Source organism: Anastrepha ludens, chromosome 4, assembly GCF_028408465.1.
Source record: "Anastrepha ludens isolate Willacy chromosome 4, idAnaLude1.1, whole genome shotgun sequence".
Lineage (NCBI taxonomy): Eukaryota > Metazoa > Arthropoda > Insecta > Diptera > Tephritidae > Anastrepha > Anastrepha ludens.
In genome coordinates this window covers 84,867,625-84,939,713 of record NC_071500.1, presented here as the reverse complement: position 1 = coordinate 84,939,713, position 72,089 = coordinate 84,867,625, and the positions used below count along the sequence as shown (strand labels likewise).

General features: G+C 35.5%; 1 protein-coding gene across 1 annotated transcript; it reads right to left on the bottom strand.

Moving 5' to 3' along the window:
• Positions 1-51,497: 51,497 nt before the first annotated feature.
• LOC128860022 (toll-like receptor Tollo) lies at positions 51,498-57,513 on the bottom strand. Its single transcript, XM_054097233.1, has one exon. It carries the CDS (start codon positions 56,743-56,745, stop codon positions 52,438-52,440), a length of 4,308 nt encoding a protein of 1,435 aa, XP_053953208.1. The 5' UTR covers positions 56,746-57,513; the 3' UTR covers positions 51,498-52,437.
• Between the last annotated feature and the right edge of the window lie 14,576 nt (positions 57,514-72,089).

The following is a 72,089-nucleotide window of genomic DNA, read 5'->3' as shown; positions in this document are numbered from 1 at the left end:
CCTCCCTAATATATATAGGTATATATATATATATATAAGTAGAAATAAATAAATTAATAAAATAAAATTAACTCTAAAATTGATTTGAAAAATTCACATGCCCGAAGGCGGACTCGAATTAGGGCCTTCAGATAGTCTTCACATTATGCCATTGTCATCATGTGTGAATGCAGTATTTATTTACTTTTTTTTTAAGCTTTGTTATTTTCAAACTTCGAAAAAGTGCTTCAGAATTCTCGAACTATACCCAATCTGACCTCATAGAGACTAGTCCCGGTATACTTTTTTTTAGCCTAGTCGCACAGTTTTTCGCAGGGAGACTATGTCCGAATGTGTACTTGAGACCCGCACCAATCATAGCAACTAATCCAAATGCCACAAAAAAAAAACAATGAGATGCTGTCGCGCCACTTCAAATGTTGCTCAAGTGCAGTTTGCCACTTCGAGAGCAATTGTTTTAAGCCAACTGCAGTAGTTTTTTTTTATATAAAAAAGTGTCTATATTTTCATGACACTCACTAGACAATGCGGATTGTTTATGATTTAATTAAACTAAATACATGCACACATGCACACATACATATACATACTACATATGAGTATATTCTGTTTCGAGTCAATTTCTATGCACCTGCTGCGGTGGCCTTTTTTGTGCCTCATATTTTACTGCTGTTTAATTTGTGCGTGTGTAAATTGAAAGGAAGATAATTTTTTTTATTAAATTTTTTTTTTTTTACTACATTTCCATTTTTTTTTTAATTTTTTTTCTTACCACATTTCCATTTTTGCTTTTCCATTTTTGCTTTGAATTTCCATTTTCCTCTTTTTTCCACACTTCCATTTCTATTTGTTTTGTGCTTGTCTCTACAAATTTTTCGGCACACTAACGAAATCAGAGCTTCCTGTGTTGTCCAGTGGCCTGTGTCCAAATCAAACATCCTGCAGGCAGGCACTTACTAATTTTTCCAATAATTTCTTACTAATGTACTTACAAGCCTACAGCAAATCCCAAGTTTTTTTCATTTTTTTTTTTTTTTTGTGGCGCTCTTATTTCCTTGAATTTTTCATGTTCATTTACTTGAGTGGTTTCCCCGATTTTCTATATTTTTCTATATGTTTGCTGTTGTTGTCGTTGTGTTGCTTGCTTTAGCTTTTTTTATTTGTTGTTGTAGAGATTGCTTGTTCTTATTTGTTTGCTTACTTGAGTGTTTGAGTTTTTCTTTGAAGCACAAACAATGTTGAAGCCTACATGAGTTCGCATGTATGTGTTTGTGTGTGTGTGTGTATGTGCGTATTCGACTCGGCGAAACAAAAACCAAGAAATTGAAGAGAAATTAAAAAAAAAATATATTAAAAAAAAATTGAATAAATAAATGAAAAGTACTACAACAACAATAAGGGCGTAGAAGAAATCGTACGATGCATGCTACAAATAGCACAGCAACAACAACAGCACGAGTATTGGCGTTATGAATAAATTTTTGCTTTTGCTGTTGTACGTACGAATGCGGGTAACTGTATAGGCGCAAGAGCGCTTAGTATCTCATAAACGCATACATATATACCTAAACTGTGTATGTACGCGTGTGTGCATGTGCGTGCGCCTCCAATCGCACCACATATTTACATACACAGAGAAAACGCTCCCGATACGCATCTGTGCCTCACTCATAAGTATGTCTGTCTGTATGTAAGTGCATGGGCAGCAAAGCATATGAATGTGGCTCGCTTGTTTGTGCTCGTGTGCATGGGTTTGTAAATGAACACAAATGTGCGCGTTAATGTGTTTACTGTGTACTCATGTGTAGCCACAAGTACTTCACCTCCACAGCTATGTATGTACATTTGTATGAGTGTGTGTGTGTATATCCCGATAGGCTCTACCTCCTGTCTTTGCCTCTATCAGCCCACCCCGGCCGCTTGTTTTCAATGCAATCATCTCTGAGCATGTGTTGCATGGTGTGCGTCCAAGTGCCAAGTGGGCTTGTTTGGTTGGCATTTTTTGACATGCCGTTGACGTTTGCTGTCGCTTCTGCTGAAACTTCAACAATTCTACTGAGCTGCTCCGACTCAAGTAGTGCCCACTATTAATCGAATGTACGAACGAACCTCTGTTGTATTTATTGAGTATCGAATAATTTGTTATTTATTTTGTTCGTGTAATGCAAATGCTAGCGGAGGTGGCTGTGCCCTAGCACAACAGCGAACTTTGGTTGAAACATCAAAATGCTGCCTTTTGTTTTTTTTTTTTGTATTTCCACATTTGCATTTATGCAGATGCGTTCCTTCTTTTCCCCTTCCTTCTACGCTACACTTTTTCTTACTTGACTTGAAACGCCGATTGCTCTGCAGCACCGGTAGTCCTCGTTGAAATTAGAACCTGAAATATGCGCATATATCTATTAGATACTTGTATTTTCACATATTCACTACATACATACATATCTACATACGGTGACGAGCAGCAAATTAGGAACGCGATATTTTATGTTTTTAATTTTCATAAATTTATTATAGAGCAACGCGGCATTTTGGCCGGTTTTGATTACTTTTCTTTTGTGTTTTTAATTTTCATAATTTTATTATAAAAATATAGCTCAGCCTACAACATGCACCATTTAAATCCGAGTTCCAGTCTTTTTGCTAAATTCATTAAAATTTGACAAATTTCCACAAAAATTGCATTCTTTTTATAGAACTTAAAACAAAAATTTGGATATGCAGTTTTATAGCCCATTAAATTTTAGTATAAAAAAGTGCGAGTTGGAATTAATTAAAATTTTTCGTTGAGTTTTAATAATTTTTTTCTTTGACGATCTCGCGCATTTTCTTCATGCTCCTGTAAAAAAATTTGGAGCGTTTGTTTTATGCAGAAAATGCACTGACGGGACAAAAGAAATAATTTAAAAAATCAATGCAATTCAAAGTTGCACTTCATTGCACTAAAATTTAATGGGCTGCGTACTCCGTATTTTCTTTTAAAGGAATTTGAAATTTTTATGAAACTCGGTAATATTTTCGCAAATTTTGCACGAAGCTTGAATACTTTGTTTACTTAGTATTTGCTGTAGAACGCAGAGTGTTTCTTTAAAAAAATTTGTTAGAATTAAAAAAATGAGAAAAGTAGTCAAAACTGTCAAAAATATCGCGTTGCTAATTAGGTGGACGCAACCCTATGCACCTACACTTGTACTGGATTGTAGGTGTACGAGTATTCGTGCCAACGTTGCTCGTTCATGCCAGCGACTTTCTCTGTAGGTCATAATTGAATCAATGAACTTTTTTTTCTTGCACTTTTTATGAATGGCTATCAATCTGGGAACTCCGATTTGCGACCTTTTAGGCTTACTTTTATTGTATTTTTGACTTGTTTCTGGCGCTTCAGCTGAATTTAGAGCTGGCCCGCATAAGAGATAAAAAGGACTCATCTATTAAAATGTTAGAGGGTTACAATATTCCGCAAACATATTCCCTTAGCTCTTCACTTCTAAGCATCCTCTTGATACGGTGTTGTCCTATAGTACAGAAGGGCTTGGTTCCTATTAATAACGAGGTCGCAGCTTCGCTAGCCAATGCATCCGGTACTTAGTTCCTAGTTATACCTTTGCGCTTCGGGACCATTTTGCGCCGGATGCGATTGTACATTCCTAGCAAGTGTAATTTCTCGATGTACTCCTGTAGTAATAAGGACTTAACCGCAAGGCATGACAACACTTTGGGTGCCGCATGATTGTCGCTCAGAATAGCAGCTTGCTCGTTCCGGAGGTTTCTGTTTCAGTTGTCTAATCCGGACACAAAAGGCCAAGAAGTCGAAGTGCAAACCTCCATTAAATCTAAATCTGAGTTTATCTTTACACTTAGACAGAAGATGTTGGGAAAACTACCCATCGGCCAAGACGGTATTGTTTTGGGGCAGCCTAACTTAAGACAGCCAAATTTAAGATGACACAGATGACAAAAACAGAGAAACCTTGACTGTTTGTTTTATAGATGTGAATCTTCTGTATTGCTTATTCGTTTACGAATGTATAGCGATCGTACAATAATTTCTTTATAAATATCTCTATTTTTAGCTGCATCCCATAACTCTGCAACATTGCATATGCCCGTCCAATGTCTCATATTTCGTAACCATGATAACTGCTTCCGGCCAACGCATCGTTTCCCTTCAATTTTTGCTTCGAGTATTAATTGTAATATAATATAATAACGGCGGCCGCCGTAACTGAATGGATTGGTGCGTGACTACCATTCGGAATTCAGAGAGAGAACGTAGGTTCGAATCTCGGTGAAACACCAAATTAAGAGAAACATTTTTCTAATAGTGGTCGCCTGTCGGCAGGCAATGGCAAACCTCTGAGTGTATTTCTGTCATGAAAAAGCTCCTCATAAAAATATCTGCCGTTCGGAGTCGGCTTGAAACTGAGGGCCTCTCCATTTGCGGAACAACATCATGACGCACACCACAAATAGGAGGAGAAGCTCAGCCAAACACCCAAAAAAGTTGTACGCGCCAATTATACATATATATATATTTATATATATATTATATATATATATAATGGGTAGTCGAAAAAATTTTTTCGTATTTCTAATCAAACTTCAACTCATATTTATAATGAACTTTATTAAACCAAATATGTACCATTTTGGTTGACCACCTTTTGCCATTTTTCTTCTAGAGACATTATTCCATCAGTGTAAAACTTTTGTGGCTTCTCGGCGAAAAACTGCGACAAGTAATTTTCACAGGCTCCTCTTGAAGCCAACTTTACTACATTAAGGGAGTTCTGCATTGACCGAAACAAATGGTAGTCCGATGGTGCAAGGTCAGGGCTATATGGTGGATGCATCAAAACTTCCCAGCCAAGCTCTCCCAGTTTTTGCCGAGTCATCAAAGATGTGTGTGGCCTGGCGTTGTCCTGATGGAAGACGACGCCCTTTCTGCTGATCAGTTCTGGCCGTTTTTTTTCGATTGCTTGCTTCAGTCTCATCAGTTGTTGACAGTAAAGTGTAGAATCAATCGTTCGAGCAGGCTGGAGCAGCTCATAGTGGATGATTCCTTTCCAATCCCACCAAACACACAGCATAACCTTTCGAGGCGTCAGTGCTGGCTTTGCGACCATTTGTTGAGCTTCACCACCCTTGCACCATGATATTTGTCGCACATTATTGTTGTATTTGATCCACTTTTCGTCTCCTGTTACCATTCGCTTCAGAAGTGGTTCGATTTCATTTCGTTTCAGCAAAGAATCGCAGATGTTAATTCGGTCCATTAAATTTTTTACAGACAATTCACACACCACACTAAGCACACGAGCTTCTTTTTGTAAGCAGCCTTTTTTAAATGGTTCAAAACCGTTTGATGATGAGCGTTTCGTGCCTTGGCGAAGTCATGGCAGCTTATGTGGCGGTCCTGGTCAATCTTTTCCAAAATTTCATCGACTTTTTCAACGATAGGTCGACCGGAGCGAGGTGTATCTTTCACATCGAAATTTCCAGAACGGAAGCGAGCGAACGATTGTTGTGATACAGGAACTGATACAGCATCGTCTCCGTAAACTTCACAAATTTCATTGGTGGCTTGCGTGGCATTCTTCCCTTTTTTATACAAAAATTTAAAAATAAAGCGAATTTCTTCATTACTTTCACTCATTTTTGAACAGCTATAACTTTTTTCGACTTCTCCGAATTTAATTTTTTTTTGTTAAATGAAGCTTAAAATGTCACATTTCTAACATCATATGATATGACACAACGTGATTGGTAGCACTGGAGATATGTGACTCCAACGACATCTATTGACAAAATACGAAAAGACTTTTTCGACTACCCAACATATTAATTGTAACATGTGGTATTTGGTGTTTCTTATGATATGTCCAAGATAAGCTGTCTTGCGGCGCTTTATTGTTTGCAGAAGTTCACGTTCTCAGTTCACGTTCCTCAAAGCTAGAAACCAGATCGGTCCACGGAATTTTCAAAATTCGCCTAAAAATCCACGTTTCGAAGGCCTTGAGTCTGTTCATGTCAGAGGCTTTGAGTGCCCAACATTCCATGCCATATCGAAGTCATGGCAGCTTAAGGCCTTTCTAAATTTGCAAAATGTAGATATAGCCATGTCTATTCTGGTTTTTATTTCCGCTGATGTGTCCCAGTTTTCATTCAACCAGCATCAAAGGTATATGAAATTTGAAACTTTTTCTGTTTTTACATTATGAACCATCAGTGTTTGATTAGTGCCTGCTCCTGCGTGACTCCTGCTGACATGCATGAATTTCGTTTTATTAATGTTAATTTTAAGACCGTAATTTTCGCTGTGATGAACAACTTTATTTAATATCGTTTGCAAATCGTTCAAGTTATCTGCTAAAAGTGTGGTGTTGTCGGCGTATCTAATTTATAAGCACACCATTAACTTTAATGCCTTTGAGTTGAAAATAATAGGTGATAATATACATTCTTGCCTAATGCCTTTAAGAATGATTCATCAGACTTATGAGCCTATATTCCTCGCACTTCTAGGCGTTGGATTTTTTTTGGCAATGTAATGAAAACAGATTTTAGGCAATCCTGTGGAAACTGTCCGGTATTGTAGATGTGGTTAAAAATGTGCAGAAGTACCTGTAAACCTTCTTCGTCAATTAATTTTAAAATGTCTCCAGGAATTTAGTCCGGACCTGTTGCTTTGTTATCATTTGAGGAATGTAGTTTGGTTGGTTAAAAGGTGGTCGATTGTCATTAAATAGGTTGTCATAGAAGTGAGTAAAGCGCAGAGTTAAGGTTTTTTTTTGTGAAAAATTAAATTACAAATTAAAATATTATAAAAATACTAACATCGACCATACAAATATTTGCTTAATCAAAATTCATTAATTTTAGGCATCGATTTCGAATTTAAAAATGCTCTGTTGCACATTTTCCGCAGTCGAGTTTAGTTGTTATTCCTTGTGGGCATAGACTTGTGCGCACCTTAGTGAATTTCTGCCTACAAAACAAACGGTAGAGGATGAAAGTAAAGACGCCCATGACCGCAGTGAAATGATCTACCACAGTAGAGCCAGGCTTCGCTTCGCAAACAATATTGCAAAACGGAAGAAAGTTTTTGGTATGGGCGCTAATCGAAACGCAGTTGAAAAGATAACAGGTGGCGCCAAAGTAATCCTCCTATCAGAAAATGCTATACATTTTGCGATTGGCTCCTAATGTCAGTTCTGTTTTGACATTTGTGTAGTAAATACATGCGAAATACACATTAATAAACAATGTTACGCTACACTGCTCCAGAACGCGGAATATTGCTGACTATTTATTTGACCAATAATCGGTCGGTGACTTTGGCACAACGTGAATTTCGTCGCAGGTTTCCTCGCCGTCCAACGGCTACTGGTGAAACACTGCGACGTTTAGCCGATCGCCTCGAAGAGACTGGCACAACACGAGATGCTGCCAGGCGTGGCAGACCCCGGAGTAGCCGTTCTGCGGAGAATATTGCTGCTGTAGCCGAGGATGTCATGGAAGCGCCGTCGACATCGACTAGACGACGTGCCACGCAAATGGGTATCAGTCGACGGCCTTTACAGCGAATTTTGGTACAAGATTTGAAGATGTTTCCGTACAAAGTCCAGACGGTACATCAGCTGTTAGCTGCTGACCACCAATCGCGTCTAACATACGCTCAAGCCATACTTAATCACCACCAAGAGGAAGATGATTTTTCATCAAAATAATCATGAGTGGTGAGGCCCATTTCCATCTTAGCGGGTACGTAAATAAGCAAAATTTACGCTTCTGGGGCACTGAAAATCCACGTGTAACCCACGAAGAGCCATTACACCCGCCCAAAGTCACTGTATGGTGTGCTGTTTTCACTGGAGGAGTCATCGGACCTTTTTTCTTCGAAGACGTCGCGGGCCAAACGGTTACTGTGAATGGTGAGCGCTACAGAGCAATGATCAACTAGTTCTTTTTGCCGCAACTTGATGAATTGGGATTGGAAAACATGTGGTTCCGGTAACGGTGCAACGGCACACACTGCATGTGCCACAACCGATATGCTGAAGGATACATTTTCCGGGCGCCTAATCTCCCGTTTTGTCGATTTGCACTGGCCAGCAAGATCGCCTGATTTGACCGCTCCAGACTTCTTTTTGTGAGGCTTTTTGAAGTCGTGGGTTTGTGTCAACAAGCCTCAGACTCTTGCAGCTATCGCCGGAAGTTTTGGCCAAAGTGATGGAAAATGCCATAAAAAGGGCTCAAATGGCAATCAACTGTGGCGGCGGCCATTTACATGACATCATATTCTCGACTTGATGTAAAAAAAATTAAAAGACCAAATAAAACTAATCCACAAGAAGAATCAAAGTTTTTCATTTGTTTTTTAAATTACAGCCAAAAAACATCGCAAGGTTACTTCTGCGCCACCTTGTACTTTACGAGTAAAGGAAAGGCATTAGGTTTGTCAGTCAAAGGCCTCGTAGTAAGTGCTGTTACAATTCCCGTATATAATAATTATTTATAATTATATTTCTTTTAGTAAACAAATAAATACCAACTTAGTTGCTGGTGACTGCTCAAAAAATAAAAAGGCGCACTTGAAAAGCACTCATAATTTGACCATTGTGGTAACAGCGAAAAGGAATAGGCAAGCGCATTATTCGAACTATAACTAGTCACTCCCATAGTAACCACTTCGTGTTGGTGCTAAAATTCAGCAAGCAGCTCATATTTCAACCTGCTCTCCGCTGGTGTAATTAAACAATGAGAGCCAAGTTGCTTGGGGCAGAAATATTTATTGTTTTCAATTTACTGTTACCCAACGCTTTGAAAATTAGTTTTTTCTAACAAATTGTACTAATTGTCTATAATAGCTAATCTATTTTATTACTTTCCTTTAAAAAATTCATTATCCCAAATATTTTTCATCAAACTTTTTCTTTTCATTTTCGTTCAAGCTTTTGTAAGATAACTGAAAATTGAATTTTTATTTTATTTTATGATTATCTCTTTTTTTCATATGTTAATAGGTATGCACTTGTACAATTTTTACGATATAATTTTAAAATAAAAAAATAAAAAATTAATTCTTCTAGCCATTATTGTACTTTATCTGCTCTTGTTGGCGTAAACAAAAATAATCAAGCGCTCAACACAGGCTCAGCTCAGCGGTGCAACAAAGCAAAATAAAATAAGAAAATAACTGGCAGGAGGACGTAACTGCACCAAAAACTACTAAACTGAATGGGGCTACAATAAAAATGTGTGGCCGAGTAATAAAAGTTGTAAAAAATCGGTGTTTAAATTAAAAGCATCGGATGTAGTCGGCACATTCCACATGCAAACAAAAGTGCACACAAAAGCTCCGCAGCTCCTCAACACACACGCAAACGTATAGCATAAGTAGGTATGTGTGTATGTATGTATGTAAGTGCCAGTGTGGCGGATACGAATACATTGGCTATTGATAATGGATACCACTTGGGCGATTTATATGAAAGTATGTAAGTATTAAAGTCATCCGGCCAGTGTGAATGGTTTGGCGTGAAGTACCTCCCTCTTGCCGCCATCACACCGCACAAGCATACAGCTTCAACCACTGACTGCTTGTCTGCCGCTTTGTGGCGTGATCGTGGGAGAAATAAATTTCGTTATTTTATGCGTTCACGCTTTGGCTTCTTCGTTGCTTTACGGTTTGTTTTTTTTTCCTTTTTTTTGTAGAAATTTTATTCATTTTTTCTCTGCTTTCAGTTCGAATGCTTTAGTTAATACTTTTTAACAACTTTTTTGCATATCTCTGTTTATTATTACATTTACAAATTTTGTTTTTTTTTGGAGGGCTTTGATACAATGGCATTGTATTGCTTGGCGGTTAAATACCGCACCGCTTTAGCCAACACCTCCGGTGTGTTGCTGCCTGGCACGCTATTGACCATTTGCATCGGTTTTAGTTAAAGTAATGAGTTACACTTTTTACGACCTTAAATCGCCCATTTTAGCGCGATCTTATTTAGCATATTGCCATCAAAGCGTTTTCGAGCAGCGTTTGGCGTGTAGATGCAGCAGCAGCAGCCGGCCCGTAGTGGTGGGTTGTTATTTTATATTAAAAACTCATAAAAATATCTCAATCAAGAGTTGAAAATACGAGCGCACAGAGATCGACCACGCATGCATGTGTGTGTGCGTATGTATGCATGTATGGATGTGTGTATGTGTTTACTCTTCTTTACGGTTATTGCGAAAGTCAGCGCCACAAATCAAGACGTTGTTGCATGCAAAGGTGGGAAAGAAGTGTGCAATAGACTTGGTGCTGCTCATGTCGTTCAGCGGCATGAAGTCTTGGATTTGGATCAGTGTGACGCTTGCTCGGAACTAAACTGAAATCGCCCGTAAATCAAAGCCTAATAAAAAGTGGCAACAAGAAGAGATGGCTTGGCGTTGCGTTAACATAAATGGCCAAGATGTCGGTGGAATACTTATGGGTGCAAACAATCAATTGCTTTGATAAAGGAAGATCTTCCCTATACACTTGGTATGTACATATATCTGTATATATATATGTTCGAAAATAAATATCCGATATTATGGATAAGCCATTTGCTAGAAGATTTGTGGGATTAATATGTGCAAGTATGCACATTTATTTTCACAAGCAAATCTTACCAACTGATAATGGCTGACAAAGAGTACTCTGCTACATATAAAAGTATAATAGAATAGAACTAAGAGAGGATTTGCACTTGACCTAATGGTCTTTTACGCCCTCTACTCATCACAGTAACTCATTTAAACTCAGTGCAATCAGTAAACCTAAGATGGAGCTGGGTTGGACTGAGCCTATGAGCCTTTCTTCTGGCCCTACTAGGCCGAGCTCTCTATTCCTTCTTCTTGCTATGGCGTTACATTAGAGCTTCCGGTGATTGGTCGCAACAGGACAGGAACCGGTATACCATATCCCAAGCCATACCATAAAACCATATCCCGATGGCTGTGCATTCTTCGTTTATCCTCAGGGATGCAAATGAGCAGCTTCAATACTTTTTTGCTTTGCCTTCCCAACAAAGATATATCTTAGTTATGCGGCGTAAAATTGAGAATATCATACGATGAAACATCGGTGGTGATGATGAATGTTTGGTATTCCATGCATGGTTTTGAAAAATTAAAAAAAATGTGTTATCACTTTTTATTAATTTAAATATGTAATACTAAAACTAGTTCGAAAAAATATCAGTACCAGCTACTAGGGCCTGCGACTCGAAAAAGAATTTATAGATGAACGCATGACGAAACATCATGTGATGAAAGATCAAATCATGAAAAGTCATACCATTAGAGATCACGTAACAAGCGATACTGCGTTTCATATTAATTTGTAATAAATTATTAGGTTGTGGAATAAATTCGTAGCGTTTTTACCGAAGACATTTATCTAAACAAAAAACAATAATTACAAGCAATCAAGAAGTTAATCAATTATACATTCGCCGTTGATGTTTACCATCTCTTCGCATCTCTCGGCCAATTTGTTGATGCCGTTCCGCCAAAAATCGCCTGGTCTGCTGAAAAAGAAGTTGTAGAGCCAGTTTTTAGGACCTCTTTGTTATCAAAGGTAACGCCGTTCAAATGGTTTGACAGGAAGTGTAAAAGATGGTAATCTATCAAAGCAAGGTCCAGAGAATACAGCGGAGGCTGAAGGATCTTCCATTTGAACTCTTGGCGTGCGGCTTTGACGGCGCTGAGTTTAAATGAGTTACTGCGATGAGTAAAGGGCGTAAAAGACCATTAGTTCAAGTGCAAATCTTCTCTTAGTTCTATTCTATTATACTTTTATATATAGCAAAGTACTCTTTGTCAGCCATTATCAGTTGGTAAGATTTGCTTGTAAAAATAAATGGTCAATGTAGAGTTCCTTGTTTTCTATTTCCCAGTACACCTTGCCCTCCCAGTCCCACCAAACACATATCATGATTTTCTTTGGATGAAGATCCGGTTGGACTCTCGGCTTTGGCGTATCTCCTGGAGCCACCCACTCCTTTCCTTGCGTAATATTGATGTATAGCAACCACTTGTTATCTCTCGTAACGATTTGGTACAGAAGGCGCTGTTTATGACCGCGCGTTGCTCGATGGCGGGCGCGATGCTGAGAAGCAATTTGAAGACGACTTCTTTCTTTGTGTTTTCGTGGAGCTCATGAGGTACCCATACTCCCAATTTCCCGGTAAATCCCATTGAATGGAGGAGATTGAGAATCGTTTCATGATCACACCTAATTTTTTCCGCCAACTCAAGACTGCTTTGGCGGCCGTTCTCCTTCAAAAGTGATTAGATTCTTCGTCCAATTCGACGTTAAAGTCGTCACTTTTGAATTTTGCAAACCATTTCCGTGCTGTGAACTCGCCCATGAAACCTTTTTCATACACGTCGCAAATTGTCTGGGCTGTTTCGGCAACTTTTTGACCTCGATGAAAAGCAAAGAAGAGCAGGTGTCGAAAATGTTAATTTTTGTTTCCTGGGTATTCCATTTCTAAGACTCAAAACGAATAAAAAATTAAATAACTCAAAATTCAAACTAACATAGTTTTGTAGAGTAGAAAGAGTTCTTTCGAATTCCTTGCCAAACAGCCAACAAATCATTGTAAAGTAAAAGAAAATAAAATATAAAAACGCTATGAACTTATTCCCCAACCCAATGAAATAAATGATCAGCTGTTAGATTATAAAATATCGTATCAAGAAAATTTAATTGGTGAAAAGCCACATTACAAAAAAATATATCGTGCAATATGAGGTGATAAAAATCACAAATTATCAAAGTAATCATAAAATATCAGGTGCTGAAATGTTATGTAATGAAGGATCATATGATTAAAGGTCAGTTTAAAGATAATAGTTCGCCATTGCACCGTATTCTATATGTGCCATCACTTTCCCGGGGCCCAGAGATCTTTCGAAGTATTTTACGCTCGAAAACTTTTAGGCATTGCTCATTTGCGTGGGTAAGTGTGCATGATTCGTATCAAGGGATGTCAAGTGATAAAAAATCAGAAGACAAACATGAATTCAATGCTGTGGTAAATAAAAAATTGATTTATAGACGTTCATATGATGAAGGATCATTGAATCTAAGCTTCATGGAGTCAATGAATCTAAGCTTCTGCCGTTCAACTATGTAGGTTCCTGCGCTAATTTCACAAAAAAAAAAAAACCTTTTGCTCAAAAATATTTGCCACATCTGCATGATGGGAGGTGAGGCAGTGTAGATGTTTGATAGCTACTGGCTCTTCTTTGTCATAATAGTTTTTACAAAACTAACTGTTGGGGATCCATAGTCGTTCTGTGATAAGTCGTGCATTCCGATAAGATAATATATTGTATATATATATAATTGGCGCGTACACCCTTTACGGGTGTTTGGCCGAGCTCCTCCTCCTATTTGTGGTTGCTTCTTGATGTTGTTCCATAATGGAGGGACCTACAGTTTCAAGCCGACTCCGAACAGCAGATATTTTTATGAGGAGCTTTTTCATGGCAGAAATACACTCGGAGGTTTGCCATTGCCTGCCGAGGGGCGACCGATATTAGAAAAGTTTTTTTTCTTAATTTTGGTGTTTCACCGAGATTCGAACCATTCGTTCTCTCTGTGAATTCCGAATGGTAGTCACGCACCAATCCATTCGGCTACGGCGGCCGCCTTCCTTAAATAGATCCGTGTAAGTGAATAGCTCTACTTAGCGTGAATAGTATTTATGCGTTGTCTCAGGAAGATATATTTTTCGGTGGAATTCCTAATTCAAGATCAAGAAGCAAGCCTCTTGCTTAACAACTTTCGGGCCACTAAAAGTATTACGGAAATAGTATTTAATGCAAGCGCGTCGACCTTCTCGTTACTTGGTATGCTATAGTGCCATGGTACCCTGAACAGATGATCAATTAACTGCTCTGCCATTATATTAAAGGCAGTTCGAGGATTTCTTTATTATATGAATTCGATCCTTAAACAAAGCAAACGTCTTCAGCTTCTCATAGATTTTTTTCGTAGTTTATTCAAATTGAAAAAACACACAACATAGGTAAACAATGTTTAAAAAAGAAAAAAATCAATTTTGCTCAACTAATCTTCATCGCCTAAATTGTACAATAATTAACATACAACATTGCAGTTTAACCCGCTGTTTAGCAAATGAGACAGATAGACTTTTTTTGAATTAAATTAATTGAATTAAATAAAATATATTTCTAATTGAACTGCCTTCGACGCTGCCTTTCAGGTGCCATTCTAAAACACTACTGACTAAAGTTTTGACTCAGTAGTTAGAAAAATTGCATCTTCCGTATAAACTTTTTAAAGAGTCTGGCCAGTCTCATAAGATGCAAATGTACCTACCGAAATATCTGTCCAAGAGTCTGTTTGAGAGCTAAAACAAATTTCCATTTTATATTTTTTAGCAGCAAATGCAGGCATATTTTAACAAAATAGATGCCAATAAAAGCATGAAAGCTTGTGAATAACTTAACTGATATGCAAATTAAGTGGCCAATGAATACTAACCACTCAAGCATTTTATTATTTTATTACTTTAAACAATATAAATTAAGCTGGCATTTTAATACTGAAAATATGCAAACTATTTGGAGTTTTTTATTTAAATCCTTCTTTTTTAAATTGCCGCATTGATGTATTCGTAATGAACCAAAACAAAGAATAATAATACAACAAGAAAAACTTATAAAGTGTGGCAAAAGAAAAAGTGGGCGACTGACCAAGCAAGGCATCACTCTACCGCCAAATATAGTCAACAAAACTTTGCCTCACTGAACTCCAAACTGCGGATCCACTAGCTATGCAAATGACCGGGCACTTACACCTGTAAAGGGGGAGCCAACAGGTGGTTTCTTTTTAAGTTATATGTTATTTTAAACCTGACAAATATGTATTTCTCATGGAAAACAGTGGCAAAGCTCAGTTCCATTTCATGAACAACGCGTTGTAATATAGAGAACTTTCTTCCAAAATGAACGTTGAAAAAGTGTGATTTGAAAACGAAGCTTCTCTCGAGATACTACAGAAACTTTATAAAGAAAGCCCCTGAAATTGTCAATTGCTTGGTGCTCTTTCGGTCCGGTGCGCTCGTGCCGAAGAGCATACTAACTCTTTCTAAACCACACTAGCTCAAGATTTGCCACAAGAGTTTGAGAAGGGTTATTCATAAATGTCTCGGTTTATTTACTTCGATTATTCAAGTAACTCAAAAGTTTAAGTCAAATGATCATTCAGGCCTCCTCTGCGTTGGAGAGATCAGGTAGGGAAAGACTTGGCCTAACTTGGTGAAATTGATTTTACAGAATGTGCTACCACAGGAGCTGCCGAGGCAATCATATTTATACAAATGTTTTTATTTTCTTTTAAAAACAAAACTAGTTTACTATCACATATAAGAAATACAATTTCGAAATTCGGCCTTTCACTTTTGAATGATGTTAAATTCTATAAATAATCGAAAGGCTTACATTTTGTAATAAAGCAAACGTAGGTAATTGAAAAATATGCAACGCGGGTTTTGAGACAGTCCTTCTAAAGATAAGATAATATTTTAAAAAGGAACTATCCATTGTAACACCCTTTATATAAGAATATACATATTTTAATAAAGATAAAATTCGTGTTCATGCAGATAAAAATAAACTGTTTTTGGAAGCAACAAATTTTTAAAGAGAAAGTGTCCATTGCCCCACCCTTTTTTTATGATTAAAAATATACATATTTTTTAAATAAAAAAATGTATAAAAAAATTAATAATATATAAAATTTTTTTTAAATAAAACCTATTCATTGGACCACCCTTTATGCACGGATATACATATATAAGTTATGTATATAAAAACGCCGCTTAATGTATTTAAAAAACATCTATTTATGAAAATAAAGCATATTTAGAAGAAACTGTACATTGGACCACCCTTTATATGCATATAATTATACATATTTTTCAAAACAGAAAATGCATATTTATGGGGTACAAAATATATCATTTGTACAAAGAACTCCATTATAATAAGAAATCTTCCTTTTGCAATAATAACCATCGATTAGTGCACCCTTTATATATACATAGATGTATATAACTCTATAAACATTACATGCATGTTTATGTAGATACAATTAGAAATTTTTCAAAATAAATATAATAAATAATAAAAGAAACCATCCATTGACCCACCCTTTAAGTATCAATATACATAATTTTATAAACATAGAATGCATTTTCTTCTAATTAAAAAGTTAAAGCGTTTTAAAAATAGCTCTCCTCTAAAAATAACCATATTTTGTGAAAAAAACCTTCCACCCTTTATATACAGGGTGAACGGTATGAAGTGTTACCTATTCAAAACACCATAGCTTTTTCAATGATTTCAAAGACAAAATTGTTCAATTGATTACAAATTTAACATGTATTCGCTTCAGCTCGATATAACCACCTTTTGCCTTGACTATAGCCTTCAATCGGTCAAAAAATGAGTTGCATGCTGCACGAATGTGATCTTGAGGTATTTTTGCCCATTCTCGTATAATCGCTTTTTTCAGCGCATCCATACTGGCATGTTTTTTTAGTGCTCACCTTGCTCTCTAAAATGGATCAGATGGAATAATCCATCGGACTTGCGTTTGGCGAATTCGAAAGCCATTGTGTGGACGAAATGAAGTGTGGAACATGATTTTTTAACCATTCTTGATTCACACGAGCTTTATGAGACGGTGCCGAATCCTGTTGGAACGTCCATGGTATACGACCGAAATGTTTGCGTGTCCACAGCTTTAAAGCAGCTTCTAAAACATTTTCGCGATAATACGTCGCATTCACTTTGACACCAGGCTCTATAAAAACGATTGGAGACCGTCCATCAGCGGTCATTGCGGCCCAAACCATTTCTTGCGATGGGGAATTGCTTCGAGTGGCCATACGTAGGCTCAAATTCTCGTATGAGCGTTCGGTCAAGTAAACTCGATCGTTTTGAGTGTTTATGAACTGCACAATTGGGAAATTTTTTTCATCAGAAAACACAATGTTAGGAAATACGCCACGTTCGTGCAAGCGCAACCACTCCTTTGCTCTTTCGCACCGAAAGGTGAAAAGGTGGGGTGAAAGATCGTGTGCTTTTTGGAACTTGTAAACCTTGACCTTGAGCTGCGATATTTTCAGTTCTTTGACCATTTTTCTTCCACTTCGACGTGGATTTGGTTCAAATCGAGCCTTCACTTTCCGAACCATTTCTGGCGTTGTTGCGGCTCTTTTTTGGCCCACCTCCAAGGCGTTTTGCAATGCTACCAGTATCATTGTAACAAATTATAGTGCGATACATAAACATTTTATTCACTTTGAGGTGACTGAGCTCACGAACGATGGCTGGTTTTTATTTTCCAGCCAAATATAACGCAATCACACTATTACGTTTGAATTCCATTACAGAAAAAAAAATTCAACAAAACTGAGACGCAAATGCTTTTGATGGCTTATAAACAATATATTGAACTGTCATTAGAACAATTTTGACGTTGATGTCATGAGCTGTTTTACAGATACAAGCAGTTTGAATTTGGTAATACTTCATATCGTTCACCCTGTATTTGTAGATATACATATTTTTTACCAAATATATAACTTTATTTAGTTAAAAAGGAACCATTTAAAGAAAATACTTTTCAAAAAGAAACTGTCCAGTGACCCACCCTTTTTATATAGAATTACATGTTTTTTACGCAAAATGCACTTTAATGTAGTTAGAAATAAATCATTTATGAAAATAATTTAAATAAAATAATATTTAAATAAAGAACCTTTCTATCGACCCACCCTTTAAATATCGATATACATAATTTCACAAACATAAAAAACATTTTTAATGCAATTAAAAACTAAGCATTTTTAAAAGGGACCCACATCTAAAAATAATTATCCTTTTGTAAAAGAAACATTGCGCTGGCTCGCCCTATATAAATATATATACATATTTTTTACCAAATATATGTGGGAATATATTTAGTTAAAAATATAAATTTTTGTAAATAAATACTTTTGAAAAAGAAGCTTTCCATTGACCCACCCTTTGTATATATATTTACATGCATTTTATGCAAGATGCATATTTACGTACTTAAAATTAATAGCTTTTATACAAAATTTTGTTTTTTTTAAAGAAACTATCAATCCAAAAATAATTTACAAGAAGAAACTTTCCATTGACCCACCCTTTATACTATATATATAGATTTACATGTTGTTTATGTAAAATGCATAGTAATGTAGTTAAAAATAAAATGTTTTTAAAAAAAATTTTGTTTTTTTAAGAAACTATCAATCCAAAAATATTTTTCAAAAAGAATCCATCCATTGGCCCACCCTTTGTATATATAGCTTTACATGTTTTTTATGCAAAATGCATATTAATGTAGTTAAAAAAGTGTTCGCGCTAAAAAATCCCATTAATATCAGATCAGCTACGGATACACCGTAAATTACTAATTTGTTACCTTTGTTTGTTATTTAACGCATACACACAAACATATGTACATTTGTATGTATATTCGCTCGTATTTCATAATTTTCTGTACATTTTTATTTATATTTTTTCTGCAATAAAAAAGTCATAAAATGCTACTAAGCATATGAATGTGTTCATTGTGCACGGTTGCGGTTTTATTACCTGTACGAGTCTAAGCGGCCTTTTACTGATGTGCATACACGCACACATGAACAAACATACTCGTACACATTTTTGCTTGTGGATTAAGCGGGAAAAAAATTTTGAAATCGAAAACGCTACTAAAAATTTCATATGTTTTGCGCCTTATTTAAGTTTATTGTATTCTTTTCCGTTGTTTAATTATTTTCTGTTGCTTTGTGTAAGCAAAGGTCATCACTGATCTACTTGCTCCACATAAATGCTCACGCGAAAAACCTGTTCAAAGTGGGTTAATGTGTATAAAAAAGGTGTTGGCCGATGGCAATTTCTTTGCTATTAATCATAGTACGTTTTTTTGCGGGGTTACAGAGATCAATGGGGTGTGTGGCTTTTGCTAATTATTTGTCTAATGGTTTTCTTACATATGTCAGAATATGTAATTCATGAAAGCGCAGAGGCGCCAAGATTTTGTGCTCATTATAAATATTTGCGAAAATGGGATTTTGTTGTTACAAAATTTATTTTACCGCACAAATAATTTCATTCATTTGTACGTTGCGTTCAGTGAGGAAGTTTCATCATTCATTCATAACTTCAGTTACAACCACATCAATTAGGTCACAAATACTTTTCTGTGTTTATGTTACGCTTCGCTGGGAACACAGAATAGGCTCTCATGGCCCTACAGTGTTCATGACTTCTGACAAGAATGGCCTAGTGCCGATTTCATGGTTTCTATTTGATATTAATATTAACTATTCTATTATTATTTATTTTAATTTAATCGCATAGTTAGAATTTCTTTAATATCGATTTGCGTTTGAGCCCTATTGATCCATCAGTACTAAAGCTTCACCGTGTAAGTAAGCATTGATGCCATCAAATTCATTCCCATTGCCTAATTAAAGTTCACATTTGCGCATAATGGAATAACAATTTTTATTTGTAACTTCGCGTTTAAAAATGAGAGGGTCTGCGGGGATGTGAGAAATATTGCTTCTACGAGAAGTGCGAACATTTTTCTGAGCGATGCCCGTTAAAATATGGGCACTTCTTTTGCCTATTGACTAGTACAGTAAACGGCTAAGTAATTTTGGTTGATTTCAACAAAACGCCTCAGTTGCTTCTTCCTCGTACTAACTGGAGCCAATTAGGCACCCACAATCCACTCTTTCGTCGCTTCATATTCCTTCCAGGTAGAAGTGGCCAGGGTACAGCATGGTAAACATGCTTACAGAGGGCTCGAAGTAGGTTGGAAGGGTTGGTGAAGTAATATTCTAGAAGAAGCTCTCTATTAAGCTTCAATTTAGTCTACCGAACCATTGCAGTGTTTTCCAAGTAGAGGTGGTCGCAATCAAAGAAGCAGATGATTGGTTGCTTACTTGTGTAACTACTGTCAGGGAGGTAAGCATTTACACCAGCAACCAAGCGGCAATTACGTCCTAGATTCACTGTTGGCGGGCTCGAAAATAGTCGGAGAACGCCTGATTTTTCTCTCGACTATATTTGAATACTTCAACATTAGACTCATTTCGGTTTCTGGTCACAGCGACACTGTGGCAAACTGCTGCGCGAATGAGCTAGCGGAACAGGGGACCCTCGAGACGGTTTCTCCACGAAGTAACATAATTGGGACTCCTTTGAAAACATGTGATCATCAACTGGAAAGGTGGGGCTTGCGTTCCATCAGCAATCGCTTTGCTGGTGCAGAAATATGCTAAGTCGTGAGATCCTGAGATCCGCTCGTGTGAAGTTCTAAGGACAACAGAGCCGTAACACTTGAAATGTGTGTGTGTCCTTACGGCACGCTGTCCGTTAGGTATCCATATGAGAATTAGTCTTGCTTCGAATCTTTTCTGTAGCAGCTGCCTGAAGGGTGAGTTGGAATCCTTTCAGCAATATCTCCTCAGCTGTCTTGCTCTTGCCAAGCTGAGATTCAAACATCGTGGCGCTAATTTTTTTGCGACAACTGCGCATATAGCAGGTTTAGTTACCAAAAATCTGAAGAATTTTATCAATTTTATCAAAGTGCAAAGGCTAAATTGGATTGGACATGTTCTAAGAATGTAAGACAGCACAAACCTGTAGCACAAATTTATGATAACGAGTAGTAAAGGTCGCCCACGTAGGCGAATAATGGACGACATAGAAGATGATTTACAAACTGTCGAAGTATCCAACTGGAAATATCTAGCAAGAGGCACAGTGGCCTGGAGGAATGTTGCAGAGAAGGCTAGAACCCACTTCAGGTTGTAACACTGATTGGTGATGATCAGGATGATGAGTTTCATCAGTAGCTTTAAGTTGTTAACACAAACATAATTCAGCTATAGATTGGTCATAAAATCGTTTTCCAAATCTTTCCACCTTTCCATCCTGAAATATTTAGGCGAAAATCTTAATTGAAATACATTTTATAAAACTATTTTTTTTTTTTTTTTGGTGAGACATCTTGTAATATACTAAGGATGTTCTTTTATACGACGGTCGTTTGCAAGTTCCGTGTAAAAGTAAAAACTAACTCAATTATTTAGGGTAAATCTTTTTGATTTTTCGGTCATAAGCCTCTTAGGCTTATATACTTTCCTCAAGGCTGTTCTAGTTTGTTGGTCTCTTCCGCTTAATAGGATCCGAATAATAGGATTTACCAAGTCTGAAAATAACCATTGGTTTCTGCAATCACTTCCTCATATCCTCATTTCCCGCCAGCTATTTCTTCAAATTGGGGAAAAACTAGTAGCCTGAGATATCCAAGGAAGTCAAGTCTGGAGAATACGGATGGTGTGGAACGAGTTGGAACTCTATTTCCAAGCGCTGGTGCGTTGTCGTGAAGGAAAATAGAAACCACTCCACTTCCTCGATCATAACAAACACCAATCACAAAGAAATAGACCGATCTGGCTATAACTTGGTGTGTGCCCTTCCAAGAGATGCTACTAACTAATACTCGCTAGTTGTGACATCTCTCTGTCTTCACTGAGTATTTAAGGGACTCTCCTAAATAAAGTGGACTTGAAGCAGTCTAAAAAGTTCAGAATATTAATTTAGTGAAGGATACGCAGCTTGAGTGTTTTTTCCACGTTAGAGAGAATACAAAAGGTAGCCCATGTCTGGGCCATGGCTTTTTGGCGTCGCTTGCTGGAAACGAACCCGCAACATCCATGGCCACCAGCTCAAATAGTGCACCCGTGTTGTACTGTTGTAATCTTCCAAGACTTCTCATTTTTGGATCCTTCGCTGCCACACACTCCGTGTAATTTCTAATCTAATCGGCAACTGATTCTTTGAAATTTGCTTAGTAAAACCGCTGCTGGATCTACTGCCGCATTGTAGTGATACCCATATGACCTCCACTTGGCCCATTGTGTTCTCCTAACATAGATGTAGTTCTGAATTTGGCAGAACTCAGTCAATTATTTTAAGGCTATTCCACTGCACTCAAGATGCCTTAGCTATAGAACTTGCTTTCGCCATTTCAGATCTAGTTCTCGGCTTCAAGTGAAGAATCAGATGTTGTAAGAGTAAAGATTTATTTAAATTTTTTTGCTGTATTTTAAAAATGATTTTTCCTTTCTACTTTCTGCTCTAATATCTTGCTTGTGTGCATAAGACTGACCTAGGTTAGGTTAGGTTGTGATGGTTGCCCAGAGAGTGGGCCCACTTAGTTCATCCTTTGTGATACCATTGTAAGCGGGACAAAAGAGGTGAAGGAAAAACCATAGGACGAAAAAGAGAGGAGTGAGGGGGAGTGAAAGCCTAACTTAACTTTTTAATTTTTTTTTACAAAAGCTGATTATTTGATATTCTTCTTAGTTTTCTCTCTACAACTACAGTAAAGTAAAGTTCCGCTTATGTTTCACTTCAAACTGCGTGGACTAGTATTCAGTCGTTCATGTCGTTTTTTTGCTAACGTTCATTGTGTAGTTTCGGCGAGATTGATTGGAGAGTAGTAAAGTCACATTTAAGGCCAGTTTTGTGATGTTCAGATATGTTATAAACTTACTTTAGAATTATTTATAAAATTTCAGACATGCCCTTGGCTTTCAAATCATCAACCTTTCGTACCTAAAATCATCAAAAATGATGAATTCCATTATTACAGAAGTCTCCGAGTTGCGAAACGTGTACGAGCATGCGGAAGTAGGTTTAAGAAATAAAAAATAAATAATTAATACAGCAATCAGACCAGAACCATGCAAATGGATATTGCAACTGAGTCAATCATCGCCTCTATCGCATTCGTCATGTAGTCGTGTGTGTATGTATAAATGTATGTAGGTTAGTCATAAAATGCAATTAATACAAATATTTACCAATACATGTCTGACGATTTATTGGCTTTTAATTTGTTATTTATTCTACAAACACACGCATACATATGTCTGTAGGTAGGGTCTGCTTCGGTGCCTAGATGGGGGCATAAGATTCTCAAATTACCAAGCGGCTACCGAAAAACTATCATTCCACTCAAGATCTACAAATCTATGTATTATTTATTTGCTTACAAGAATATACATAAATGTTTTTACAGACCTACCAAACTTAAAAGGTAGTATTTCTTTTGAGAGGGTATGTAGATACAGGTGCTTTGTGTCAGCTGCAACTTGAAGAAAGTCAGAAAGAGTCAGCGCCGAAGTCAATCAAACGCCGGTGGCCTTTGGATGAGTAGATAAAAAAAAAAAAACAAGTAACAGAGTGTGTATGTATGTAAGTATATATATGCACACATGTGTGTATATACATATGTATGTTGTGCTGAGTGGTTGGCGAGACGTTCTAAATAGCAGACTTTGCATATATTGAATATTTGTTAGCGATTGGCAGCTACACAAGCGGATGTGCGCATTTCCCTAAATGAAATGAAAACAAAAAAAGTGGTATGCAAGCAAATTTTTAACCGTAACTGGCTACTGCTAGCAAACAAACGTATTTCTGTACATTCATATTCCAAAAAAAACAGAAAAAAAAACAAATTATGAAAGAATTTATTTTACGATATTTTAGCTGGCCTTAATAACGGCAAACATATTAGCATACATACAAATGTTTTCATATGCAAAGTGCTTTGCCTACAGCCTTTCTGCCAACACTCACACACATACATACATACATATATACATAGTTCACACCAGTTCATTGGCCAAGACAGCCGCCACAAAGTTCAAACTTACCTACCAAACGAATTAGAAAAAGATTAATCGCAGATAATACCCGAGCAAAAGTAAAGAAAAAAATCCATAAAATAAAAATAAAAAAATAAAAGTAAAAGCATGGAAATCATAAGAACACATCAAAGAGGCTAAGGGGGAAACATAGAGCAGGGAGTATATGAAATGACCGGGGATGCCGCTGCTACTGTTTCACAAGACTTACGTTCGATAATGCGGCTGTGGCAATTGAGTCGATGAAGCTGGGTTATGAAAGGAGCGTGGCGTTTGATGATACGGTGCCCCGAATCAACATTTGTATAACCCAGCATAGAGCGATATAAAAAAATTAAAAACAAAGAGCCCTAAAGAACTGAAAAATTTATAACTAACCGTGAAAGTAGCTTCAAATTCAATTCACTTTATGCCTCGTTAGTGTGCGCGCTCGCCGCCTGTTAGTTGGAGTGGTTGGAAAATACCGCTTACTAAGCTGTAATCTTTCACGCAATTTACTTTATTTTATTCTCAAAATAATTTCCAATTTTTAACCCTTTGACGGCTAAAGGGTTAAAGAATGTTATATGTTATTTTTATTATATTTTTTTAAGGCTTAAATAACAATAACAATTACTATTCTTTATAAACTATATGTACGACGCAACGCTAGATTAGATTAGATTAGGCTGCAAGGCGGCTACTACTCTCCATAAGGGTATTGAGTGATCTATTTACGCCTGGGGGCCCATTGAGATGCTGCTGCTTTAGACTCACTTTTCGCGCTCTACTTTCCAATGGCAAATGGTGGCACCATTTGGTATCTTTTCTTCTTCTTGATTGGCGCGATAACCGCCTAAGCGATTCGTGCTAACCGCCACCAGTTGGACACAGTGAACAGTAGACAGTGCAGCCAAGTCCTTCTCTACTTTATCTCTCCAATGCAGATAAGCTTTTCCTCTGCTACCACCAGCTGGTACCGCATCGAACACTTTCAGACCCGAAGCATTTACATCCTTTCAGACGACATGACCCAGCCAACGAATCCGCTTCATTTTTATTCGATGCGCTACGTCTATGTCGCCGTAAAGCTCATACAGCTCATTGTTCCATCGCCTAAGATAGCCGCCGTCACCAACGTTCAAAAGTCCAAAAATTTTCCACAAAATCTTTCTCTCAAAGACCCAAGGGACTTCTCACCGGATGCTGTCATCATCCAACCCTATTTGCCATATCATATATCTACTAAATGATCAAATTAACCGGTTAGGATACATATTCTATTTTCACCAGATAGGCAGAGCATTAAGTGCTTATACCCTGGTATCGCATTGTGGCAATAATGAAACAGTATCATCGAAAGTAACCAACCCGCTCCATTTCCTTCTAATTCGGCAGCTGCGACTGGAATTATGAGAGGCAAAATCCACACGCTTCCCATGTGTTCCTGGAAGATAGTGCCCGGTGATGATACCTACTACCGTACAAGTGGAAAGTCAGTCGAGATATCCTCTCTCCTGTGAGACCGGTCCTCTCTAGTTACTTCACAAGTGGACTCCATGATTTACGTATTGCTGACCTGTAATCCAAAGCTTGCTTGAGCATAAAGAGATATACCCATCTACTGAATAGAGTTGAGGGATTTAAGCTTAGTTCCAGCTCATGCGGTACGCGATTTTCAGTAATGTCTCTATGTCCCGGAACACAGACAACTTTCATGGGGTACCACCTTGAATTACTACTTTAGGTGGAAGTGTTTGCACTGTAAAGACTTAATAACAGCTTGACTGTCAGAGTTGATAAGACTTTCGGCTAGCTCGTGAATGTGATTTGGTTTAGAAGTGGCAGAGTTTACCAATATTCTTAATAATTTCTACGTTTTTGAGATTCTCATGTTACTCGAATTTGTTCTGAGTAAAAGCGTGAAAATTTTGAAAATGTCTGTTTAGAGGAACAAACCGAAACTTATAGTATTTGGTTTTCAATATATATATATATACTTATATAATTGGCGCGTACACCCATTTTGGGTGTTTGGCCGAGCTCCTCCTCCTATTTGTGGCGTGCGTGTTGATGTTGTTCCACAAATTGAGGGACCTACAGTTTCAAGCCGACTCCGAACGACAAATATTTTTATGAGGAGCTTTTTCATGGCAGAAATACACGCAGAGGTTTGCCATTGCCTGTCGAGGGGCGACCGCTATTAGAAAAATGTTTTTCTTAATTCTGATCTTTCACCGAGATTCGAACCAACGTTCTCTCTTTGAATTCCGAATGGTAATCACGCACCAACCCATTCGGCTACGGCGGCCGCCTTACTTAGCCATTAGAGGGTTAATATTTGTAATTTTTAATGCGCATTAGCCATACTTTTACCTCAATCAGCTCTTTTACGTGACTATTTGGAAATTGAAAATTGGGTAATATTCTTTTTCCTATAACGGAAGCGCATCCTGGAACAAAAGCCTGACCTGCTAGTTTCCCTCAAAAATATGTTATATGTAAGTTTTATCTACAACTAATCCCCAATAAATAAACAAATAAATATTCCGAAATACCATAAATAAATAGGAACGTCGCGGAAGCGATTTCTTCAGTTGATGTCTGACTTGGACAATAATTTTCTTTTAGTATCAGCAGATGCATTATTACTCTAGACATTTCTTTTGACCGTTACACGAACCTCTTAGCAGGCAGTAGGCAAGGATATGCTCTTAAAGCATTAACGACGTTCCACACAGCCAAGTAAACAGTAAATCACTAAAAATCATTTTAAAATCTTTGTGTTTGGTCAAGGAAGCCACAAATAAATTTTATGAATAGTCATCGCGGGAATGCGCAGTAGCAGCAACGTCATCAAATCAGGGGATTGATAGCTTTATATTCAACGTCATGTCGATGGCACATACCTACATTTGTTAGCAGGCATGCACCTAAACTTCACCTTGGCGCTCCGCTCCGAGTGAGGTAGGTGAGTCGCGACAGCATCGTCATTAACGACGTCATGAATGACACCATTAAAATTTGCCTCTTTCAGCCTCTTTCGAGTGGCTGTTTGGTGTGGAAAAAAAAAGAAAACCAAAAATTTAATGGACACCAAATTTAGTGGAATCATAAAATAAATAAATAAATAAATAAATGAGTAAATGAATGAATAAATGAATTGTGATTCAGCAGCCTTAATGAGCTGCGCTATGCTATGCTGCTGAGCTTTCTTCAATTTATTTATTTGATTTTTAAATTAGCGTATTTTATCCATTTTTATTGCCACTTTAGTGAGTAATTTAAATGTTAATTATTTTGAGAAGAAAAAACGAAAACTCATAAGCAAGACATTCGGCGATGATAAGCGCAATCAAGCACAGCTGACCAAGCACGTACAATCTAAAAACAAAAAAAAAAAAAAAGAGAACAAAAAAACATGTGCGTATGTAAATACGAGTACAATAAAAGTGATGTGAGATTTATCTCGCGCTGCATAAAATTTAAAAAATATATTTACACAAATAAGTTATGTTGAGTCTGACTTCAGATTAGAGTTGTCATTTTGTATATTTGGAGTATCTTTGCTTGATTGAAGCTTCACTGTCACACAGCAACTGGCCTTCATGACTCTTGTTACTGTGTGCTCGTATTTTTTGTTTGCTGGTAATTTTGGGGGGCTACAGGCAGTTTGCCCACCCATTGCACAAAGTGGTTTCTATGTAGCAGCTGCTGATTAAGGCAATCAAATGCCCAATTTAAGCGCCGGAAAAGTGCCGAGTGCCTGTCATAGGCTAATGCAAGCGCGCGTACTGCAAGGAAATATACAAATATCGTATAGGTTGAGGATTGCCAAGTGAATTTATTGTTAGGAAATATTCTAACCAAATCTATGAAAAGCAAAGCTTTATAAGCTGAAATGTTTGCGATAGAAATTTAGCACTCTTCTTTGAATTGCAGGGATATCAGTTAGGATATTTGATATATTTTTGAAGTTTGTCTATAATTGCAGCTAGCAAAATATGAAAGAAACATAGAAAAAAGTATGTAGGTTGAGCGGTTGTCATAACGACACACTTAGACTTTTCGCAGATCCATTGTGATACCACTGGAGCTTATCTTTACCCTACGTGTTCCTTTTCAAACCATCCGGTAACTTTAATAAACGAGCAGAGCTTCGGTAGTTTTCGGTGCGCTATGTCCGGTACATCGGTTGAAAATTCCGTATAAAGAATGCGCAGCCTCCTCATAGCTAAGCTGTCACACTCACATAAAAGGTGTCTGACTGTTTCCTCTTCTTCTGTATTTAGACAGCTGCTACAGAAATCGAAGTACGGGAGTCCTAACCTTCTAGCGTCGCTGCCTATTAAACAATGACCAGTTAATACATTTTCCTTATAGCTTCTCTGTTAAATCTTAACACGATTTTCGATCGACCGTTGTTCAATTTCGGCCATGTCTGTCTGCTTAATTCGCATGTTGTGAGGTTTTGCCAGCTTGTATTTACTTTTTTGATGATTTCCCTATCTATATATAATACAATATAAGTAATTTACAAGTGGCTGTAGGCATGGGTATCAGCATCTTATCCGGTTGGAGATCGAGCGTTGTACCGGTTCGAGCAAGTTCATCTGCTTTGCAGTTTCCTGCTATATTCCTGTGGCTTGGCACCCAGATAAGGTGCACTTTGTAGCACCTAGGTAGGTCATTTAGAAGTTTTAAACATTCTAAGACTGCTTTTGACAAGTGTGTTTTAGATTCAAGCGCTTTTATTGCTGCTTGACTGTCCGAGTGTATGAATACTTCATTTGTGGATAATATTCTCGTTTTTATTACCGTAAGTCCCTCTTTTATGGCAGTGACTTCCGCCTGAAATACACTGCAATGATCAGGTAGGCGAAATGATTGGCTAACTCCGGGTTTATCGGAGTAAACCACCACCTACTTTGTTGTCTAGTTTTGGGTTATCTATATAGATATTTATATCATTTTCCTTAACAATAAGCCCGTTATCCCATTCCTCTTTGGAAGGAAATACTGTGACGAAAAAAGAAACATAAACAAAAAAAAAATGTTATAAAAGTTAAAATATTTTTCATCAAAGCTTTTATTGTATACCATAAGAAACTATTTGCATTTTGGGTGATTTTTCACTGCATTGATAACTATGATTTGACAGCTGAGAATGGTAAACTCTGTTGACATCTTATTTCAGTAAGGTTTGGCAAGTCATCATAAAACGTTTAACTGCAGAACAACGCTTCCAAATTGCGGAAATTTTTTTCTAAAAAATAAAATCAGTTCGCGAAGTTCATAGCGCACTGACGGCATAATCGGCACTTATTTCTTTCAAAATGATGAAGGAGCTGCCGTTACGGTGAATAGCGAGCGCAATCAAGCCATGCTGACCGAATTTTGTTTCCAAAAATGTGTCAGCTCATCATCGACAACATTTTGTTCCAACAAAACTGCGCAACTTGTCATACAGTGCGCTTAACAGTCTATTTATGGCAATATGCAAGCCACGCCTCGGCACTTCGTTATGGTGCATTCTAACAGGTATTTAAGAAATCATGAAACAACCTTCACATCAACATTCTCTGCAAATTTCTGCATGATACTCAAACAGACCTACTGGTAATTTGCGTAATTCGTTGTTAGGCCGCATCATTTACTTTTGAAACTGCAACCTTCTTCAATTTAAATTGAAACGATTCCTTATTAGAGATGGCCAGAGACCTTGGCTTTTGACATATGGCTTGGCAACCCTACTCAGCTGATAAGGATGCCCTAATCATCCAACTGCCATTTGAAATTTCATATATACAACCGAAATGTATTCACATTAAAAATGCAAGTACATGCCTCTTATGTCAACACAATGTCAAGTTGACAATTTAAATTGTGTCACACACACACACATAAAGCGATTGGAAGCGCATACTGACTGTAAGTGATTATATGTAATCAAACTTTTATTAGAACACGCATATGTACTTAAGCACTAATACATACGCACACAAGTTACATCACTGCAGTGAAAAGCCTACCCACTCAGTAAATCAACTACTTAGTTCGGGAACTAGTATTTGATGGCCTATATGAGACTAGTTCGTTATGGACTAGAATTGTACCAGTTGTAAATTGGCGAGTTAGAGGTGCAAGCAAAGGAAATATTCTGCTAAGACCAAACTGCTGAACAATCATTGTATCTCTTGAATCGGTATTTGATGGAAGAAGTCAGACTAGTTACATATGGGCTAGAATTGTACTGGTTGCAAAAGAAATATTAGAGGTGCATGTAAAAGAAATATTATTTTATTACTACGAATAGGAACGCCAAACTGCTTTGCAATCATTATAGCTCATCAACTGGTTTTTAATGGAGGAAGTCAGACTAGTTCGATATGGACTAGAATTGTACTGGTTGCAAATTGACTAGTTAGAGGTGCATGCACAACAAATATTGTGTTATTACTATAAATAGTAAAGCCAAGCTACTCAACAATAACTCTAACTGAAGAACTGGTATTTGATGGACGCAGTGAGACTAGTTCGATATGGACAAAAATTGCACCAGTAGCAAAAAACAGAGTTAGAGCTGTTTGCAAAAGAAATGCAACTTGTTCAGCCACCATTTTTGGCAATGAACTGCTATTTGATGGAAGATGTCAGTCTGGTTTGATATGGACTAGATTTGTACCAGTTGCAAAAAGGTGAGTTACAAAGGAGAGTTATAAAATAAATATTTTTCTATTACCATGAAAAAGAATTTGGACGTATGTACGTTGAAATTCTCGAAATAAAAAAGAGGCGTGCATATATGGGGATGGAGGCGCACATCTGCGTAGTGAATCGTTTAAATCTAATTTATCATATTTCCAAAGATTGGCAGCACAATAAATTGAAAAAAAAAGTTCAGCTAATAGTATATTTTTATAAAAGACAAATTTACTTGTATCACCGAATGATATAACCGAATACAAATTTGAATTTCATGAAAAGTGTAATTTTTTTATTTTATTTATAACAAGAAAAAAGAAACCATTTTGATGACTGTATTAATTATTAATTTGTTCTTATGTAAAAATTATGTAATTAATAATGAAAATATTGTTGAAAACTTTCATTTATCAATTTTAATAAAATTTTTTAACTAGTCCAAAACTCATGATTTTCACCACAAATTGGACTAGTACTTTTTATGACTATTATGAACTACTTCTTAACTAGTATTGGACTGATGCATTGGCTTACTTCTTGCATAAACTGTCAAAGAACATTTTGTAGATTATTTTCATGTTAAAACACCAGTCGCTGGCATTGAAAAAAGTTAGAATATGCCCCCCTTCAGCTGCAAATCAAACTGGTAGTAATGTAGTCCAAAAGTATGAGGTTTGACTGCAGGGTTAGCACTCGAAAATGGACTGAAATGGCTGCGTGCAACGGATCAAGAACATACATACACACTCATACAATCACACATCCAATTACATACATACATAAGTACACGAGCGAGATTTTGATGGCAGCTAAGACTTCGTCAGACTCACTTACAAGCAAACGCAACTCGATGTGAACTCATGACCCATGTGACAGTGATTAACTGTAAATCACCGCTAAATGAAGTATTTCAATGGAAAACTTTTTAAGCATTTGACATATTGTTATTTATAAATTTAATTTAATTTATTGAAATGTTATTTAATTTTTATTTGATTTGACACTTTTCTTTTCCATCCCTTTTCATTCCATTTTTACTTCTATATGTGTAAATAAGGGTGTACAGCGCTACGTAATAAAAGAAAATCGTACTATTTTTACAGCGGTTTGGCAAAATTTATTACATTTTATTACTTCTGCCGCCATATTTAGGAAAAATATTAAGATTTACTTGAGCTGTACCCAATTGAAAGCATCTTCAAATATTGCATTATTTTGATTTCGTTGATAAAATTTTTATACGTTTTTATGCAGACCTTTTAAGCTTAAATTATTCTATAATCTGCAATAGTTTTTGGGAAAAAAATTCTCAAAAAAACTATTTTCTTTATAGCAAACCCCGATTTTTGTAGGCACTTTCAACTCAGCTCAGTTCACACCAATCTTAATTTTGGGCCGAAGTCTTTTATGCCAACTTTCAGGTTTAAATTATAGGTACTATAAGCTGAGGTAATTTTTTGGAAAAAATATTTTTAAAACATAATTTCCTTTGTAGCAAACCCGATTTTTCTAGGCACTTTCAAGTCGGTTCAGCTCGCGTTCATCTAAAAAATTTTCCTAAATATTTTGGCTGAAGTCCTAAATAAAATAAATTTTATAATTTCGTTGGAAAATCCGCAGCTTTTTATGATGGGACACCTTAAAGTAAATATTATACATAACTCGCTCATCTCCAGTGTGACATTTGCTTTGAAGTAGCTTTTTAAATGTCATGACCTTCGTTTCATGTCAACTAAATCACAGTTTAATATCCAGTAACCCATCATTATCACTTCAACCGTGTCAAAATAGTTTTAAAGTCATTCAAGGAATAAAAGGAAAAAAGGTGTAGTCGCACACCGCAAAATTTTTAGTTGCAACAACCCATAATCCTGCGCCACAAATTAACTGCGGCCACCATGTCCTTGACGTAGGATTAACTTTTAATCCGCACACAAACTGTAGAGACTGCATGCCTGCACACATACATATGTACATAAAATGCGCCACAGGCACAATAGAAATGTCAATGTTGCAAATAATAAACGTCACAGCTATCGTTTGAACCATCCAAAGCGATTGTCACTTAAAATAAGCGCATAGCCGAACTGCCAGTTAGTTAGTGTGTGCGTGTGTGGGTTGCTTTGCCTGCGTGTGTTTGTGTGTATATGTGCGCGCACTCTCACCGCAGGCATTTAATTTGAAATTCTTGCTCACTCGCTCCAACAAAATTTTGGGTAATACAAAAATAGTGACAAATCAGTTATAGTTGACCGCCGTCTAGTGGCATGCCGCGTTAATAACGCAACACCCTGCTGACACTAAAAAACCCTACTTACTGGCATACCGAGCGCACACACAGCACCTAAGCATGGTTGCTCACGCATATCTCGAACACTGATAAGCCAACTCTACGACGAAGTAGCAGTAGTGAAGAGTCAACAGCGCGTAGAGATGGGCATGAAGGCCAATTTGCGTTTTGTTGTGGCAGGTTGTTTTTGTGGACTTTTCGTTTTTCCTATATAATCTTAAGATAGGGCCAAATTTGATTGGATTGCTGAGTTGCTAACTGGTGTTGCCAGCCATGACGAAATGTGTAACGAATTGGAAGCAAAAAATGAGCGAGCACCCATTTGGTGCGCAAAATTTGGGGCGGCCAACGTGACAAACCAGAAACTGACCAGATTTTATGGCTTAGAGTGTTTTATGGATTTCAAGGAATTTCAAGAAAGTTAGAATTTGCAGTTTTGAGCGTTCGAGGAAATGTGCAAATATAACGGGAAAAGGGAAGTCAGCTAAAAAAGGAAGTTTTTTCAATAGCTGAGATGGTAAATTTCTGCGCGTGAATTTCGAAGAAAAAAACCTAACCAAATCCATTTTTTAAGTGTTTATTACCGTTCACATCATTTCAAAATTAAATAAAAATCAATTCGCTTGAATTATTTCTTAAAAATTTTAAATTAGCAGAAAAATAAAGTAATGCAAAAATTTTGAGAAATAATTATAAGAACACTTAAATTTTTTGTACGTTTTAGGAAATCTTGCGTAAGACGCATGACCTCATTTTTATTTTATACTACTTGCAAGGGTTTTGGCTCTACCGCCCTATGCCTCATTTATAAAATATTAATGGAAATTAAAAAAAAGCGAAGCGGTCAAAACTGACCAAAGTATCGGATATTGGGATTATGGACGTAAGTCAATCCTTTTCTCTTTCAGTAGAGTAGGAGCGATACTACGTGCGGAGAGAGGTTTTTAATAGCAGTTCTCTAGTTCGTCTTAAAAATGTCCTCTGAAAGTAAAACAAAAAACATATTTGAGTCCTACATTCCCCACACTCCACTTATGTTGTCTGTTTGCCTTCCTTTATATCCCTAAACTGACGGTTATGGCAGAAACTCTTGGATGATTATAGGCGCCACAGCTACTCGATGACAACTTAAGCAAGTACTAAGTGTTGAGCCAACGAGTGTTCCATCGAGGTTCTACGAACTCTTAAGCCTTGTGTGAGCGATTTTCCAATTTGGATAAAAATCAAACTTTGCAGTGGAAACATCAAAATTCGATCATTATTTGCTAAGTCCGAATTTTATTAAAAGAAAAGCACAAAAAAAATGTATTTTAGTTAAAACTTTTTTAAAAAAGATTCTATAAAATTTCTTTAAATTTTTATACCACAAATATTATTTTTATAAAAAATTTTTATAAAAAATTTTTTTTTTTTTTCAAATTTTTTTTTTGTTTTAAAATTTTCAAATCATTCTCTTTGTTGTACAGTGTAGCTATATTTTGTAGTATACACATGAATATTCATGCATTTAATGTAAGCAAAAGGGGTTAGTAGCTAGAAAAAGTTCCAAATTCAAAAATTGTTTTCTGTTATAACTTACCTGTAAAACTCTTTTCCACAGAAAAAAGCACTATATAAAAGTACAAAAATATTTCTTATAAATTTTTAATTTTTGTTTTTATGATTTTAAAAACGTGTTTACTTCATAAATCCTCAAACTACTTAAGCTTCACATTGGCGTAGCTAAAATAATTCGAACAAAAAGTGTAAAAAAGTTCCTCATAAAAAATATCTGCTCTTCGGAGTCGGCTAGATTCTGTAGGGCCCTCCAATTGTGAAACAACAACAAGACGCACACCACCAATTAATTATGAAGAATTATATGACATTACGAAAGGCTCTAATAGTCTAATAGTCACTAAAAACAATAATAAAAAAATAAAAGAAATATTTAATACTTCCATAAGCATTTTCATTTGCGCACGGCTGCCAAATAAATTCTGTCTTGTCTATTTCCTCTCCACAGTTGACTAGAATATCATCTAGTAGTTGTGATCAATAAAGAAAGTCCATTTCGTTGCTAACTAAAATAGGAGTAGTAAAGAAAGTAGACCCTTTGTTCCTCCCTGGAAGCATGGGAAATAAAATTATTATTATCAAAATTTATTAATAAAATTAAATAAATTGTCTTGCTAAAACTTACTGAGAAGCATTAGCTGGCAGGGCTATAATAACTAAAGGAAATAGGAGTAGTTCCCTTAAGAACGATGCCTCTCGCGCCGATGAACGAGCCTCCGCCCAAATAATGCGGCGCCGATACAATATTTTGTAATCTGCTTTGGAGCCCTAATGCTTGTGCCTACCATCCGGGCCATCTAAATTTAGCTTACATTCGGCCGTGAATACAATCATTTTCCATTACTGCTCCGAAAATGTCTACTTTTGTGCGAATGGGTATCGGCCTAGTTTGTGTCTAAGTTAAGAGCGCGTGTTCGCTATATTTATTTTCATAACAAAAGCTTCAGGTCGCTCTTCTTTATTTACTACTCTCGTCGAAATCCTACTCCCAAATCCATTTCCTAAATTATTTCCGTCAAACATTACAAACATCTATGTTCAAAATAGCAAAAAAACGGCATTTTCATCAGTTTTGACTGCTTTTATTTTATTTCGTAATTTTCACTAATTTTTATACGACAAATATTATTTAAATCAAAATTTAAAACCTTGTACAAGATTTATAAAAATTCGACAAGTTGAAAAATTTCTTGAAGAATTTTGAGTGCGCAGCTTTATAGCCCATGAAATTTTAGTATAATAAAGTGCAAGTTTTAAGCGGCTCAAAGTACTCGTTGATTTTTGATCATTTTTATTCCTTACTGCATTGTGCATTTTCTTCATATAACCAGTGCTCAGTTTTTATAAGGAGAAGAAGCGCAAGATTACCACAAAAAAAATTCTCAAAAAGCAATGCAACTCTTGACTGACTTAAAACTTGCATTTTAGTATATTAAAAATGTATGGGCTATACAACCGCATACGCGACATTTTTACAAAATAAAAATTCTAATTGAAAAGTATAAAGTTTTGATGAAAATTTATCGAAAATTTTTAAAATTTTGTTCTTATGTATAAAAAAATTAAAGAAAATTAAAAAAATCAAAGAAAAGTTGGCAAAAGTGATCAAAAAATCGTGTATTTAATATTTTTAACACACAATATATATATACAAGGCGGCGCAAAATTAGTCACCCCTCGGAAGATTTATAATTTTTACAAATGGCATCGTACGTCAATCGTATTTAGCACTTGTGAACTGGGCAGCTGCAGTATACAAATAGACGAGCAATGTAACGCGTAAAGGTCAAAATGGAGAGATCCATCACTTAAAATATTTTTTTTATTTAGGAAGAAATTTATTCAAAAACAAAACTGGATGATTAATTTTGCGCCATCATGCATATACTATATATTAATATACATATTCTACTCCTTAACATCGCCTTTTTTTATCTCCCCCTTGCCTCTATCCTTAACCAGCAGTGTCCTTCCGCTCGCACTATGGGGCCACACTGTTCACCTTTGTTAATGAAATTGTCGATGAGAAAGCCAAACCTTTCCAACTGTTCCGCAATTTTCCGGTTTTGCAGCCCTTCGACATGGTAAGCCTTACTTTTACCTTTTTCTTCTACTTCGTTTAAATCAAAATTTTTTTTTTTTTTTTCAATTTCTGTAACAATGCAAAATGTTTGCCAAATTTCCGCTCCAATACATGTAAATAATTATATATTTCATCATTCTCAAACAATGTCTACATATTTATTGTGAAGATAAGCCAATTTTACATAGAAAGTTGAAGAGGGAAAGTTATGTTGCAATTATTTATTATCAGCCCTTAACCGAGGAACCGTTAGATAGACGCAGTGGAACACGATCTTAAGAAGCAGGGAATACGTAACTACGAAGCAGCAGCTCAAGATAGACCGCTTTGGAGGAGCATTTTGAAGGAAGCTTTCACGCACCCCGCGTTGTAACGCTATGAAAGAAGCCCTTAACTTTATAGTTCAGATTAAAGCAAAATCGTTGTCTTTTCCACTAAAAATTTGTATTATTTATTATTATTAGTTGCTGTCGCGCCGTCTTTGGGCGCATAGTATCGAACTAAAAATTAGTGGTAGTGCATGATGCCCAACCCTGGTAGAAACTCTGCAAAATTACCTGGCAAATGTAGTAAAAATCATACTTTGTTGCACACTTAAGGCAGAAAAGGCAGGTTAAGTGCTAAATAGTTTCTTCTTGAAGAGAATATAAATCACTTCTGCATTTCCATTAAAATTTATACCTGGACTATGAAAGTCTCAAATGAAAGCGTTTGCAGGTTTTATAGATTTATGCGATGAATGTCTGAATTCCTCCAATATAAGAACGACAGAATGCGTAGTAAAAATTTAGTAAAATTTAAATATTTTAAATCACTCTCTCCAGTTAGCATTCGTGTGGCAACCTTTTAAGTCGCCCTCTTAGTAAATTTGAATTACACTGCATACCTTCGTAGATATGAAACTATGCGCTTTAATTAAATGCTCGACAAAATATGTATATAAGAAAAGATAAACAAATGCTTACACTCATATCCAAATTATCCCAACTCAACCAACGAACAGGTGAATATGTCAAAATGTCTGTTAAACTATCTCTACTCTCTTTTTGAATGTCTGAAGGGCAAGCAATTTCGATAACCAACAGCTAGTGGAGAGAAAAAAAAACTCGTAATGCCTCCAGCGGCGCAAAGCAAATACTACGAAATTCAAATGCTCTTACCAGTCGAGCTCCAGCTGACCATTATTAGTTCGTGTGTGTGTGTTTGCTAGGTGAGTGCAAACCATTTAAACGACTTATCGCATGCTGATGCCCTGTTTTCGATAAGCAAACATTTTTCATGAACATTTTTTCCACTCAAAAAATCTATAAAACAAAATTAAAAATGCTTTCTTTGCATATAATTTTTTGTTTGTTTCTGTACCTTTTATGTTAGAAGAACATATACATATAAGTATGTATGCGTTTGCATGGCGTTTGCATCAAAAGTGTGCGACTCTGAAGTATTGGCGGATGACCGTAACAAATGCACTCAGCTATGCTAACTGAGAAATTGGTAAAAAGGCAATGGGAAGTAGACGCAGTAGACACAGCGATTGTTGACATAGTGGAACGAAAAAAAATGGAAATCTATTGAGTAATAATTTTTTGTGCGTACTACTAAAATTGTATAACTTTTCTAAACACTTTTGTGTACTTCCATGTACGCGCGAAGAAAGTGAGAAAGATCCGTGACGAACCAATGGCGAATGCATATTGCTCTGCGAATTCTAGGTATGCTTGTGGTTTATTATGCAAAAATTTGTTATGCCTAAAAAATAAGGTGTATGAGTAGTAAAAAATTCCCGAAAAGGAAGTTGCCTTTTGTAAATGTAAAATTAGAGAGACGGAATTGCTGCTTTGGAACCACGTTACTAAGGGCTGGAAAGAGCGAGATCGAGAAGGTTCGACTAAAATTTCGGATACCATTAGTTTGCTATTTTTTAATAGCTTTGTTCTTGGAAAAGGAAATTTTAATTTGCGTTAGGTTATTGAAGATATTTGCTAAATAGGATTTAGTTTCCTCGAATGGCTCAAATAACAAATAAGATACTTTATTTTTAGTAAGTCAATATACAAAAGATAACTAAATAACAGCACCAGCTCGAGGTCATACATAGCTTCAAATAAGCAAGATTTTTGTCTTTAAAGTATGTTAAAAAAAACATCAACGACCATTTTTTTGAGCCAGTTCGAAAACTGGCCTTCCTTGAAAATATTTGAAGGCCTTAATATGCAAATAAAAAGTATAAATTAGAAAAAAAAAATGTTGAAATAAGGTTACATCTTATGATCTCATGAAGTGATATAATCATATGATCTCGTCATATGTCTGATATATCTTCGATGTCAAATCGATAAATTCTTATATAATATATGTATTTGAAATGAAAATATAAGACATGTTACCGTGTGAACATATGATGTGATCATATGATGTGGTCTGGCGTTCATTTCAATCTGTAAAAATTGTTATCACAGTCACAAATTCTTATATAATATACATATTTGAAATGAAAATATAAGACATATGATTTGATCATGTGATGTGATCATATGATGTGGTCTGGCGTTCATTTCAATCTTTAAAAATTGTTATCACAATCGCAAATTCTTCTAAATATAATATACGTATTTAAAATGAAAACATGATACAGTGTAACCATATGATGTGATCATGTGATGGTGACCATATGATGTGATCATATGACGTGATCTGGTGTTCATATCAATCGGTAAAAATTGTTATCACAATCTCGAATTCTTATATAATATACATATTTGAAATGAAAATATAAGACATATGATTTGATCATGTGATGTGATCATATGATGTGGTCTAGCGTTCATTTCAATCTGTAAAAATTGTTATCACAATCATAAATTCTTTATGATATATGTATTTACATATTATATAATGAAAATATGCTAGAGTGTGATCATATGATGTGATAATGAGATGTGATGATATGATGTAATCTGATGTTCATTTCAATCGGGAAAATTATTATCACAATCGCATTTAGCTTACATTAGACATATTTGATAGCTACTAATCTGATACGCATCTTGTGTTTTAGAACAATCACAGTGGAACCAGGTCGTATACTCACAGACTTGAAGGAACCAGAAATTAATAAACATTACCTTTATAATATGTCGATATATCCTAGAACACCAATCGAGATTTTTAGCACATTGGACATCTGCGCATGATAAAAATTTAATAATTTCAAAATATGCATAGGCTGTAGAATAATAAGGCGCGCTGCCGACTACTAGTGATGTTCCTTGTTAATACTCCCAATTGAGAACAATACGCACATATTTGTAAGGTAGATTTTTTTCTTTGCCAAGAGGAAAGAATTTCTTTGTCTAACAAATAATGAAAAAATGTGTGATTAGAGGTGAAAATGGCGTTCTAAATTCGCATTCTAAAGTAAGTCTCTGAAGCTTTTCTCCACATCTCCATTTGCCATATAATATCGCATGCGAGGGCCCATTAACTACCAACTTAAAATTTGAGTTTGTAACGCAAATAAATAGCCAAGCCCTTCCAAATGTCAATCCCACCTTCACATGCTACCCGCTGCTTAAAATGAACAAGCCTCTGACGTCAGATCATAGGCGGTATAACCTTAAAACCTCGCGCAGAGGAAATGCACTGGATACCCAGGCAACTAGACTCCTTTCTGGAGGGTCAGCTGTCAGTCCCAACACCAGAAACGGATAGGGTAGGCCCATCAACTACCAATCTTAAAACAATCTGATTACAGAAACCGCGTCGACCTTTGTTGCTTTGCATGCGGAACAATTATCGTATACAATTTTTTAAGAGAGACTCATCATTCATTCACTCTATGCATTTTCGAGTAAGAGAAAAAAGCGCCCGATTTTTTTTTTATATTTCCATTTTTCACTTTATATATTGCCACCACAAATATTTTGTTTAAATCAAAATATAGCATTCCACTTTTGATCAAAGTGGCAGTTCATTGCCTGCGATAAACCTCCCTTTGCATTATATCGTATGAGATGATTTGCTGGCATTCAGCGCACCCATGCCGAGACAGGGAGTTAGGCAATGAGCATCTAAATAAAAAATTATTAATTGGCGCGTACACTTCTGCTAGGTATTTGATCAAGCACCTCCTCCTATTTGCGGCGTGCGTCTTAATGTTTTTCCACACATGAAGGACCTATAGTTTTAAGCAAATTTCTTTTAAACCATTCGGCTACAACTGCACTGAGCATCTAGATATCAGAATTATGCCTAAAGATAAAGACTTTTTTTGGACGGCGATGAGTACCCTTGGAATAATAAGCACAGACAGAACTCAGCGCAAAGTTTCCTAAACAAAATTTAGGTCTCCCAACTAATAATACTAAGCATTTCAGTGGAGTCTTGACTGTGGCTCTATTTTGAAAACAATTCCATAAATGGTTTGAGTATTTATTTTTTTTTCTGTTTACTCTGTTTTCTCTGCTTTTTTTATCTGTTGTTTTTATTAATATTTTTTACTTTCCCCTACCATTAATAATCCAAAAACTTTCATTGCTGAGTGCATAGAATTCATCAAGAGTGAAGTATTTTGAAGCTAGTCTAAGTACAAGTGAAAATTGTTTTAGCGCCAACATTTAGAAATTAACTTTAGAATATAACTGCCTGAAATCGAAATAACGACCGAAAAAATAATCAAAACCTTGTAAAAATGTGCATTTTATTTAAACTCCAGTCGTGAGCTTAACTCATTGCAAAAATGCCAGGATTTTTATCTTTCCCCCACAAATTTGTATAGCCTAAAATTTGCTAAAATTCCATAAAATAAGAAAAAAGAAATTTTTGTAAATTTTTTGTTAATAAAAAAGTTTTTATTTCATTTAATATTCTTTTTTTTAATGTGATATTTCGTCTTTTTGCTTTTGCTTCTGCATTATTACATAACTTTTTAATTTTATTATAATACAATTGGGCTTCTTTACTTTTTCTATATACTAAAAAAAAACAACAAGTTCAACGACTTAGGCTTTGTTGATTTTATCTAGGTTTTTTCTTTTAATTTAAATAATACAAACTAAATGTAATAATAATAATTTTTTTGTAACCTAAACCAAACTAATTAAATTTATCACTTAAATATATTAGAAAAATAAAAAATTAACAGTAGAAGTAATTTAAAAAATAGTATTGGAGTACACAAAATTGGAGGAAAGTCCAATTTAATAAAATATTTTTACTAATAAAAGAATTACAATTTTGCAGAGGATGAAATAAATATGTATGTACATATTTACAAGAAGTGTGGCAGCGTAGATAATTTAAATTTTTATATTTTTTGTTTTTTTTTGTATTTTGCGTTTTTATTTTTGAACGAGCGCTTAACTTATTTTACATTTTTGTGCAGTGCAGACCAATAATTTGGGTTACTAAAACTATCATATTATAAACAAAATTAGCAAACATTCATAAAAAAATTTAGAAAAAAAAAATTAAAAAGAATTAAAAAAATAAAAAGATATTAAGTGAATTCTCTAATAAAAATAAAAAAAACTGGAAAAAAACAAAAACAATTGAAAAAAAAAATTAAAAAAAACCTTTAGTTTAAGTTTCTTTAAAAATGTTGTTTACAAAACTTTTTTTTTATTTTTCAAAAAAACAAAAAAGCAAATACAAATTACTATTTTCCAAAACGGATCTTTTCCGGAATCATTTAAGGAAAAAAAACATTTTTAATTCATCTTTAAATGTCATTGAACAACATGGACCAAAATCAAGACGCCCACCACAAAAAAAGGGGGAGGAGCTCGGAGTTTCTAAATTGCAAAAACAAAAAAAAATCTTTGCTTTATTAAGCAGTAATAATCGATAATGCACGCGTGCAATTTCTATGAGAAATATTTTTATTTTAAATAAATATTTTTATATTGGACAAAATATGTCTTTCAGGTTTGAGAGAGCATTGAATATTTAAATTTGTTTTCAAATGGCAAGAAAAGCTCATAAAGAATGTACCTATGCGCGCAGTTGTATGTGCTTTATTAAAATTCAAAGTAAAAAATTCAAATTTAACAAAAAATTAAAAAAATTTTGCTAAAAACAAAATTTTGCTAAAAAAAAAATTTTTTATACAAAAATAACTTTTTTAATTTAGCATTTTTTGAGAAAATTTGAAAATAAAATAACTTTTAATAAAAAAATTTTTAATAAAAGTATTTTTTTAACCTGGAGTAAAGAATTAAATAAAAGTATGTTTATGAAAATTTAAAAAAATACAAAATTCAAAATAAAAAATACAAATTTAACAAAAAAAAAAAAATAAAAAAAATTTTGCAAATAAAAAATTTGTATATAAAATACATTTTTTAATTTGCTATTTTTTGAGAAAAATTAAAAAAAAAAAATAAATTTTAATAAACATTTTTTAATAGAAGTATTTTTTTTTTTTACTCTGAAGTGAAGAATTAAATAAAAGTATGTTTATTAAAAATTTCAAAAAATTGGCAATAAAATAATATTTAATTAAAAACAATTATAAAATTTGAAAGTAAAAAAAATAATTAAATTTAAATAAAAATATTTATATTGATAACTGAAAATTTTTTTAAAAATGAAAAAAAAAAAATTTATAAAAATATATATATATGTATAATTGGCGCGTACACCCTTTTTGGGTGTTTGGCCGAGCTCCTCCTCCTATTTGTGATACGCGTCTTGATGATATTTTTATGAGGAGCTTTTTAATGGCAGAAATACAATCGGAGGTTTGCCATTGCCTGCCGAGAGACGACCACTATTACAAAAATGTTTTTCTTAATTTTGGTGTTTTACCGAGATTCGAACCGACGTTCTCTGTGTGATTTCCGAAAGGTAGTCACGCACCAATCCATTCGGCAACGGCGGGAATAAAAATACTTCTATTAAAAAATGAAAAAAGGGACAAACAAAAAATTATTGTGCAAAAAAGTGGTATAATATATTTTAACTTTAAAAAACACGCACGCATTTAATTTTCTTATATTTTAAGATATTCTTTTTTTACTATTAATTTTCTTTAAGTTTGGATCTGCTCACCTTGCTTTTGGTTGTGATTTTTGATTTTGAAGTTATTATAGGTATAAATTTAAAAGAAAAAATTTAGAATCAAATAAATCCGTTTCTATGAAGAAAATAAAAGCAGGAAAAATATTTTAACTTAAAAAAAATAAGTATTACAAGTTCTTTGTAAGAAATTAAATTATTTCTGTTTTTTTTCAAAGAAATTAAAAAAAAAATAGAAAAAAAATAATAAATTTCTGTTGCAAATTTTTATTTTATTGTGTTTGCTTTCTAGCAATGCTTAGAAAATGATTTAACGAAGCATGGAAATATTTTTTTTTATTTTTCGAAAAATTTAAAAAAAAGGTTTGCTTTCTATTATCGGAATTATGTTTCAACACTTGCGTCGTTTAGAAAAAAATAAAAAAAAGTAAATTTCTGTTCCAAATTTGTATTTTATTGTTTGTTTAAATGAAAAAAAAAATTATTTCTGTTGCTAATTTGTATTTTAATGCATTTGCAATGCTAAAAATGTTTACAAAATGACTTAATGAAGCAAATACACATTTTTTACTTTCCTTTTTATTTTTACAACATTTTATTACAGCCTATGTGGTTTTCAAAATTAAGCGCTCGCTACGACATATTTTTCTTTATTTAGTCATAATTTGATTTCTTATAAAAATTCGCCACTTACTTAAGTAATCAGTCAGTTAACATTCATTTCGGAGGATTTTCGCCTTTAACGGATTTTTAATTTATGTCCTTGTTCAACGTTTTTTCTCGATTTTACTCAATTGCATTGGGGCCTAGTGCCCTCGTACGCAGCACAGCTTAGTGCAACATGCATACCAACCGTTACTTATACAAAGCTTTATTGTCTCGTTTACTAGTTTACAAGAAGCAACAACAACTTCTTACGGTTATACTTCACAGTCTGTCATTTATTTATTTTTTATTATTTAATATGGCCTTTAGCGAGCGAATTTCCATGCAAAGAACATAACTCTACACTTTAATGTGCATGTGTGAGTATGCAGGAAAAGCTTTCGTCGTTTAAGTACGCCTATGAAGTTGGAGTTTGAGAAAAAGTAATTAAAATAAAAAGAAGCCACTAGCATTTTTCAGTACGTTTTCGGTTTTGTAGGCAATTTCATTACAGCTGCTGTCATATAATACAAAATATTTACAAGTTAACTGTATAGGCGCAAAACACACAAACACACACACACACATGCACAGCTGCTCATATTGATTTATATATATGTGAGTATGTGCCTATGTGTGTGGGAAATATATGTGCTTTTGTTTGTATTTCACTTAGCCACTTCCCAGAGAAGGTAGAAAATGGCGCAGCGGACGGTTTTCCACATTCAATGCTCGATTACTTCGATTATTTACAGTGGTGTTAATGACTTTTGTTAAAAAACTGTATTTTAAATATTTTTTTCTCTTACCTTCCTGGTTTTGCTTTTTTCATACATTTTTGTTTTTTTTTTAAGTTTAGTTTTTACATTAAAATTAAATTACATTTTAGGACGTAGTTGTTGGTTGGCTTAAAAGTTAAGTGATTTTGTTTCTTGCTTACGTAACTAATAGTAATCGTAGTTTCTTCGCTTCTCTACCATAGCATATTACAAATTTTAAATATTTATATACATATTTTCCATCTTTACATACATATCACAATGTTTTCTTTTCTAAATACTAAAACTTATGAGCTAATCGTATTTCTCAGTTAAATTAGTTACATTCTCAGTATAATAAATGCATTTAATTGGCTGATGGTGCGTCCGTTAGGTGAGCGAATGTGCGCAAGAGAGTGAGTGAGTGCTGCTGTATCCAAAAATATGGAATGCTTTTTAAATTTTCTTCCTTTTCGGATTGCTGATATTTGTTACACAGATTTAAGCGCATAAAAGTTAGCTGTTGCGAATTAAGGGAATAGAATTTTTTTGAGTGTGAACTTTCGAGTTTCTATGAGTGAGTGGGCGGAGGGAAGGAGTTATATTTTGTAATACGAAAATTATTTTGTATTATAAGAAAATTATATTTTCTGTGAGATGTTTAACAAAAAAATGCTTATAGTATAACAAAAATTTAATTTCATTTAGCCATTTAATAATTTAATCCAGCCATCTGACGAAAATAAAAACCAAAATGTGTTGATATAATTCGCTGAACTGAGGCTAATTTAGCACAAAAAAAAGGTAACAAAATCCACTTTTTGAACGAAACTAAGCATATTTACGTTCGAGCGAATTAAAGGCAAAGAAATTATGATTTAAAAGCTTGAACTTACATCATTAGAAGTTTTCACTTACACCACAAATCAAAACTATCTTTCTCATGTTTTTGTGCACTAGTCAATAATCCCATGTGCTAAGATTTCGATACTTTCAAATGCTGTTTGTAAATATTGAGAGCTTTTAGTTAGCTGGTTGCTTGCTAGGGAGCTTTAGTTTTTTAACAAATTTTTTGTGTGGAGGATCTACGTGTATAAGCTTCAGCTGTCAGCAGGAAAAAAGCTTTCAAGAGCTTTCATGATTACACTGTAGCTTTTACATTAGGTTAATCAACTTGCAACTTGCATCGAAAAGCATCCAAGCAGCTTAACTTTCATTAAAAGCTTTGAATTTTAAAAAGCTTTGAAACACAAAACTTTCAAATAAGGTAAGCATTTTTCCTCAAAAGTTTTTAGAAAGTTTTGAAATTCATAGAAAATTTCACAAAATCTTAAAATTCTGGAAAGTGTTGTATTTAATAGCCATCACATAACTTTTTAGTGCCTAAAAAAAGAGAACTCGGGAACTTTCATGACGACATTGCTGCTTTCACATAAGTCTTATCAGCTTCCACTAAAAGCTTAGAATTTGCGAATGAATCGAAATTTATAGCAGATTTTACATAATATGAGGAAGTGTTCTTGAAAATTTTTATTGTGAGTTTCAGAAAGTGCTAAAATATATATAATAGCTTTGATATAAGTCTAGGCAAATTTCAGTAAAACCTTTGACTTTAAGAAAGCTTTTGAGACACAAAGTAGCTTTCACATAAATATAGGCAACTTTCTCTAAAAGCTTTGATCTTCAAAAAGTGTTGAAATGCGTAGAAGGTTTCACATAATCAACTTTAATTAAAAGTTTTTAGGAAGTGGTTAAACTCATAATAGATTTCACTAAAGGCTAGGCAGCTGTCACGAAAAACTTCGAGTTTTAGCAAGTGTTGGTATATAGGAAGTGTTATATATTAGCTTTCACAAAAATATCAGGAACTTTAATGACCACATTGTAGCTTTGACATAAGTCTAGGCAGCTTTCACGAAAAACTTCCAATTTTAGGAAGTGTTGATATATAGGAAGTGTTATATAATAGCTTTCACAGAAATATCAGGAACTTTCATGACCACATTGTAGCTTTCATAGAAGTCTGGGCAGTTTTCAGTAAAAGCTTTGAATTTGTGAAGGCATCGAAACTTATAACAGATTTGACATAAGTCTAGGTAGCTTTCGTTAAAAGCTTTAAATGTGAGAAAGCCATAAAATGCATAGTTGCTTGCACATAAGTCTATGCAGCCTCCGTGAAAAGCATTCAGTTTCAGAAGGCCATGAAATGCATAGTAGCTCATTATCTCATAAACCACAACAGCTTTCATTAAAAAGACTTTAAATTTCAGAAAATGTTTAAATTAAAGTATATTTCTGAGATATATGAAGATAATCATATCACAGCTTGCATGCTAAGATGAAGCTTTCATTTGTCTGCTTATTAAAGCTCTGGAGTATTAAGCTTTTAGCAGTACCTTATTTTTGTAAGTTTTCATGCCAGATTAAAGAAGTTTGTTGCCAGAATGCATTATCACTGCTTTGCAATGGTTTTTTACTAAAAAATTGCTACCAAAAAATTTTTTACAAAAAAATTGCAGTCGCTCTTTATTACCAAAAAACCAAAAAAAAACGCTTCACCTCCATTAACAGTTTGCTTCCTCAGTCTTTGCATGTATTTATTGTATGTCCTAAATTTATAGCCCCTTTACTTGTTTTCGGTTAGACTGTTTTCTTTACAGTTTGCGGCTGTTCAAATTTATTTCCTTTAGTTTTGTTGCTTTTCTTATTTTTAACTAAATTACTTTGCTGTTTTTTTTTTGTTGGTGCTATTATTTCTGTTCAATGCCCTGCAGTTGATTTGCTTGCATGTTTTTCATGCCACTGTTGCATGTTTACGATCACGCTGAGCGCAACCCAAAACAAAAAGAAGAGGAAAACGAGGAATAAAATAAAATTATATTATATTCATGCAATCGACGACGAAACGAATTACAGTCGACAATGCGCCCAGCTCGGTCAAGTCAGTCAGCCAGTCAGTCCGTGAGCAGCATATTCAGGCAGTGAGCCAATAACCGATATACGTCAGTCACTTTTTTATGTTGCCTGCTTGGGTTGGCAACAATCGATATTCACGTGAAGTTGGTCGCGCTGTACGTCTGCCTAACTGTCACTTTGTCGTCGAATTGTGTTCATGTTCGCTTTTTTTTGGTGTATGCCTCTTCTGGTGTTTGGTTTTCTACTCATGCCCATTTTATTGTTCTCCCTCCTTTTTCTACCTTCCAGTCCCTATTCACAGTTCATCTGCTTTGAGAAACAGCACCTACTTTCGCCTTCTCTCAGCCTTTCGCTCGTACGTATGTATGTACACCTATTCGTTGTTGTTTTTTGCTTTTCATATTCTCGACCCTTTTCTCTACTTCTCTCTACCTACATCTTTGACTGATCTTCAACAGTACTTTATTACAGTGCCGCACAATCCGGTCTGGTTCGAATTTTACTGTTCAACGATCTGGCCGATCTTGCTGCTTGCTGTCGCCGTCGACGTCGCCGTTGACCAACCGGCCGACCAGGCGTACTGCCGTGCGGCGATACACTTGGCGACTTCTGGCTACCTAATCAACCCTGCGTCGCTTTCGGTTCGTCGTTCATCGTTTGCATTCAGCTGTCTGTCTTTCTGACTATCTCACTATGTGGTTGTTTGGCGCGTCCGTTCGTCAGTTCGTTCGTCTCTCTCTCTCTCTGTCTCTTCTAGCTTGATTACCTCTGCAGCGCGGCTTCACCTTTTCACGCTCGCCTTTTTGTATGTGTTTTTTAGCGTGGCTATGTGTGCGTTTTGTTACCATTTTTTGTTGTTGTTACTTTATTATGCCATTTTCTGCAACCGGCCAACTACGTCTGCACAGTTTTTTGTGGCCACTTTGTTTCTGCATCTACTCGTACTTAATTTCTTAGCCTTCTTTTTTCTTATTGTTCACCGCCACAATTTTGCATTGAACTTTTTTCTGCTTACTGCCTAGTTTTTGTTATTCTTTAGTTGTTTTCATGTTTTTCTGTTTTTGTTTTTGTTTGTTTGTTTCATTTTTTTTGTGTGCCTTTTTTCTGATTGTTGCATGCAACATCAATTTTCTGTATCGCTACGGCGCACAGGAAACTCATAATGGGCAGTGAGTAAGAAAAACAACTTGATATAAAGTAACAAAAACAATAACAACAACAATAAACACAACTATAGCACTCTACTTTGAAATGTAAAACGTGCATAATAATCAACAACAACAACAACAATAGCAACAACATTTTCACTAGCAACTACTAAGAGGAGAGCATCAGCAACATTCCCAATCATCGCATTACGTATCGGCGGCGCACGGTTGCGCGGTTGTGCGGCGACTTGATTGTGGCGCAGCGGCGGCAGCACCAGCAGCATTGCCATGGCCAACACAATATTGATGCGGTGAAGTGATTGTTTTTGTTATTGTACATATAGTTGTAGTTGTCGTGTAAAATATGCACATTTTTGTGTGCGTTTCAGTTTTCTGCTTTTATTTGTGTGCAGTTGTTTTTGTTTTAAAGCAAGTGGCAACAGTTTTTGCTGGTAGACTTGTAAATTATGTAAAATGCCCGAAATGCGAGCAAGCAAGTCTCTCGTTGTGCTAAGAGAGCGAAGCCTGCAGTGACACTTGAACTGTGTGAATTTTCTATTAGGAGGCGAAGTTTAAGAATTTCGTAAACAAAATTTACAAAAATTTAATTTATTAACGAAATTAAAAAAATATTGTATTTGAATTATTTTATATGCAAAAAATTTTATTTTCTAAAATTTAGCTTGGAGTATTCACTAAAAATGTTTAAAATGTTACCAGTTTTCAGCAAACAAGAAAAAATGAAATTTCGGCCAACATTTTTAGTACTTTTTTTTGCAGATTTCTGGTTTTTAGGTAAAAAAAATTAGGGCAACAATTTTTTATATTCAAGCTATGACTTCTGCCAATATTTTTTCGTTCAAAAATTAATCTTGAAGCATTTACTAACTGTAAAATTATATAAGTTGGCAATTGCTGGGCTTTAGATTAAAGGAATTGAGCACGAAACATTTTTTAAGTGCAAAAATTAGTTGTTGATATATTTTAGTTTTTATTTCCTTGACAATAAATTGAATACAAAATTAAAAAACTTTTTTTCAAAAAAAACATAAAATATTTGGTTGCTCAAAAAGTAATATTATAGCCAAAAAATAATTTAAATTTCAACAATTTTTCTTTTTGTTTTTTTTTTGAGATTTCTGGTTCTTAGGTTTAAAAAAACTAGCGCACCAGTTTCTCAAATTCAAAAAATGAATTTTGCGAACATTTTGTTTTTTAAAAATTAGTATTGCAGCCTCTACTAAAAAGACAAGCTATGAATTTCGAGAATTTTATTTCGGAAAGCATCAAAATGAAATTTCGGTCAAAATTTTTGGTATTTCTTTTTGCAGATTTCTGGTTTTTAGTTTAAAAAATTAGTACAACAAAATTTTATTGCGTCAATTTTTTTTGGACTTCTGGGTTTTAGATTAAAAGAATTCAGCACGAGACTTTTTTATCGGCAAAAAATGAGTTTTTGAAATATTTTTGTTTTTATTTTCTTGACAATAAACTGAATACAAAAAAACAATGTATGTAACATTACAATTTAGTGTCATTCCTAGACGAAACATGGGGCGATTGGTTGCACAAAACCTCATTTTGTAGCCAAACTAAAAGAAAATTAAAATTCGAAGCATTTTTTCTTTGTTTTTTGGAAATTTCTGTTCCCAAAATGTGCACCTTTTATTGGACGTAGATAAGAATTTCTGCAACTGACTTCTAATTGAGGTCGAAACATTGACAAAAACAAAAAAAAACAATAAACGAATTTGTTGTTGTTTTTTGAAACAGCCTTTGGGCTCATAATATAAAAGTAAGAAGTAGTCAGCTCTTTAAAAAATTGTACGAATAGTCGAGCCTAGCAAGTGCTGCCGGTGAATAGTTTTTGAAGAGATTTTGCCAAGTATTTGGGAAAAAATGTTTGGAAAATAATTAAATTCATTAAAAAAAAAATTAATTGAATTCTCGATTTTTAGCAGGTACTGCCCTTGCAAAGTTTTTGAAGTAATTTTGTCAAATGCTTGGAAAAAAATGTATCAAAAAAGTTTTAAAGCACCAAACCACTGAATGCCCGATTTTTAGCAACATTTTGCCAAATATTAGGAAAATAAATTAAATTAATTAAAAAAAATTGTTGAAGTCATTTTGCCAAATATTTGAAAAGAAAGTTTGGGAAAAAAATTAAATTTATTAAAAAAGTTTTAGAGCACCAATTTAGTGAATTATCGATTTTTAGCAGCATTTTTCCATTAGTCTTGCAGCTCCACCTAACCTTCAATGCATTGCTGCAAGTATACTTTCTTCTGAAAACATTCCCAAATGCCGTTAGCTGCGATGAAGCTACTAAGTATATTTTGGAAACACCAGGAAAAAGCCTAAAACTCAATACTTTGCAACTGGCTTACACATTAACCAAGCCCTAAAATCAAACTTCATTGCAGTCAAACAAAAACGTCAGTCGCTCTGTCAAATCTCGGTTCGATGGTCATTCAGTGAACAAGCAGACGACAACTTTAACGTGACTAACTGCTTTCTTTTTCACGAAAAACACAAAAAATTAACAAAAAAAAACAGGAAAATAAAAAGCAGAAAATTAAAAAAAATATTCACATTGACAAGCAACGTTGCACACAAATCAAGCGCAGACACTTACACATGTACACACATTATAGCTCAATACATACATACAAAATACGCCAGATATGCACAATGCGCAAAGTAATGGCAACATGTTGCCAATAGTCATGTTGCACGAAGTAAATGTTCAATGCCAAACAGTGTGCGACTATTGACTGTCGATTCGTTTTTTGTTTTGTTTTCGAAATAGAAACGCTGCGCTTATATTTTTACATACTTAAATGAAATTTTTGTATATATATGTGCATGTGTATGTGCGCTAATGTGTTGCAAGTGTTGCATGCAGCTCCTCTTTATTTTCCTTTTTGTGTCGAAATGTTGCCTTTCAACAGCAGATATTTTTGTTTCACCGATTTGTTTGACCTGAATTTGGGAAATGTTTGCAAATCGCTGATCGGAAATTCAAAATGTGAAAGGCAAGTGTTGCACACATGATGATAGATTTGTATGTGTGTGTGTGTGTGTAAGTGAATGCTAACAGCAAATGATCATAGCCTAAAATGGTACGTAAGCTGAGTTTGATGAATCAGCAAAGTGCTTGAAAGAGAATGTCAAGGGTCTGAACAAATTAAAAAAACAAAATTTAGCTGCACACTTTACGAAAAATAGAGCGCTAAGTTATTGCAGGTTTTGAAAGTCGTAAATTTTTTAAAGCCTTCCCTCACAATTTCCCGCTGCCACACTTTTGATGTGCACTCGAAGGCCTACAGCTTTTTCGTACAGCCTCTTCAACCTTCAGCGCTTGCGCATAACAAATCGAAATTCGCACTCACTCTTTCCCTACGCACCGTACATCAGCCACCCCCCACCTGCTTCACCTTCGGACGTTTCACCCACACACTTACATTAAAATTGCATACTGCACCGCTCAGCGTCCATCTTAGATGTGCACGCCCATTGTACGGCCGGAACTCTGTGAGCTACCACCCGCCGCCGATGACTGTGTCGTAATGCTACGCGGGCTGGGACACGGCGGTGGCGGCAACTGCTGCTGTTGTATGCTACTAGGTTGCGCGCCCGCACCAGACGCCGTCGGTAGTAGTTGTTGTGACTGTTGTGGCGGCAGTGGCATTTGCGCGCACTGCACAGGCGCTCCCATTAACATTGCCGCCTGCTGATGCTGTTGCTGCGCGGCGACGGCCGCAGCCGAGTTGTTTCGGTTGTGATTTTGTCGACTGCCGTTGATATTGTGATGCATTTGCGACCGGAAGCTGGCATGTTGCAGTTGATGGTGTTGTAGTGACGCTTGTGGGTGCATGTGATGCAGATGATGACTGCCGGGCCCACCGATGTTGCTGCCCGCGCCGCCATTGTTGCCTTGTGGCAGCATGTGATGCGGATGGTGATGATGTGCGGGTGGCAGTTGGGCGATGGGCATGTGCACACCTACGCCGGTGCAGCCGCCAACGCCACCGCCTGCATTGCGCATACGTCGCTGATTGTTGGGCACATCGGGCAGCGCGAAACGCAACTTTTCCCAGAACAGTTTGTCACCCCATTGCAAGTATGTGTTGGTTTTCAGATAGAGACGCAATTCAGGATCGATATCCTTTTGCGGTACTTCGCCGAGCACGATTAGTATGAGACGTCGCCGCCGATCACGTAATACTGACTGATGCGCCGATTTGAACTCGAAGCGGCACCACTCTGATTTGATGAAATTCTCGGAAAGCACCATGATGGTGCGTCGTGAGGTGTCAATAGCTTGCACTATAGCATCGGCCATGTAGCCGCCCACGGGGAAATCGCGATGGTGTAGACACAATTTGTAACGCGTATCACCCTGTTCCAGCATGGGTGCAAGATCTTCACACACAAATGCCTCGTCCTTGGAGCTGTACGAGATGAAGGCATCGAACAGTTTTTCCCGTTCATTCTTATCGACATCGCGATTCGCATTGCAGAACAACCGTATGCCGAAACGTGAGTGACACCAGACGCGCATTTCTTGGCGAAAGATGAACACGAGCAGCGTGCAAATGATCACGAAAACGAAGCTGGTCAGTATGGCAACAAGTATGGGCACATATTCGTGCATGGGTGGCTGCGAGAGTATCATTTTTGTGGAGGTCATATTGCCATTGATTATCTCATTTTCACTTGGATGAGCGCCATGACCGCTGCCACCGGGGTATTGGCCAGCGCCGAGCGGCGACTGATGTTGTGGTGCTTGCAAGCCACCATTGCACGCCACAAAGTGGGTTTGTGCATCCAGTAGCGGATCGCCGCTGAGGTAGATCGCTAGCTGTTCGCTAGCCGGTGGCTGCGCATTCAAGACGCTGTTGTTGTTGCCAGCAAAAGTGCCATTGTTGCCAGCGAGCAGTGAGCAACGCAACTTCGCCTTATCCTGCACCGCCTCGTGTCGATTGACATAATCGCGCAGCTTGTCGATAAAGTCGCAATTGCACGACCAAGGATTGCCAGCTAGTCGCAGCTCATTTAGGTAGGAGGGTAGGAAATTCCAAACGGCGAACTCTGTGATGGCGTTGTGATCGAGACGCAAAATCTTCAGGTGATAGAGGTGGGTGAAGGTGAGCGTGTCAATGCTGGCTATGGCATTATGTTGCAAATATAACTCCTGCAGATTATCCAGCCCTTGAAACTCATTACCATTTAATTGACGCAGGTTATTGTGGTTCAGCTGCAGCACTTCGAGCTCTAGCAAGCCGTAGAATGTGCGATTGTGTACAATTTCGATGCGCGAGTGATTCAGATGCAGCACTTTTAGACGCTTGCGCCCAATAAATGCGTGGCTTGAGAGTTCGCGGAAGTTGTTGCCATCCAAGTAGAGCTGTGTCGCGTCCATTGGAATGTGCGAAGGCAGTGTGCGGTCGTAGGCGGAACGCGAACAGTCGACGACGTTCGATGTCCACGATTGGTCATGGTAGCAAGCACAGCGATCTGGGCACTCCATTTTGCAATCACATGCATAGAAGTCACAGCAGTGGCATAGCGCAAAACAGTGCGCCTCGTATTTGCAAAGGAACTCGTTCGACTTGGCTTCAATGAGCGGCACGTGCGTCTTGCCGCGCGCATACGACAACTTGCAGTAGATCTGATCGAGATCCATGAGCTTCGGTTGCGTGCGTGACTCGATGTTGACCTTCTGCAGCCAATCTAGATTACAGTCACATTGGAATGGATTGTGGCCAATGTAGAATTCGGGTATGTCCTTGTCGTCTGGAATGGGCGAGAGCCGCAAAGCATTTGGTTCTAGCGTCGTGAGTCGATTGCGTATGAGGTCGACGCGCGTCAGATTGGGTTTCTTGAAGAACGTGTATGGCTGTATCTTGCTGATCATGTTATCGTTCAAGTACAAGACTTCCACGCTATTCGGTATGGAACTTGCTGTAATCTCGCTTAGCATATTTGAGCTTGCATCAAATGTGCTTAAACTTAGCTCATTTTCGATTTCGAAGTAATTCCCCAGCTGCGTTATGCGATTGGCACGCACATCTAACCACTGCAAACCGGTCGGTATGTGCGAGTAGTCGAACTTCTCCAAGCGATTATCCGAAATGTTTAGCCACACCAAATTTGGTAACTCGGTGAACAGGCCATCGATGCTCTTCAGTTGGTTGGCATCCAGCCGTATGGCCTGCAGCTGCGTGTTACGATGCAGTGAGCCGCCTTCGATGCCTTTGATTTTGTTGCCAGACAAATTCAGTATCTGCAGCGATGTCATGCGATCGAATACGCCGCGCCGTATGAACTCAATGGCATTCTCGGTCAGCCGTAAGCCATACAAGTTGCCCATCGCCGAAACGCTGGTATTTTCAATGTTCGTAATTAAATTCTCGCCAATGTCCAATGTCTTTAGCAGCGGCACAGCGCTCAGTGCGTCCGGTATGGTCTGCAGCTTATTGCCATTCAAATGTAAATCCTGTATGCTAGAGCAGTTGCGCAACGCTTGCGTGTCTATCTTGGTGATGCGATTGTAGTCAAGGCTCAGCACAAGTATGCCATAAAGGCCACGCAATGTGTGCGGGCCGATCGCGGAAATGCGATTGTTCGAAAGTATGAGCGTATGCAGGTTGGCCAGATCGGCGAATGCACCGTCCGGAATGTGATCAATGTAGTTCTCCTCCAGCTTGAGTATCTGCAATGAGCTGAGCGAACGGAAAATGCTGGCTTCCAATTTGCTAATCTTATTAGCAGACAAATCAAGCAGCACCAAACGCTTCAAGCCGACAAAGGTGGCCGCATTGACCCATTGTGAATTCAACTCATTCGCAGACAAGTCCAATACGAGTAAATCGGCAAGATCGCTAAATAAGCCAGGCGCAAGCACATTAATACTGTTATTCTTCAGATAAATCTCTTTCACGTACTTCGCCTCTGCAAAGAGTTCAGGCGGCAACGAGGTCAAACGGTTGCCCGATAGATTAACAACGGAAAGTGACACCAGACCCTCGAAAGCGCGATCCGCAATGAAATTCATGCCGTTACGCGCCAAATTCAAATTACTCAAGCGCCCCAAACCGGAGAAAATCGCAGATGGCAGATTGGCAATTTTATTGGCGCTCAAATCAAGATGTGTCAACGACGAGCCGCATATGCGCGATTTGCGTGTGCTAAGCGAGGCGCTAAAATGGAAATTGCCAATATCCTGTATCTCATTGTGTGAGATATTCAAGTGTGTGAGCACCTTCAGCGGGCACACCATACCGTCCGGTATCAGCCAGATATTATTCAAACTCAAATCTAAGCGATCGAGCTGACGGAATTCACTAAAACTGCTACTCCCAATATCCAGCGACATGGTGGACCAGTCGCCGTTGTGCGTGCGTATCGTCAAATTTCGCAAATCCTGCAGACCACGAAACGAGCCTTCTGTGATGTTGCCCAGCTTACAGTATTCGATGGTGAGTGCGCGCAGCTCCACCAGCGAACGGAACGAGTCCGGGCTGAGGCTGCTCTGGAAGAAGAGTGCATCGTTGCACTCCAGCCGCAAACGTATCGTATTCTGCGGCTGTATGACGCTGAAGTTGGTGTTCTCCAGCTCCGAGTTGATGGTGCGCAGGTGGCAGACGAGCGTGATGTCCGCTTCGCTGGTGCCGGACCAGCGGCACTCGTCGGGCGCCTGATAAAGCACTGTTTTGCTAAGCGCCGCGCCGAGCACGGGTATGATAACGGTGATGAGGACGGAGAGAATTGTTTTGGAGATGAGCGTCATTTTTGTGGACATTGTGTTGGTATGTGTGATTTAAATTTTTTTTATTAATTTTGACTTGATGCTTTAAAAAACGATGCACTTTTTTTTTGATTTTCAATATGTCGGCTTGTGCGATTTTTCTGTGATTTCTTGCACAAATGCACAATTGCACAAAGAGCACAAACACACTCACACACTGACAAAAACACACACTCGTCTAGGTGTTGCTGATTTAGGCAAAACGTTATTTCTTTAATTTGCGCATTTTTGGCAAAATTTATGCGTTTATTGCAATGCAAACAAAAAAAAATGATTTTCAATTCTTTTTTTCGCACAAATTTTATGCCACTACACCATTTTGTAGCAGAGTAATTGGCATCGTTGTTGTTGCTTGCTTTTAAACTTTTTTCATGTGCATTTATTCATAAATTGTTTGCTTGTGGTAAGTTCGACGAGACGCGCAACCGGAAACCCGTAATCCAAGTGGTGTCTGTAGCGTACGAAACGAACTTGTAAGCGTTTAAATAAATTTGTTGAGTTAGTGATTTTTTTAATTTTTCCAATTTTTTATGTGTACTCGTATATTTCCTTTACGTTTACTTTAAGTAGAGCTTATTTCGTTTTATTATCACGTTTTTTTTTCGATTCCCTATTTGCTAAGTTCAGCACTTGCACTTCAATTTTTCTTTTGTCAGCACTTAAGTATGCATGTATATGAAATACATATATTGGCTGCTTTTCTTACAGATCTTCAAATTCTTGTCACAGGCACAGCAAATACGTGCGATCAACACGAACTCTACTCACGAACTGATTACTCAAAGTGCATGCAGTCGATTAACTACTAAAAGTAAATGCCAAATAGTAGGCTGGAGCAGCTAGAGCGCGTATGAGACACCAAATAAAATGCATTGCTAAGTGGAGTAGAGTGAAGTGGAGTGATGAGTATATGACTGCGAACGTTTGTTGTTAGTCCAGTGAGCAGGAGAGTCAATAGGTAAGATGGTTTGTTTGAATAAGAAGTAGCCGCTGTAGTTCGCTTCACGTGCTCATAGGTATTCAGTGCTAGTAAGAGCCCGTTTTGTTTAGAGTGCTGAGCAAGTGAGTGTGCGAGTATTGGTGGTTGATCAATGATTCTGGCATATGAAGGCTATACGTATGCTGTCTGCGCTACTGTGCGCTAACGCTCACATAACTTTAAAACGCCTTTGGCTTTGACTTTGAGCTTGCATTTAGTACTCAAAACCAGTTTGAGTTGGAGTTTGCACATTAAATTTGAGAGGCAATCAAAAGTTAATCATCGAGTTTTTATGAGTCCAAGTGAGGGATGTGCATTCGGTAGAGAATCGTACGTACATACACATTTGTGTGCTGCAAGCACAACTATGGCACAAGCATTGTGGTGTGGTGGCTGTGCGTGTTTCGAAGAAAAAGCAGCATAAATATTGCTGAGTTCTCTCAAATAAATCCCAAACAACTTTGATAGAATTTGCTAGCGTTACTGGCGCAGATATGCGTTTAATGCAGATTTTGCAGAATTGAACTACACTCTGTACAGTTGTTGCTGTTGTAGCAGCATAAATATTCTCCATACATATACAGGGAATGCTGCTGAAGTGACAGTCCTTGGCCGGATATAAATCTGGGTCGTTCCGGTTACTACCCTGTGTAATCTCAGTTTTTGCCTTTGAAAATTTTTAAAGCAAATTTTTCTTACCTATTTGACTGCGTGCGTGAAAAGGTTCAAGGAGAAGAAACGCTTTCTAAGTTTTACATCAAAGTTTGAGCGAAAATTTGGGAGTAGTTTTTATCTTAAAATAACTCATATTTTTATAAAAAGTACATCATGAAGTTTTTTTATTTGGCAGAAAAAGCCTACCACCATCAACAAAAAAAATTCGCCAAAAATCAGCGGTATTTTGTAGTTACTTCAAACTTGCACTTTGTTGGATCAAAATTCAATGAACTAAAAAATTGCATGCCAAAAAAAATTCAAAAAATTATGGTTAACAGTTGAAAATTTTGATGAAATGTTGAAAAAATTTTTACAAAGTTAGAAATTTTGCATTGTAGTATGGATTATACTATCAAAATCGCGCTTAAGTGCTACTTGGAGAGTGCCGGACTGATACTTCAACCAATTCAACATGAATTATAGTTTTATACAGTAAGAAGAAGAAGAAGATAAAGTAGTAGTAGTAGTGGTTTTTAGAGGTGTACTACCTAGCAGACCGTTATTCTGATCGAATTTGACAGTTAAGCCGACGTCATTTTTCACTAAGCTAAAGCTAAATTTTGTGAAACACAGAACAAATGACATAGAATCCAAAGCTCCCCTAAATTTTTTTTTGTCGGTAACTATAAGAAACAGTCAAAAACTCAAACACAAAAAAAGCGATTTTGTTTATTAACCACCTTTTTCAGATGCGGTCATATACTTATAAATATGTACATATGTACAATAGTTGTTTGATTTCACTGCTGAAAATATTTCTACAGTAGAAAGTTCTGAACATTTTCCACTATATGCTTTTACCGACGATTTTTATTTTTATTACCAGACATTTTTTTATAAATATTTAAAGAACTGAAAATTGATACTTCACCTCATACCAAACTAATCAAGAGTAACATACTTCATTTCTTTCATTATAAAACGAAGATAAAAACTAGAGCGCACTCACTGAGTAGCCACTCTGAGCTCAGATGCATATACAATTTGCCAAATCCATTGGAGAGTACTGAGCGAGCGCCTTGAAAGCACAACGGAAATGAGCGATCTTGGCGCATGCAATTCTAATGCAAACAAAGTAGCAATAAAATAAAATCACAAGAAGCAGCAGCCAGGCATGCATTAACATCAGCAGCAGCAGTACAGGCAGCAGGAACAATAACAATAACCATGCGGCAGCAATAACATGCAGCGAAATGCAGTCAACGGTAGAAGGCATTGACACAAGTCCTACCGGTTGGACGAGTTTTTTGTGGGTTCACTTGACTTTTTTAGTTGCATTTCAAGCGAATGAGTGTTATCTGAAATTTTAGATGGTGAGAGGGGAAAGTTAATTGATAGAATAGAGTGAGAGAGAGAGAGAGAGAGGTCTGTTGAAGTGAGGATTAGTTGAGGGAGAGTTGGATAGTTGAATGTTAGAGAGATGAATGGTAAATAGATAGTTGAGATTGAAATTGTTGAGTGTTAGATAGATAGTTGAGAGCCGGGTTGTTCAGAGTGAACTCGTGGAGTGTTAGATAGATTTTTGAGAGCTCGATTGAGGAGAGTGAAATTTTTTTATATTAGATAGTTGAATATTAGTTATTTGAGCAGATATTAGATATTTGAGTAATATTTTAATAGATAATTTAGACTCTAAATTCTAGAGTCAGATACTTGAGTACTAAATAATTGAAAAATCGATAGTTGATTAGATAATTGAGAGCTCGGAGTTGGCTAGATACTCCAAGTTGAGTTTTAGAGGTAGCTACTTAGATGGAAAATTTTCGATATACAGCTAATTCGGATGGATATCTAAGACATTTTGTACAGATCCATTTTTCCTCTTCCATGTTGCTGAGACAATAGTTTTAGCAAAATAATCAAACAGCTTCTGGAGAGATGTGAAAAAAGAGCGACAAATAAATTATAAAATTTTTAGTGGGTGATAAAAAGTGCACTCGCATAAAATTTCTCAGCCGAAGTTAAAATTAGAATAAGTAAAAATAATCGCTGGCAAAACGCATAAATTCAGTGCATTGCTAAGTTTCTTGTGGCTCATAGATTTAACGATTTTAACAGCCAACTCACTCAACTCAAATTATCGACAACTCGCCAATTGAGTTAGATAATTTATTTTATACTCCTCTCTTCTCCCCATGAGCGCCTGCAGTAAATACTGATCATCGCAAAATATTCACAATATACTCGTATTTCTTATGCAGGCTATGCTACACAAACTTTGCGGCTCAGCTACATTTTATCTGTCCAGCAGTGATTGTTGGCACAGCTGTTCTGATAATAAAATTTTCAGGCAAGAGTATGAATTTTTTTCTGGCATAAATAAATATTCGATTTGTAGTGGGTTTGTTTGCTTGTGTTTTTGTTGTTTTCAAAAACTTTGTGGCACGCTTTCATAATAAACAAAGCATCTGCTTGGTGATAGGTGAGCAGACTGACTAACTGACTAACACATATATATATTCATAGACATACATACATATGTACATTAGAGTGCTGCACGTAATCACTTCCTTAAGGCAATCAAAATCTTAGCAGATTACCAGAAAACTCAAATTCTGACCCAATTAAAATTCTCATAAAAAGCAGCGACTTGTTTGTTTATCTCCCTATTTCCCTATTGGCGATAAATTTGATTGATAGATAATTTGATTTAGGTTGCAGGAAATGGATAATCATAAAAGTTTTCAGTCGCTGGTGAAACATTTATTAAAGGTTAACAATTTTTTTTATTCAATATTCCCAGCTATGAAGTATTTTTTAATTTCTTTTTAATTGCCACATAAATTAAGTTTCGCTTTCAGTACTCAATAAGGCAGATATGAACATTAAATGGATTTATGGCAATAAAATTTGGCCAAATGTTTTGAAGGAAATTTGAAGAGAATTATTAATGTTATAGAGCGCGCGAATTTTTAGTGAGATTTACGCATTTTTGGAATAATAGTTACTGTTGAAAAGGAAATTAAATGTACAAATCCAATCATCATCAGTCCAAAATTCATAATCAAAATTTCAAACGGTTTTTTTCAATTTGTAGGCCCCATTTTATAGTTCATAAATATTTAGCTCAAAAAAGGGCAAGTTTGAAGTCGACCAAAATTTTCGTTGTTATTTGATGATTTTTTTCGTTATAAAATGTCCTTTATTTATTAAAAAGTAATTGAAGTTACAATATAAATAAGTAAATAGTCCAAACTTCTGAGTATTAGTTGCTTTTGCAATCATTTCGGGGTTGTATTATACAGCCAGATAAAAATTAATTTTTTGTTGCTGAGGAATTAGACGGCCTGAAAGAGGGTCTTAAGTCTAATATGCACTAATGCATATTCAATTTTGCTATATAAATTTGCAATTTCAATTAAAATGCATTTGAAAGTTCTTAATACATATCAACGGGATTGCATAGAAAAAAGTAAAAAAACTGATTTTTAATTTAAATTTTAATTTCATTTAATTAATTTTTAATTTTTTTTTAATATTTATAAATTTAATTTTTATTTTATTTTTTTTAAGTTTTCTTTAATGAAACCATACAAATCTTCTAACCTAATAACTGCACTCGTTTTTGGTTTTAAAATTTTTTTTTATGGACGGACGTTGTTTCAGTGAACCACGACAGCCGTAGCCAAGTGTAATTGTGAGTGAATGTGAGAGGAAGTCTTAGTTCTCAGTCAGGAGTAAGGTAAGAGGTTAGAATAAGTGTTTTTCCTAGAAGTGGTAACATATAGTAAGCTTTCAAGTGCATTTTTGTATTGAAAAATGTATCAAAAAACTATCTGGTATTCAAAGGTTGCAGCTTAAGCATTCTTCCATTTACAGGGCAACATCCCTGCGTATGGCAAAAATTCGACGTAAAGCTTCGGCAAGACAACTGCAAGAAAATGCATGCCACTGCATGATATGACTGGCATCCTATTGCTCAATAGCGTCATAACTCAAATAACCAAAATGTCAAGCAATGTCGAGAAAAATTGCTTTTCAATTTACTATGCCCCTCTAAGTAAAGTAAAGTAAAGACATATTTTCATCTAATGATATACTTTTAATAGATATCGCCTAGAATGTTTTACACAGCATATAAGAAGGGCTTGTGGGCATTTCTGCGTTCATATCTACAAAATAAATTTTCTCTTTGCGCACCTTTCGAAGCAAATGAGCGATATGTTTCAAGCCTTTTTAACTCTTTTATTTTTTGTAACTAAATTTAAAATTAAATATTTTATTTCATTTTAATATATTTTATTGTATTTGACCTTATTTTATTTAATTTATTTTTAATATATCTTATTTCGTTGGTATTGTTTCATTTTATTTTATTCCTTTCCATTTTGTTTAATTTTACTTTACTTCATTTAATTTATTTTGTGCAATTAATTGAATTGAATTTTATTTTACTTTATTTAATATATTTTGTCTCCTTTGATTTAATTTTACTCTATTTTACTTTGTTTAATTTCATTTTATTTATTTAGTTTCCTTTTATTTAGTTTTAATTTATTTTGTTTTACTTCATTTTATTTTATTTTATTTTACTTTGTTTAAGTTGGTTGGTTGGTTTAAGGGTGACCCCGCATCCGAGTACCACATAGACCGCAAGTTGGGTCCGTTGTGTTGCCCTTGAGCTCATTATTTTGAATGATTTCCCCACCTAACCGAGATTTTTATTGTAGATTTTGATCAAAGATATTAATTCGTTTCGAAAATTTGATGAGAGATTGTTTAAGTTAATTTAATTTATTTTGATTTATTTTATTTAATTTTTTTTGATTATTTTGTCTCCTTTTGTTTCATTTAATTTAATAAAATTTGATTTTATTTTATTTTTTCCGGAAAATAAAAAAACGTTTTTTGTTTTATTTTATTCCTTTCCATTTTATTTCATTTTACTTTACTTAATTTAATTTATTTTGTCTCCTTTTATTTGATTACACTTTATTTTATTATTTTTTTATTTATTTTTTTTAATTTTTTTTTTTTTTTATTTTACTTTGTTTAAGTTAACTTAATTTATTTTGTCTCCGTTTATTTGATTACATTTTATTTTATTATTTTTTTTTTTTATTTTTTTTTTAATATTTTTTTTAATATTTTTTTTATTTTATTTTACTTTGTTTAAGTTAATTTAATTTATTTTGTCTCCTTTTATTTTATTTAATTTTATTTATTTTGTCTCATTTTGTTTCATTTAATTTAATATAATTTGATTTTATTTTATTTTATTTTATTTTATTTTATTTTATTTTAATTTATTTTATTTTATTTGAGCTTAATCCATCTCGGCTATTGCCGGAGATTACACATCCCGGATAAAATTTTCAAGGGATTGTGCTCTGGTGGAGCGTAGTCCAAGTTCTACGCCCATGCGATTGCTATTGCTTAAATATTTAAAAATCTACGAACTATTGCACATGTGTCCAGTATGGTCGACTTCTGCATGTCTTCTAAGAGGTGTTGGCAGTCATACTTCTTCAAGTTTTTTATTAAATGCTTAGGCACTAATCCAGTGGAAGATATAATTATTGGTATTATATTCACTTCCCTTTATTTTATTTTATTTTATTTTATTTTATTTTATTTTATTTTATTTTATTTTATTTTATTTTATTTTATTTTATTTTATTTTATTTTATTTTATTTTATTTTATTTTATTTTATTTTATTTTATTTTATTTTATTTTATTTCATTTTATTTTATTTTATTTTACTTTATTTTATTTTATTTTATTTTATTTTATTTTATTTTATTTTATTTTATTTTATTTTATTTTATTTTATTTGAGCTTAATCCATCTCGGCTATTGCCGGAGATTACACATCCCGGATAAAATTTTCAAGGGATTGTGCTCTGGTGGAGCGTAGTCCAAGTTCTACGCCCATGCGATTACTATTGCTTAAATATTTAAAAATCTACGAACTATTGCACATGTGTCCAGTATGGTCGACTTCTGCATGTCTTCTAAGAGGTGTTGGCAGTCATACTTCTTCAAGTTTTTTATTAAATGCTTAGGCACTAATCCAGTGGTCGATGTAATTATTGGGAATATATACACTTCCCTCGCTTTGTACATTCGTTTCAGTTCTATGGCCAAAGCTGCATACTTCGATACTTTGGTGGAGTATGTGCTTTGGATGTTGCGATTAAGGGGCACCGCTATATCGATTACTTCGATTGTTTTATTTATCTTGTTGAACAAGATTATTTTATTTTATTTTATTTTATTCTACATATTTAATTATTTTTTATTTATTTCACCTCCTTTTATTTAATTTAATTTTTTTTATTTTTTTTTTCTTTTTTATTTTATTTTCCTTTTTTTTATTTTATTTTATATTATTTAACTCTATTTTATTTAATGTTATTTTACTGTATTTATCTTAATTTATTTTTATTTATTTTATATTAATTCTGTTTTATTTTATTTCGTTTTATTTCACTTTATTTTACTTGATTTTATTTCTTTGTATTTTTTAAGTTTTTTGTTTTGTATTTTGCAAATATGTCGCTCAAATTGAAATCACACAGAAAAACTGTCCCATCGAAAGCAGATGTGATAGTTTTTGTGAAACCCACGCGCATGCCATTGTCAGCCTGTTCAATGCAGCCGAGAAAATTAATTCGATTTTCGTCATTGCAGTCCACGCGATTTTCTACAAGAATAGAAAGAATTTCCCTTTCTATATTTTTTCAATAAAATTGGACACAATTTATACGTTTTATTTCCTACAAACTTCCATTAATTATGTTTGAAAATCTCTCTGAGTTTACTAAGGAACTATTCTAATTTTCTAGTTTTTCTACATTAAAAAAAAATTACGAAAAATGAGCAGCCCAGAAATTCAATTTCATTCTACATATAACTCTTTGAATACATTTTGCCATTAGCTCTTCTGAACTTGCACTGTTCGCTTCAACGCGTAATTTCTTGTTTACAGCTAAAACAGCTACAAAAATCTTAAAAACTGAGTGTGAAAACCATTCAAACACTCAGAGTCTCAAAATTGAAAAATAATAAAAAATTTACTTAAATTTATCTGCTCTCTCAATTTTTCGACGCTCTTTCGCTAATAAATCTCACTCATTCTCTTTCTGAGACAAGAAGATAGTTTTTGGGTATATCTGAAAAAGTTAGATAATTAAAAACTTCAAAAATAAATTAAGCGCCATAATCTCTCGGTAGGTGATACTTTTTACTCTGAATCGCTCTCTGAATTATTTGAAGCGTTTTGAAATAATACAAATATGTAGCTTTTAACAATTTTCGATTTATTATTGTCCTTATATGATACTAATGCATTTGATATGATAAAATGAGTGTTGTTCATTTGCTTTCAATATTAGATTTAATATTCAAATATTATATATTGTTATCTTACTCACTTTCAAGGCTGAAATATAGCCAAAGATTGTTGAATATGTATAAATAAAAATAATATAAATAAATGCTACATATAGGCCAAAGAAGCCAAAGTATGGATTGGACCCGGTTGTGTTATGCAAAAATGAAAAAAGGAGGTACATCTCCTACATCTAGCTTGATATAATCAAGGTTAGCTTAAGCTGAAGCGGTTGTCCACTATGCAACACGCATTGTGATGCTGTGTGGAGAACTTACCTTATCACTCTTAAAACCAATGCGATTTCCACACTACTGAGACCTTCCAACTCAATAAAAAATTGTCTTCCTAAAAAGGCTGTACTCACGTCTGGATAGAGCATAGAAAATTCGTTTTCAAGTGTGTGCGCGTCCATCCTCTGGGATTCTACTTGTGGGTTCATTACAACATCTTTCATTCGCTGCTCTAACAATTTTTTCAATGTAAGGATATGCATATGCCAATGTGTGTGTACTCGTCCGTCAAGATGGTGTCCAGTCTTGGTAGAACATTGGCTTGCAGTTCTCCTGATGTCGCAATGGCCAAGAACCTATGCTACCCTCGGGTGAAATGACTCAGCCATCTCAATAAGAGATGTGCGACATTTACCTTGAAGGTTTTCAACTGCTTTGTAAGGTACTTTATCGCCGCCTGGCTGTGAGTAAAAATGCCGATATCATCTTCGATATCAATCAAAAATAGAAAACAAAATTTGTATGTGCTATTCGGTTTTTTGTAAAGTTTTTTTCAATACAAAAAAATTTCTCAATTTATATTAAACATTTTCGAATAAAATAATTTTTATTAGGTACATTAAATACAAAGAGTAGTTTTACCTATTAAACTTAAGAAAAAAAGAGTAAAAACTAATAATTAAGGCCATCCCTGGGCTCACTTTCATTTTCTGTAACAAATAATTGGTATAATTTTTTTAATAAATTTTATAATTTGAAGAATATAAGAATTTAAGATTTTGTATATGATTTTTTAATAAAAATATCATTTGTTCATTGAAGAATATTAATTTTGAGCTATTTTATATCTAAGTTCACAAAACTAAAAAAAAGAACCAAAAAGCAAAAGAACGAAAGAAAATAAAAAAATGCAAAAAAAACGATATCATACATAAATTTCATAAGCGTCATGGATCCGTTAAATACGAAGCGATTCCAAATTTGCAGCATAATTAAGCCACTTTATCTTTTTAGAAAATTTTATTTATTTATTTATTTATTGAAAAGAGTAATAATTATAAATAATTATTCCACTTAAAAGGTTAGAAAAAAGGAACAAGCACTGGGTCCCAAGGCCTTCGGCTATTGTTTTAAATGGTTAGTAATATAGATAAAGAAGAAAAAAGGAAATAATTATATTATACTAAGTTTACTAGTTGCTAACTGCAAGATTATAATATATTATATTATACCTATACTTCAGAAAAGATGAAGATAGTACAATCGAGGGAACGTGGATGTAACCATTACTATGTATACCAGTTAAATTTTTAATTTACAACGAGAAACGAATTGATTTATGATACTAATATTATAGTCCGTTGTCTGCTTCAGAAGTTCAGATGGTTTGATATTTCTAAACACCGATGATCTAATATTTTGGATTCCTGAACATATATCCATGAAGTGAGATACGGTGCACTCGCTGAATCCACAAAACGGGCACGGGAGTTTCGGCCAACCATTTAGCAAATACGAGTGGGTTGAAATTGTATGGCCAATTCTCAGACGAACAACGGTCTTAATATTCCGGCATGATCTCGAGAGCTTAAAGGATTTGTAGTGATGTTGGTACTGGTTCCATTTGTACAGGGAACTTTCATAATTGGTACGCCTTGCCAGTTTTTTATATCTTCTGGAAGAGTGTATTCGAGCATGTACAATGGCTCTTCGGTTGCGTCCTTAGCTCTACTATCGGCCTGTTCGTTACCTTTGGTGTCACTGTGACCCCGGACCCACATAAGCTTGATTGCACATTTTGGTGATTACTGGAGAGTTATTAGCTGGGTTCAGAATAGCCTCGATTGTTGATTTGCTGTCACTGCATATTATATATTGACGGTTTTTTTGGGAAACGAAGTGTACCGCTTCAGGTAACGCAGCAGCTTCGGCTGTGAAAATTGAGCAGTAACTTGGTAAAACTCCAACGGTTATAGTGGTACGTATTTCGTTTGTTACGGCAAATGAAGTACAGGTATCGGTTTTAGATCCATCAGTAAATAACAGGTCCCAGTCTGATTTCAAAGGAGAAACAGTTTCAAGATATAATTGCTAGAATTCATCGGGGCCAGTAGTATTTTTTTGATGATGCAGTAAATTATTTATGACTCAATAGCTTGGTACGACTCATTCTGTATTAGACGGGTTTTCAACGAGAACAGGTGATAAAAGTATGTTCAGTTCTTTGGCTTGATTTAACTTCTGAAATCGTTGATTTTCGGCCATTTTTACTTGTCTTGCGTTGACATGAAGAAACGCATTCAAACAAAAGCTTGTTTCTGCAATATAGAACTCTAGGGATACACATCAGCGTGTTATTTGATACCCTTTCCACAAGGGTAGGTAGACCAGCTTCCGCTAATATGGCATAAATGGGAGAAGTAGGAAAGGGTCTAATGCTCCTTCTAGCTGCTGCGTGATAAGGCGCTTCTGGGCGTTTCAGATGGGTGTATGCGCAATGTCCGTAAATAGCTAATCCGAAGTCTATCTTAGATAATATCAAAGCTCTAATTATATTTACCAGCGTTTGTATATGAGCTAGACAGTGTTTTGAAGACAAGTACTTAACTATGTTTAGTCTTGATAATAAGCTTATTCTAATATGTTCACAATGATGCTTAAAGGTTAATTGTTTATCAAATATATTATAATTTCAAGTACTGTGTGAGGAAGTGTGACATTAGAAAAGGATATTGAGGGGAAAGTACACTTATGTTTACGGCAAATGTGAAAAGTGGAGCTTTTGTTAATACATAGACATGCTTGCTCCTGATGATTTCGTTCAAAGTTCGTGTTTAGAGAGGATGTCAGTGAATGAGTTTTTGACAGTTGTTAAATCGGTAGTTTTAGAGAAAATCAGCACGTCGTCTATATAAGCAAAGTGTTCAATATTTGCGTTTAAGGATACGATAGAGCTGACTTCTTTGAACGCTATTATGAACAAGATTACTGAAAGAGGAGACCCTTGGGGTATTCCGTGGAAAAGTGGGAGAATATTAGACTCATTGTTGTTTACGCGCACGAAGAATTTGCGATTACATAAATATGATCTTATGACATTGTATATTTTTTCTCCGACTCTCCAGCGACTAAGCTCTTCGAAGACAACGTGCGAGCCAATTCTATCATACGCCTTTTCAAAGTCTATACTAAGTACTGAAACATGGTTTCTGTTTGCTAAGGCTGTTGAGGCAAAGTTTTCAAAGATAAGCAATGGATCCATAAAGCTTAAGTTTTTCTGGAATGCCAATCCAAACAAGACGACGAGCAATGATCTTCTCCAAAACTTTCGGGATGCAAGGTAACAGGGATATAGGCCTGAAATTGGAAATGAGGGAGTTTGGCTTGTTTGGTTTGGGAATCGGGATTATTGCAGCAATTTTCCATGATTACGGAAATGTTCCTTGTTCTAATATCGAATTGTACAAATTAACAACGCGCGATTTTAAGGCGAATGGCAAGTTTTTCAAGATATTGTACGTTATTTTATCAGAACCTGGTGTTTCACCAGACAACGAAGAAAGAGTTAAGTAAAATTGTTCTACAGTTATGCGAGATTCTAGACAAAGAGCTTTGTAGGAGGGTGAGGAGTTGTGATAACATTTTGGTACTATACTTGACTTTTTACAGCTAAAATCCGGATGAAAGTTTGAACTATGTGAATAGTTTGACCAAGTTATTGCAAATTTGTCGGCAATTTCCTTGGGGGAATATATTGGCCCTTCTGGCGAGTGTATAAAAGGGATGTGCTTACGCTGATAGGAAGAAGTAAGATATTTTATATCTGACCAGATCTTAGAAAATTAGTTAAATTTTTCAGGCAAAATTTTTTTGTACAGTTTTTATAAGAACATAAAACAGAAAACTCTTTGAAAAAATATTAGTTTCCTTTGGAAAAATATATATTTTTCATTACAAATATTCAGAAGTATTTTGCCAATCGTACCAAATTCAAATCTGTACGATATGGCTGATATTTTTTTCGTCAGTAATCTAGACTTTCAATGAATAACTTGAACATTGAAAAAGGGGAGCCAAGTAGTGTTCCTCAAAAACGTTTTTGTAGACGTTGAAAAATCTCGCCTGAAATAGACAAAAGACAAAACACATTAATGCGTTAAAAATGGTGAATATTCCAAAGAAAATTGTCATAACTACGTGAGCATTGCACAAAGCACAACAAAAAACAACACAATCGGCATTTCATTCAACATAAAAATTTATTACTAATTTTTGCTGCCTTGCGAAATCTCACATTACTTGAGAAATCGCTCGCAAACGCAATCGATACGTTGGTGATGAACTCATTTGTTACTCAATAAGCCGACTGATAAGCCGCACGCACAGTGGATGTGTGAGTTGAGCAGAGAAGCTACTTACACACGTATGCGTGCACGAGAATGGGCTGGCGCACATGCAAAATGCAGGTAGAGGTACCCGTAAGACGCATTTGATGACAGGTGCTGAAGTAGAATTTTGCCATGGATTGCAACACAATCATACAAAGGTAAAAGCAAAAGACTTGCCCAACATGTCTTGCACCTTTACGTAGCAATTGTAACAAGAGCAAAAGATGAAACTGATAAAAAATAGAAAAAATACCAACTGCAGCACAAAGAAGACATGCAATGGGTGAAGGCAGGAGTAGTAAATGAAAAGAAATATCAAATGTTTTGATTCGAATTTTCGCAAAGCAGCTTTAGAATTAGCTCTCCGATGCGCAGGTAGCAAAATGTGTGTGTGTGCGTGTGTTCCGTCATTCGAAATTGGCCTTTTGTAGTGTTGGCAACAATTACTTGCCTAAATAGAAATTTGTTTGCTTCTTTCTTCTAACAAAATGCTGTCGTGTTGTGTGTTTTGGCTTCAATTTTTCGGGCATTCCATCTTCCGCAACGATTGAGCTACACATGCACGCTTGTGCATACCGCGTAGGAAAATTCTAATAAAGACTGATCAATTTAGAGGTATCGCATTTTAAAGTGAAATAAAAAAAACGAAAATTCTAATTGATTGGTCTATTTTTATTAACTTTGTGTATAACTATTCGTGACATTTATTTTTTTATAGATAATCAGACAATTTTGAATAACTCACTAGAGGTCTGCGGTCGGTATATCGTGAATAACTTTAGTATTGTTGGCTTTCAATGCCTCAATTGAAGCTGGTTTATCCGCAAAGTATTTAGACTTTATATACTTCCACAACTAATAGTTTAAAGCTGTAATATCACATGATCTTGGTGGTCAATCGGCCAATCCAGTGGTCCGAGACGAGAGCTAAATTGTTCACCGAAACGACGACGTAGTAAATCCATTGCTTCATAAGGCAAGTAGCGCCGTCATGTATATAGTTTGACAGTACTCAATTCAATCATCGGTCAAAATCCCCTACTGGAAAAAGTACCTTCAATTTAATCACCCTTTATTAGGGACCATGTGAAGCTAAGTCCTTCTCCAACTGATCTTTCCAACGCCAAGGAAGTCTTCTTCAGCTGGTACCGCATTGAAAATTTTCAGAGATCCGGTTGCATCTATTCTAGCCAACGAAGCCGCTAAATAAAGGGTTTTCCAATAACAGGTGTTATCTATCGCTTTCGAGAGATGATTAACGATTTTTTATGGCCGGAATTGGATGGTAATGATCTCGACAACGTTTATTTTCAACAAGACGGCGCTACGTGCTACACAAGCAACGAAACCATTTAACTTTTACGCGAAAAGTTTCCGGACCGTTTTATCTCTCGAAGAGGTGTTAACAATTGGCCACCTAAAGATCTTGTAATTTAACACCTTGTGACTTTTTGTGGCCACGTGAAAGGAAGGTCTAGGCCAACAGCCCAGGGTCGATTCAATACCTAAAAGATGGAATTCGTGAGGCTATCGAGGACAAAGAGCAGCCACTTTGCAATTCGGTTATTGAAAATTTCATGAAAAGGATAGTGTCCTGTAAGCGTGGTCGTGGTGGTCATTTGACTGATGTTATCTTCCACTATTAACGGCATACCTTCCTCTTTATAATGAAATAAACATCCGATC

What these genes read in the sequence shown, in the direction of transcription:
- LOC128860022 (XM_054097233.1), bottom strand. Translation starts at nt 56,745, where the DNA reads ATGTCCACAAAAATGACGCTCATCTCCAAAACAATTCTCTCCGTCCTC.